Below are 72,089 nucleotides of genomic sequence, written 5' to 3' on the forward strand. Positions count from 1 at the left end.
AGATCCTGCAGAAATAACATACGGGTCTGGGGAGTTCCGCCGTCCGCAGAAGGAACAGATGTGGCACACTATCTGCAGGGCTTGTTCAGGGACATTCTGGGTGCAGTGCCCCGCCCACCGTGGCGGGGCACTTCCCCTCCCCCAGACATTCTCGCTTTTTTACCGGATTTCCCCCTAAAGGAACGGATCCTCAGGGAAGCTAGGTCGAAGCAACCCCTACATTATCAAGGACATGCGGTGGCCCTGTTGCAAGACCTCTTCATCATCACACTCCAGAAGCGGAAAGGCGATTAGGGAGATCACCTCCTTCCTCAGAGACTAAGGGGTAGCATACTCATGGGGCCACCCATTCAGACTAATATTAAATGGAACGGAGTGCTAAATCAGATGAGGTCCCTTCAGGAGGCCTGCGACCTCTTGGGCCTCGCTCACATTGACCAGGGCAGCTCGCAACCCCGGTCCCAACAATCAAAAGAAGGCGGATGGCAAAGGGTGCGCAGACGACGAACCTCAACAGCGATGAGCTTGAAGTCGGACCCGACTACCCGTTCACAGGAAAAAGAAGCTGCTGTGACTGCGGTGCTTAGAGACACTTCTCCCACAGCCTGATTGTATCTTTAGCGGGGAACACACCAATTGCGCTTCATAGCTGGCCGGGGGGGGAAGGGTAGCGGGGGGGCGCTCGTCGTTGAGGTTGAACGCTCTGGCAGATACTTTTTCCACATGTCTGTGAGGAGGGATGTCAGACATGGGACTTTGATTGTGAGTTGGGGGCATCCAGTTGGGGTTAGGGTGGGGGGCAGGGGTGTTTGGGGGGGCTGGGGCTGGGGTTGGGGGCCAGGGAAGGCGGGAGGGGGTAGTTGGGGTTGGGAAGGGAGGGTGGGGGCTGGGGTGGGGTGGGGTGGTAGGAACCAGTGTGCCACCTGGGGCACCTTGCAGTGGCGGGGGATCTTGGGACAGTGCTGCCTCACCACTCTCTGATTCCGTGATGGACTCTACCATGAAGATAGTTACCCTCAATGTGAAGGGGCTTAACAATCCCATCAAGCGTTGGGTCATTCTGTCCTATCTAGAAAACCTGGGGGCTTCCAGCTGTCTCATTCAGGAAACACATTTGTCTAAAGACTGGCATAGGATGCGATCTCGTGCCTTTCCTCATCAATACTATTCCTCTAACATGGATAAGAAAGGGGGGGTCGCCATACTGGTAGCCAGACATTTCCGGAGCTCAGTGGGGGAAAAGGTGGCAGAGGTCAGGGGTAGGCTGCTAGCACACACTATCAAGGTGGGGGGCTTGACTTTAGTGATTGGATCTCTCTACGCTCCTAATACAGGCCAGGAATCCTTTCTTAAGGGTGCAGTGTCGGATGTCTTACTGAGTCAGGATAAACATGTTCTTATTGGGGGGGACTGCAATCTTGTTATGGACTCGGATCAGGACAGGTCATGTCAACGCTATGGCATGACAGGGGCACTCTCACTGGAGGGGAGGGCTTGGCTGAACCAGAGGGGGCTTCTGGATGTTTGGCATGAGGCCCATCCCAAAAGTACACAACACACTTTTTACTCCCACGTACACAATACGTATGCTAGGCTGGACCATTTTATTAGTTCCTCTGAACTGTATCCACTGGTGGACGAAGTGGAAATCGTCCCTGCCGGATCACGATGCTGTGTCGCTCTCCCACTCAGTCCCCAGTACACGCACAACTAAAAGCAAATGGAGATTACGAGAATCCCTGCTACACAAGGCAGGGGTGCATCAGCAGCTCAGTAAATGTATCACCGAATATCTCTAGTACAAAGATCAACCTGGCACACCTCTCCCCATGCTTTGGGGGGGTGCTTAAAGCAGCAGTGCGGAGGGAACTGATAGCGCTTTCCTCAGCGGAAAACAAGGAACGAGCGGAACAGAGGGAACTGCTCATGCCCAAGGTCACAGAACTTTAATGGGTTCATAGCCGCACGGGGCCCCCAGGATCTCGCGCCAATTGAAAGCGGCAAGGACGCAACTGGCAGGGCTGCACCTAGACCTTGCGGAGTTTGCTGCCTTGAGGCTTAAAATGTAATGTAATGTAATGTAATGTAATGTAATGTAATGCAATACTTCATTTCTATAGCGCGCTATCACTCCAGGGAGCATCTTGGCACTTTGGATCCGAGATTGATGTTAGGGTGATCCGCAACTGTACTGTCCAAAGAGCGTTTAGCATTCATATCAGTTCTTTGCACACTGTATCCGTGAGGGTGTATACCCAGGTCTTAAGAGATTTCCTGAAACACTGTTCTGATGAAATCTGACGAAGATGAAAGGGGAGATTATTCCAAGCCCTGGAGCCAATCACTGCCAGAGATTTCCCTCCCTTTGTAGCAAGCCTAAATTTAGGAATAGTAAGCAGGTTGGCAGTGGAGGACCTGAGGTTACGTGATGGACAGTAACGTGTAAAGCCTTTCTGGAGATATTTCGGGCCCTGCGAATGAAAGGCCCTGAAAGTAATAGTTAGGACTTTAAACAAAATGTGTTTATGGATGGTAAGCCAATGAAGGGCGTCTAGCGCAGCAGAGGTAGAAGACTTCCTCGGCCATCTAAGCACCAGGCGGGCGGCCGCGTGCTGGACCATCTGTAGCCTGTGAAGGACCGCTTTACTCGACCCTGCATACAAGCTGTTACAATAGTCCAGTCTTGATGTTATTAATGCCACCACCACTGTGCGTCTGGCTGCCAGGGGAAGAAGATCGAATAATTTCCTCAGGCCCTTTTTGGCTTTGAAGCAGGTGCCTGCCACTGCCAGCGCCTGTTTTTTGAATTATAAGATCTCATCAAATTTGATCCCTAGATTCCGTACCACCGTAATAGTGTTCGTGGGGGCTTCCGCATCCTCAGGCCACCATTGCTTGGGAGAGAATAGATTATGAAGTCCAAAAGGCAGGATTTCTGTTTTACCTGAATTACATTTCAGGTGATTATTTCTCATTCACGTGAAGGTGGCTGATAGACGGTTTTTGAGGTTTTGTTCTGCGTTTTCCATGTCCTTATCAAGGACTAGGATCAGCTGCGTATCATCAGCATACACAATAGTGCTGATCTTAAAGGACGAGATTAGTTTTATCAGGGGGACCATATATAGATTAAAGAGCGTTGGGCTCAGACTGGAGCCCTGTGGTACCCCAGTCATCAAAGCTTTTTCCTCTGAACAGTATTGTCCAAGAGTGGTCACTTGACGTCTGTGGGTCAGGAAATTCCTAAGCCACTCCAATACGGTTCCTGCTATGCCAGATGTTGCCAGGCGATCTAAAAGAATAGCATGAGAAACCGTATCGAAGGCTGCAGATAAATCTAAAAGGATTAGGACAGCCTTCTTGCCCTGATCCATAGCAGCCCTTGTAGTTTCAGTCGTAAACAAAAGGGCGGATTCAGTAGAATGCTGGGCTCTAAAACCCGCTTGATTGGTGTGTAATATATTATTGTGTTCCAAAAATGCAGTGAGTTGCCTATTCACAAATGTTTCTGCTAATTTACAAAGTGCTGGGAGGAGTGATATGGGCCATAGATTGAACAGGGTCGTAGGATCTGACAGTTGTTTCTTCTGAAGAGGTTTTACCGCTGCAGGTTTCCATTCTGATGGAATCTCCGCAGAAAGGAGAGAAGAGTTGATGATACTGTTTATGATGGGATTTGCCGTGTCTACCATGGCTGCAACAGTACCGGAGGGCAAGGACCAAAAGGAGACCCTGATTTGATTGAGGATATAGCTAGATGGGATTCCTCCAGACTTATCGGAAGAAAAGTCGTCATAATGGCCATGTTTGTGTCAGCCATGGTAGCTTCATCAGGGGAAAATGGCTCAAAGGGAGGAAAATCTTCAGTAATATCCTGTACCTTATGCTCAAAGTAATTAGCTATGGAGTTACACAGCGTCTGAGATGGCGGAAGTTCCTGTGTCAGTGTTTTGGGATTCCTAAAGATGTTAACAATTCTAAAAATCTCCTTCTGCTTGTTTTTAGTAGCTTCAATGGCAGCTGTGTAGAAGTCAACCTTCGCGCATTTGATAAGTGCATGATAGTGTCTCCTCTCCGTATTATACAGACTGAGTTCCCTGCTATCATAGTTACGACGCCATCTCCGTTCGAGTATTCTTACTTCAACTTGTTTTTCTTTTAAGGTCCTAGTGAACCAGGGTGCAGATTGTTTCTTACAGTGAGGTCTTGTGTCTGAGCCTGATGGTTCTATCCGTTTACCAATTTCCCCAATCCATTCCCCAAATCGCTGATTGTTTATTATTGTATTCCCTGTCAAGGTGGGTTTTTGCTCATTGGTCCATTTTAAAAAATCAGGGTGCTCTATAATTTTTTTCCAGTAGGGTTTATTCACTCGGCTGGTTTTCACAGTGCTTTTTCCTACAATACTGCTTTCTACTAAAAAGTTGAAAGCAATGAATTTATGGTCTGACCAGGTTTGCGTCAGAGGGGGCTCTACTTTAGAACAAATACAGTCCAATATGTGTCCCGCTTTGTGGGTAGAATCTAGGGTGAGAAGGGTTAGCCCTAGGACATTCAAAATGTCTCTAAAACAGATTACCCCTGGATCAGTCATCCTGGTGGAGATTCAAGTCTCCTAATAGCGTAAAATTTGAGTACTTCCCCAATGCTTTCCAGAAACTGATTTTGCTGACCCAGTGGCTGGTAGACTAGTGCTCCTGCGAAAGTAAGTAAAGGAATTATGGACCTGAAAGCAGAAGCCAATGCTTTCCGCTCCTTTAATGTCTGCTAGCTCGGTGATAGTGCATGGCATAGTATCCCGATAAATAATCGCCAGGCCTCCACCACGTTGTTCCGGTCTATCCATCCTTTGGATTGAATAGCCTGGGGGGAGAGCATGCACAATGTCAGGGTTACACCACTCTTTTAACCATGTCTCAGTGATGAAGAGACAATCAAGTTCCCCTTCTACTATTAGATCATAAATGTGCAGTGCATTTTTACACATAGATCTTGCGTTTATAAGTCCCCCGATTATGCTCTTGGGTGCCCCTTTTCCCTTTGTTCTTTGATAGGGCTCTAGTACCTGTTTGCACTGATAGCAGCAAATTGGGCCTACCCAAGTATCTACATTAAGAGCGTGATGGCAGGGATTGGGCTGTTTATTAAGTGACAGTATGAGCTCTCTAGTCAATTGAAGTTTAGCAATTGGCTGAGCAGCGAGTCTGTAGCGAGAGTAAACACACTTATTACGTGGGGGGTAACAAAACAGGGCATCTCCTGGCGAGCAAACTTCAGGCCTGCACCCAGCAGGCTAAGATTAATACCATAAAGGATTCCCAGGGCAAGTTGGTAACGACCGATGACGCGATAGCGGACTCTTTTATAGAGTACTACGTGTCATTTTACAGTAGGGACCCGACTGTTGACAAAGCGGGCGATACCTTCCTTAGCCAAGCCGCAAACACGGCTCTTTACTCATCGGGGGCAGCGGCTCTGGACGCGCCTATCAGAATTGAGGAGGTCATTGGAGCGATCTCTAGACTTCAACCATTGAAATCCCCAGGGCCCCACGGATTCTCTGCAGGTTTTTATAAATCATTTTGCAGGCTTATAGCACCAATATTAGCTCGCCTTTTTAACTCTGTTCAGGGGCCGGGCACCATACTGCCAGATATGGTAGAAGCAGACATTATCGTGCTGCCCAAACCGGAGAAAGATGCTACCCAATGTTCTGCGTATAGACCAGTCTCCCTACTCAATCTGGATTTAAAGATATTCACGGGGGTTCTAGCTTCCAGATGGGGCCCGAGACTGCCAGGCATCATAGAGCCTGACCAATCTGGCTTTATTTCGAACCGCCAATGTAGTGACAACACCAAACGCCTCATGCATCTCATTGACAAAGCCCACTATAATGAGTCGAACGCCATGCTACTGGTGATCGATGCTGAGAAATCGTTTGACAGGGTGGACTGTTTTTTTTTTAGATAAGGTGCTGGCACACTTTGGCGTCGGGGATCAATTTTGGGCCTGGGTCATGAGTTGTAATGCTAAGCCGAGGTCATCGATTCGGGTAAACGGTGCACAATCACGCCCTTTTGACATTCAGAGAGGGACGAGGTAGGGGTGCCCCCCTCCGCTTCGCGCTCTACATAGAAACTCTAGCCCAGAGAATCCGGGATAACCCCGACATTCGGAGGGTCTCCTTAAGTGGGGAGCCCCATAAACTCAGTCTGTACGCGGACAATATTCTGGCTACAATGGAGTCACCTGAGCAGTCCGTGCCCACGTTTCTGCGAGAGCTGAAGGCCTTTGGTGCGGTGTCGGGCTTTAAAGTTAACACAGGGAAATCCATGCATCTTCCGTCGGGGGCAATGCTTCCAAGCCGAGTCTGCCCAGAGATCCCATATTTGGGAATTACCCTAACACCCTAACACCATCCACGGAGCAGACTGTCTCCTCGAATTATGCATGACTCACATCTTAAGTCCAGGGTGATTTGCGCCAATGGCAGCAATACCCGCTGTCTTTACTGGGCCGCTTTGCGGCAATAAAGATGTCCATATTGCCTAAAATCTTGTATGTCTTTCAAACTATCCCTGGTAGCCCACCTTTAGGAACTCTCCGCAAGCTCCAAGACACCATCCAACACTTCATCCTGGCCGTTAAACGGCCGCGGATGCACAGAGATCTGTCTCCCCAGACGAGGGAGGACTGGGGATCCCCAATCTTCTACAATATTATCAAGCAGCCCAACTCCGGTACTTGGTTTAGTGGAACCGGTCCGAATCGGAAAAGAGGTGGCTCTTTCAGGACCGGGCGATGGCACAGATCACTCTTTGGAGGGTACCCTTCCTGGAGCTCGTGGACAGGCCGAAATATCTCAATAGATTCCCTATTACTCGCACTACTATGAGGGTTTGGGATGCAGTCGCGAGTTGGAGGGAGCTCATTAAGTTCCCCTCACCGACTACACCCTTGCTCGACAACCCGGACTTTGAACCCGGGATGGACAGACGGGCTTTCACGCAATGGCGCACATCCCCGTGCCAATCGTCAGGCCACTTATTTGATTTAAAGGGGTTTATGCAACTCTCTGACCTCCATCAGTTTTATGACTTTCACAATCCGAGCAGATACCAGTACTTCCAGCTTAGACACTGGCTGATGCATCCCACTGGTAAGCAGGAAGCTGTCATCTTATGAGAAATGGCTAGTCACTAAAGAGTCAGATCAGAAATTGATCTCGGAGCTTTACCGCATGCTTCACCCGCCGCTCCCTGTATTGCGCTCAGCTGGTCAGAGACGATGGGAGGGCGAGTTGGGCAGGGTGTTTTCTGATCAGGAGTGGCAGGCCATATTCTACAGAGCGAATCATACCACAAGGAACACTGCGAGCAGCGAGGCGGCAGTCAAAATTTCCACCTATTGGTACCTCACGCCGGTTCGCTTGCACAGAGGTAACCCTGCTCGGAGCCCTACTTGCTGGAGGGGATGCGGCGAGGAAGGCACACTGACTCACCTGCTCTGGGGGTGCCAGGAGGCAGGGGGTTTCTGTACAGAGGTTCTTAACAATCTTGACAAGCACTTTGGCACCGAGATCCCTAGGCTCCCAGCATACACACTCTTGGGCCTGCCCAACAAACTCACTTTCCCTCTGAAATCACCTTGGGGCAAGCAGATGGGTTTAGCCTTAGGTGCAGCAGTGCAACACATTCTATCGTTCTGGGGTACGCAGACCAGACTGACTTACACAGGGTGGCTCCATAGATTGTGGTACATAGCGGGCATGGAGCGTATACAGGCTTCCCTCACCAAATCTCTGTCCACTTTTGCCACTACATGGCAGCCTTTGATTGCAATCCTGTCGACAGAATTTAATGAAGTCACGTGCCCGAAATTCCTCCGCCTTCTGCAACTCACAGACTCTTCACACTCAGAGGACTCAGCGGAAGCATAAGCACATCTACGTCAGAATACACTCTACACAATCTGGTAATACCTCAGACACCCGGTTCCAGGAGGAGAGGGTGGGGGACAGGGTGTTGTTGGTTTTGGTTTTTTATCGCAAAAATAAGTTTCTGCCTGAAGATCTTAACAGGGACACTTGGCCAGTCGGGCATTCCGGGACGCTTACTTGGCTGCACCACTGCTTCACATAGGGACCGGGGAGGCGGCCGGTGGACCTTGGGAGGCCTTTATGTGGTTGCAGCATTACAAGATGCCTGTACAATGTATTTTTCATTGTCTGAAACTCAATAAAATAAAGTTAACAAAAAAAATGAAATGAAAATGTTAAATAAAAAAAAAATGTATCCTGTTTTTCTTTAAGGAAAACGGGCAGCATAATAAAACTGCTTTATTGAAAAGCAATCCCTGAAATGGAGGTCTGCTGGGAGGCCCAGCTATTCCCAATAGGGTCCAAATTGCGGGTGGCTCTTGAATATTCATGAGTCTCACATTTTGTGACACCATTTGTAATCACTAACTGTGTCTCTGACACTGTTGTACATTTGGTTTTGCGAGTCGCAAATTGTGACTCGCAATTTTTCGCAATTTGCGAGTTGCAATAGCAAATGGTCGTACACTCGCCCTTAGAGATTTATTTGAGTTTTCCAGTAAGAATGGTGTACTGTTCACAGTTTGTATTATAGATGCATGCTAGAGAGGAGCCACAAGGAGCAGGTCCTTTTACCATCTCCCCCACTGCTGCTGTGGTTCTTGCTGACTGTACTTTCACTGTATTTTGTTTTGCTTTGTTCTACGATTCAAAAAGGGGGGTGGTGATGGACAGAGTATCTGAATTAAGCAGAACACTCCTACCCAGTCAAAAGATCAGGGCTTGATCCATCACCGTTTTTTAGCTCACTGCACCATCCCAGTTCAGAACCCGGCTACATACAAATTGGTCTGTCCCTGGCCCAGTGCATCATGGGAACAGGGCAGACCAAACTACCAAGCCAATTCTTTACTGGGAAGGAAACAAGCTTCCGGGGACCGGTTTCTGGCATTACAGCCGTCTTCGGCCCGGCTTGCTTGAATCCTGATGGTGCAGTGAGCAAGGGACTCACATCTGAGCATACCCTTCCACGCTTGTGGTGGCCAAAACGATTCGAAAAGGGGGGTGGTGATGGACAGAGTATCTGAATTAAGCAGAACACTCCTACCCAGTCAAAAGATCAGGGCTTGATCCATCACCGTTTTTTAGCTCACTGCACCATCCCAGTTCAGAACCCGGCTACATGTAAATTGGTCTGTCCCTGGCCCAGTGCATCATGGGAACAGGGCAGACCAAACTACCAAGCCAATTCTTTACTGGGAAGGAAACAAGCTTCCGGGGACCGGTTTCTGGCATTACAGCCGTCTACGGCCCGGCTTGCTTGAATCCTGACGGTGCAGTGAGCAAGGGACTCACATCTGAGCATACCCTTCCACGCTTGTGGTGGCCAAAACGATTCAAAAAGGGGGGTGGTGATGGACAGAGTATCTGAATTAAGCAGAACACTCCTACCCCTACCCAGAAACCGGTCCCCGGAAGCTTGTTTCCTTTCCAGTGAAGAATTGGCTTGGTAGTTTGGTCTGCCCTGTTCCCATGATGCACCGGGCCAGGGACAGACTAATTTGCATATAGCCAGGTTCTGAACTGGGATGGTGCAGTGAGCTAAAAAACGGTGATGGATCAAGCCCTGATCTGTTGACTGGGTAGGAGTGTTCTGATTAACTCAGATACTCTGTCCATCACCACCCCCTTTTGAAATTATTTTGGCCACCACAAGTGTGGAAGGGTATGCTCAGACATGAGTCCCTTGCTCACTGCACCATCAGGATTCAAGCAAGCCAGGCCAAAGACGGCTGTAATGCCAGAAACCGGTCCCCGGAAGCTTGTTTCCTTTCCAGTGAAGAATTGGCTTGGTAGTTTGGTCTGCCCTGTTCCCATGATGCACTGGGCCAGGGACAGACTAATTTGCATATAGCCAGGTTCTGAACTGGGATGGTGCAGTGAGCTAAAAAACGGTGATGGATCAAGCCCTGATCTGTTGACTGGGTAGGAGTGTTCTGATTAACTCAGATACTCTGTCCATCACCACCCCCTTTTGAAATTATTTTGGCCACCACAAGTGTGGAAGGGTATGCTCAGACATGAGTCCCTTGCTCACTGCACCATCAGGATTCACGCAAGCCGGGCCGAAGACGGCTGTAATGCCAGAAACCGGTCCCCGGAAGCTTGTTTCCTTTCCAGTGAAGAATTGGCTTGGTAGTTTGGTCTGCCCTGTTCCCATGATGCACTGGGCCAGGGACAGACTAATTTGCATATAGCCAGGTTCTGAACTGGGATGGTGTAGTGAGCTAAAAAAACGGTGATGGATCAAGCCCTGATCTGTTTACTGGGTAGGAGTGTTCTGATTAACTCAGATACTCTGTCCATCACCACCCCCTTTTGAAATTATTTTGGCCACCACAAGTGTGGAAGTGTATGCTCAGACATGAGTCCCTTGCTCACTGCACCATCAGGATTCAAGCAAGCCAGGCCGAAGACGGCTGTAATGCCAGAAACCGGTCCCCGGAAGCTTGTTTCCTTTCCAGTGAAGAATTGGCTTGGTAGTTTGGTCTGCCCTGTTCCCATGATGCACTGGGCCAGGGACAGACTAATTTGCATATAGCCAGGTTCTGAACTGGGATGGTGCAGTGAGCTAAAAAACGGTGATGGTTCAAGCCCTGATCTGTTGACTGGGTAGGAGTGTTCTGATTAACTCAGATACTCTGTCCATCACCACCCCCTTTTGAAATAATTTTGGCCACCACAAGTGTGGAAGGGTATGCTCAGACATGAGTCCCTTGCTCACTGCACCATCAGGATTCAAGCAAGCCGGGCCGAAGATGGCTGTAATGCCAGAAACCGGTCCCCGGAAGCTTGTTTCCTTTCCAGTGAAGAATTGTCTTGGTAGTTTGGTCTGCCCTGTTCCCATGATGCACTGGGCCAGGGACAGACTAATTTGCATATAGCCAGGTTCTGAACTGGGATGGTGCAGTGAGCTAAAAAACGGTGATGGATCAAGCCCTGATCTGTTGACTGGGCAGGAGTGTTCTGATTAACTCAGATACTCTGTCCATCACCACCCCCTTTTGAAATTATTTTGGCCACCACAAGTGTGGAAGGGTGTGCTCAGACATGAGTCCCTTGCTCACTGCACCATCAGGATTCAAGCAAGCCGGGCCAAAGACGGCTGTAATGCCAGAAACCGGTCCCCGGAAGCTTGTTTCCTTTCCAGTGAAGAATTGGCTTGGTAGTTTGGTCTGCCCTGTTCCCATGATGCAATGGGCCAGGGACTAACTAATTTGCATATAGCCAGGTTCTGAACTGGGATGGTGCAGTGAGCTAAAAAACGGTGATGGATCAAGCCCTGATCTGTTGACTGGGTAGGAGTGTTCTGATTAACTCAGATACTCTGTCCATCACCACCCCCTTTTTAAATTATTTTGGCCACCACAAGTGTGGAAGGGTATGCTCAGACATGAGTCCCTTGCTCACTGCACCATCAGGATTCAAGCAAGCCGGGCCGAAGACGGCTGTAATGCCAGAAACCGGTCCCCGGAAGCTAGTTTCCTTTCCAGTGAAGAATTGGCTTGGCTGTTTGGTCTGCCCTGTTCCCATGATGCACTGGGCCAGGGACAGACTAATTTGCATATAGCCTGGTTCTGAAGTGGGATGGTGCAGTGAGCTAAAAAACGGTGATGGATCAAGCCCTGATCTGTTGACTGGGTAGGAGTGTTCTGATTAACTCAGATACTCTGTCCATCACCGCCCCCTTTTGAAATTATTTTGGCCACCACAAGTGTGGAAGGGTATGCTCAGACATGAGTCCCTTGCTCACTGCACCATCAGGATTCAAGCAAGCCGGGCCGAAGACGGCTGTAATGCCAGAAACCGGTCCCCGGAAGCTTGTTTCCTTTCCAGTGAAGAATTGGCTTGGTAGTTTGGTCTGCCCTGTTCCCATGATGCACTGGGTCAGGGACAGACTAATTTGCATAGAGCCAGGTTCTGAACTGGGATGGTGCAGTGAGCTAAAAAACGGTGATGGATCAAGCCCTGATCTGTTGACTGGGTAGGAGTGTTCTGATTAACTCAGATACTCTGTCCATCACCACCCCCTTTTGAAATTATTTTGGCCACCACAAGTGTGGAAGGGTATGCTCAGACATGAGTCCCTTGCTCACTGCACCATCAGGATTCAAGCAAGCCGGGCCAAAGACGGCTGTAATGCCAGAAACCGGTTCCCGGAAGCTTGTTTCCTTTCCAGTGAAGAATTGGCTTGGTAGTTTGGTCTGCCCTGTTCCCATGATGCACTGGGCCAGGGACAGACTAATTTGCATATAGCCAGGTTCTGAACTGGGATGGTGCAGTGAGCTAAAAAACGGTGATGGATCAAGCCCTGATCTGTTGACTGGGTAGGAGTGTTCTGATTAACTCAGATACTCTGTCCATCACCACCCCCTTTTGAAATTATTTTGGCCACCACAAGTGTGGAAGTGTATGCTCAGACATGAGTCCCTTGCTCACTGCACCATCAGGATTCAAGCAAGCCAGGCCGAAGACGGCTGTAATGCCAGAAACCGGTCCCCGGAAGCTTGTTTCCTTTCCCGTGAAGAATTGGCTTGGTAGTTTGGTCTGCCCTGTTCCCATGATGCACTGGGCCAGGGACAGACTAATTTGCATATAGCCAGGTTCTGAACTGGGATGGTGCAGTGAGCTAAAAAACGGTGATGGATCAAGCCCTGATCTGTTGACTGGGTAGGAGTGTTCTGATTAACTCAGATACTCTGTCCATCACCACCCCCTTTTGAAATTATTTTGGCCACCACAAGTGTGGAAGGGTATGCTCAGACATGAGTCCCTTGCTCACTGCACCATCAGGATCCAAGCAAGCCGGGCCGAAGACGGCTGTAATGCCAGAAACCGGTCCCCGGAAGCTTGTTTCCTTTCCAGTGAAGAATTGGCTTGGTTGTTTGGTCTGCCCTGTTCCCATGATGCACTGGGCCAGGGACAGACTAATTTGCATATAGCCAGGTTCTGAACTGGGATGGTGCAGTGAGCTAAAAAACGGTGATGGATCAAGCCCTGATCTGTTGACTGGGTAGGAGTGTTCTGATAAACTCAGATACTCTTTCCATCACCACCCCCTTTTGAAATTATTTTGGCCACCACAAGTGTGGAAGGGTATGCTCAGACATGAGTCCCTTGCTCACTGCACCATCAGGATTCAAGCAAGCCGGGCAGAAGACGGCTGTAATGCCAGAAACCGGTCCCCGGAAGCTAGTTTCCTTTCCAGTGAAGAATTGGCTTGGTAGTTTGGTCTGCCCTGTTCCCATGATGCACTGGGCCAGGGACAGACTAATTTGCATATAGCCTGGTTCTGAAGTGGGATGGTGCAGTGAGCTAAAAAACGGTGATGGATCAAGCCCTGATCTGTTGACTGGGTAGGAGTGTTCTGATTAACTCAGATACTCTGTCCATCACCGCCCCCTTTTGAAATTATTTTGGCCACCACAAGTGTGGAAGGGTATGCTCAGACATGAGTCCCTTGCTCACTGCACCATCAGGATTCAAGCAAGCCGGGCCGAAGACGGCTGTAATGCCAGAAACCGGTCCCCGGAAGCTTGTTTCCTTTCCAGTGAAGAATTGGCTTGGTAGTTTGGTCTGCCCTGTTCCCATGATGCACTGGGTCAGGGACAGACTAATTTGCATAGAGCCAGGTTCTGAACTGGGATGGTGCAGTGAGCTAAAAAACGGTGATGGATCAAGCCCTGATCTGTTGACTGGGTAGGAGTGTTCTGATTAACTCAGATACTCTGTCCATCACCACCCCCTTTTGAAATTATTTTGGCCACCACAAGTGTGGAAGGGTATGCTCAGACATGAGTCCCTTGCTCACTGCACCATCAGGATTCAAGCAAGCCGGGCCAAAGACGGCTGTAATGCCAGAAACCGGTTCCCGGAAGCTTGTTTCCTTTCCAGTGAAGAATTGGCTTGGTAGTTTGGTCTGCCCTGTTCCCATGATGCACTGGGCCAGGGACAGACTAATTTGCATATAGCCAGGTTCTGTACTGGGATGGTGCAGTGAGCAAAAAAACGGTGATGGATCAAGCCCTGATCTGTTGACTGGGTAGGAGTGTTCTGATTAACTCAGATACTCTGTCCATCACCACCCCCTTTTGAAATTATTTTGGCCACCACAAGTGTGGAAGTGTATGCTCAGACATGAGTCCCTTGCTCACTGCACCATCAGGATTCAAGCAAGCCGGGCCGAAGACGGCTGTAATGCCAGAAACCGGTCCCCGGAAGCTTGTTTCCTTTCCCGTGAAGAATTGGCTTGGTAGTTTGGTCTGCCCTGTTCCCATGATGCACTGGGCCAGGGACATACTAATTTGCATATAGCCAGGTTCTGAACTGGGATGGTGCAGTGAGCTAAAAAAACGGTGATGGATCAAGCCCTGATCTGTTGACTGGGTAGGAGTGTTCTGATTAACTCAGATACTCTGTCCATCACCACCCCCTTTTGAAATTATTTTGGCCACCACAAGTGTGGAAGGGTATGCTCAGACATGAGTCCCTTGCTCACTGCACCATCAGGATCCAAGCAAGCCGGGCCGAAGACGGCTGTAATGCCAGAAACCGGTCCCCGGAAGCTTGTTTCCTTTCCAGTGAAGAATTGGCTTGGTTGTTTGGTCTGCCCTGTTCCCATGATGCACTGGGCCAGGGACAGACTAATTTGCATATAGCCAGGTTCTGAACTGGGATGGTGCAGTGAGCTAAAAAACGGTGATTGATCAAGCCCTGATCTGTTGACTGGGTGGGAGTGTTCTGATAAACTCAGATACTCTTTCCATCACCACCCCCTTTTGAAATTATTTTGGCCACCACAAGTGTGGAAGGGTATGCTCAGACATGAGTCCCTTGCTCACTGCACCATCAAGATTCAAGCAAGCCGGGCTGAAGACGGCTGTAATGCCAGAAACCGGTCCCCGGAAGCTAGTTTCCTTTCCAGTGAAGAATTGGCTTGGTAGTTTGGTCTGCCCTGTTCCCATGATGCACTGGACCAGGGACAGACTAATTTGCATATAGCCTGGTTCTGAAGTGGGATGGTGCAGTGAGCTAAAAAACGGTGATGGATCAAGCCCTGATCTGTTGACTGGGTAGAAGTGTTCTGATTAACTCAGATACTCTGTCCATCACCACCCCCTTTTGAAATTATTTTGGCCACCACAAGTGTGGAAGGGTATGCTCAGACATGAGTCCCTTGCTCACTGCACCATCAGGATTCAAGCAAGCCGGGCCGAAGACGGCTGTAATGCCAGAAACCGGTCCCCGGAAGCTTGTTTCCTTTCCAGTGAAGAATTGGCTTGGTTGTTTGGTCTGCCCTGTTCCCATGATGCACTGGGCCAGGGACAGACTAATTTGCATATAGCCAGGTTCTGAACTGGGATGGTACAGTGAGCTAAAAAACGGTGATGGATCAAGCCCTGATCTGTTGACTGGGTAGGAGTGTTCTGATAAACTCAGATACTCTTTCCATCACCACCCCCTTTTGAAATTATTTTGGCCACCACAAGTGTGGAAGGGTATGCTCAGACATGAGTCCCTTGCTCACTGCACCATCAGGATTCAAGCAAGCCGGGCCGAAGAACGGCTGTAATGCCAGAAACCGGTCCCCAGAAGCTTGTTTCCTTTCCAGTGAAGAATTGGCTTGGTAGTTTGGTCTGCCCTGTTCCCATGATGCACTGGGCCAGGGACAGACTAATTTGCATATAGCCAGGTTCTGAACTGGGATGGTGCAGTGAGCTAAATAACGGTGATGGATCAAGCCCTGATCTGTTGACTGGGTAGGAGTGTTCTGATTAACTCAGATACTCTGTCCATCACCACCCCCTTTTGAAATTATTTTGGCCACCACAAGTGTGGAAGGGTATGCTCAGACATGAGTCCCTTGCTCACTGCACCATCAGGATTCAAGCAAGCCGGGCCGAAGACGGCTGTAATGCCAGAAACCGGTCCCCGGAAGCTTGTTTCCTTTCCAGTGAAGAATTGGCTTGGTAGTTTGGTCTGCCCTGTTCCCATGATGCACTGGGCCAGGGACAGACTAATTTGCATATAGCCAGGTTCTGAACTGGGATGGTGCAGTGAGCTAAAAAACGGTGATGGATCAAGCCCTGATCTGTTGACTGGGTAGGAGTGTTCTGATTAACTCAGATACTCTGTCCATCACCACCCCCTTTTGAAATTATTTTGGCCACCACAAGTGTGGAAGGGTATGCTCAGACATGAGTCCCTTGCTCACTGCACCATCAGGATCCAAGCAAGCCGGGCCGAAGATGGCTGTAATGCCAGAAACCGGTCCCCGGAAGCTTGTTTCCTTTCCAGTGAAGAATTGGCTTGGTAGTTTGGTCTGCCCTGTTCCCATGATGCACTGGGCCAGGGACAGACTAATTTGTATATAGCCAGGTTCTGAACTGGGATGGTGCAGTGAGCTAAAAAACGGTGATGGATCAAGCCCTGATCTGTTGACTGGGTAGGAGTGTTCTGATAAACTCAGATACTCTTTCCATCACCACCCCCTTTTGAAATTATTTTGGCCACCACAAGTGTGGAAGGGTATGCTCAGACATGAGTCCCTTGCTCACTGCACCATCAGGATTCAAGCAAGCCGGGCAGAAGACGGCTGTAATGCCAGAAACCGGTCCCCGGAAGCTAGTTTCCTTTCCAGTGAAGAATTGGCTTGGTAGTTTGGTCTGCCCTGTTCCCATGATGCACTGGGCCAGGGACAGACTAATTTGCATATAGCCTGGTTCTGAAGTGGGATGGTGCAGTGAGCTAAAAAACGGTGATGGATCAAGCCCTGATCTGTTGACTGGGTAGGAGTGTTCTGATTAACTCAGATACTCTGTCCATCACCGCCCCCTTTTGAAATTATTTTGGCCACCACAAGTGTGGAAGGGTATGCTCAGACATGAGTCCCTTGCTCACTGCACCATCAGGATTCAAGCAAGCCGGGCCGAAGACGGCTGTAATGCCAGAAACCGGTCCCCGGAAGCTAGTTTCCTTTCCAGTGAAGAATTGGCTTGGTAGTTTGGTCTGCCCTGTTCCCATGATGCACTGGGCCAGGGACAGACTAATTTGCATATAGCCAGGTTCTGAACTGGGATGGTGCAGTGAGCTAAAAAACGGTGATGGATCAAGCCCTGATCTGTTGACTGGGTAGGAGTGTTCTGATAAACTCAGATACTCTTTCCATCACCACCCCCTTTTGAAATTATTTTGGCCACCACAAGTGTGGAAGGGTATGCTCAGACATGAGTCCCTTGCTCACTGCACCATCAGGATTCAAGCAAGCCGGGCCGAAGAACGGCTGTAATGCCAGAAACCGGTCCCCAGAAGCTTGTTTCCTTTCCAGTGAAGAATTGGCTTGGTAGTTTGGTCTGCCCTGTTCCCATGATGCACTGGGCCAGGGACAGACTAATTTGCATATAGCCAGGTTCTGAACTGGGATGGTGCAGTGAGCTAAATAACGGTGATGGATCAAGCCCTGATCTGTTGACTGGGTAGGAGTGTTCTGATTAACTCAGATACTCTGTCCATCACCACCCCCTTTTGAAATTATTTTGGCCACCACAAGTGTGGAAGGGTATGCTCAGACATGAGTCCCTTGCTCACTGCACCATCAGGATTCAAGCAAGCCGGGCCGAAGACGGCTGTAATGCCAGAAACCGGTCCCCGGAAGCTTGTTTCCTTTCCAGTGAAGAATTGGCTTGGTAGTTTGGTCTGCCCTGTTCCCATGATGCACTGGGCCAGGGACAGACTAATTTGCATATAGCCAGGTTCTGAACTGGGATGGTGCAGTGAGCTAAAAAACGGTGATGGATCAAGCCCTGATCTGTTGACTGGGTAGGAGTGTTCTGATTAACTCAGATACTCTGTCCATCACCACCCCCTTTTGAAATTATTTTGGCCACCACAAGTGTGGAAGGGTATGCTCAGACATGAGTCCCTTGCTCACTGCACCATCAGGATCCAAGCAAGCCGGGCCGAAGATGGCTGTAATGCCAGAAACCGGTCCCCGGAAGCTTGTTTCCTTTCCAGTGAAGAATTGGCTTGGTAGTTTGGTCTGCCCTGTTCCCATGATGCACTGGGCCAGGGACAGACTAATTTGTATATAGCCAGGTTCTGAACTGGGATGGTGCAGTGAGCTAAAAAACGGTGATGGATCAAGCCCTGATCTGTTGACTCGGTAGGAGTGTTCTGATTAACTCAGATACTCCGTCCATCACCACCCCCTTTTGAAATTATTTTGGCCACCACAAGTGTGGAAGGGTATGCTCAGACATGAGTCCCTTGCTCACTGCACCATCAGGATTCAAGCAAGCCGGGCCGAAGACAGCTGTAATGCCAGAAACCGGTCCCCGGAAGCTTGTTTCCTTTCCAGTGAAGAATTGGCTTGGTAGTTTGGTCTGCCCTGTTCCCATGATGCACTGGGCCAGGGACAGACTAATTTGCATATAGCCAGGTTCTGAACTGGGATGGTGCAGTGAGCTAAAAAACGGTGATGGATCAAGCCCTGATCTGTTGACTGGGTAGGAGGGTTCTGATTAATTCAGATACTCTGTCCATCACCACCCCCTTTTGAAATTATTTTGGCCACCACAAGTGTGAAAGGGTATGCTCAGACATGAGTCCCTTGCTCACTGCACCATCAGGATCCAAGCAAGCCGGGCCGAAGACGGCTGTAATGCCAGAAACCGGTCCCTGGAAGCTTGTTTCCTTTCCAGTGAAGAATTGGCTTGGTAGTTTGGTCTGCCCTGTTCCCATGATGCACTGGGCCAGGGACAGACTAATTTGCATATAGCCAGGTTCTGAACTGGGATGGTGCAGTGAGCTAAAAAACGGTGATGGATCAAGCCCTGATCTGTTGACTGGGTAGGAGTGTTCTGATTAACTCAGATACTCTGTCCATCACCACCCCCTTTTGAAATTATTTTGCTTTGTTCTACATCACCACGCCACCATGACTGCCTCAGAACAACCCTATTGCCTCCTGCTCAATATATGATCTAAGTGCAAGCATGCCATTAAGATCTGGGACACCATCACCTGGCTCAAACCTGCACCGGAACACCTTATGGAGACAAGAGAGCGCACCAAGATCACATCAACAAACACAGAGGTGGAATTGCCATCATCCATAAGGAAACCATCCACTGCACACAAAAGAAGACGCCATCACCCCGATCATGGAGCACCTCAACTTCCAACTCAAAACCAACAGCAAATCCACCATCAGAGGCCCCCTCACTCACAGACTGTCAAGGCTTTGCCCCAGCTTCTGCCTCACCGTCTAAGAATTCAGCACCCTGCTCGGCATCAACTCCAAACACCTACACCTTCCTCAGAGACCTCAACTTCCACCTTGATTACTCGAACAACACCAACACTGCCAACCTCCTTGAAAAAACATCAGCCTCACCCACTAGTCACCAACCACAAACAAATCACTGGACAGACACACAATCCCATCTTCATGCCCAGTGACAGAGTCAAGTACAGCCATGTCACTGAGCTCACCTGGACTGACCACAGCATCATCCACTTCACCATCACGGGACCCCCCGCCACAGTCACCAAGCTGTCCAGCACCTCCCACCGAACCTGTAAAAAAGTATCAGAGAGCTAGAGGGCCAACGCCATCAACACCTCCTACCCAGACACCACAACCAACCATGAACAGGCTGTCAAGAACATCTTCGCCCGGATCACTGACTATCCTGACAGAGTTGACCCCATAAAAACCACCAAATTCAGGAGATCTTCCAAACAGGCCATTTGGTATACCATATAACTGGGAATCACCAAGCGCAACTGCAAGACACTTAAAAGGAAATGGTGGATGAGCAAAGAGACCACAGACTGAGTCTCATTCATAACATCCCTCAACCAATATCACCATCACTTCAAAGAAACAAAAGAAGTGCCCTTGCCAAACACATTGAAGCCTGCTCTGACTGCAACAAAGAACTATTCAACATCATCAAAAAGTTCTGCAGCCCTCACCCACTGAAATGATCATCAACCCTTCCCAGGAACTCTACAACACCCTGACAAACTTCTTCCATGACAAGATCTCTACCATCAACAAAAACTTTAAACCCCAACCCACCTCTGCTGAGATCTTCAGCCTCGCCGAGCCCACAGATGCAAACCCTGACCACCTGTTAACCACCTGGAACCAGCTCATCGCACAAAATACCACGGCCCTCATAAACTCTGTCCACTCAGGAGCACACACGGACCAATGCCCAAACCACATCTTTAACCTCGGGAGCAAGATGATCAGTAACAAGCTTATCACCATCTCGAACACAGCCACCTTCCCAGAAGAATGGAAAAGTGCAGATGTCAAACCCCTTCTTGTGAAACTGTCCGTTACACCCAGCAAACTTAAGAACTACCATGCCATCTCACTGCTTCCCTGTCCCCCCAAGTCCTTGAAAAGGCCATCAAACTGCCAACTAATGGAACACCTGGAGAACAACAATGTTCGGGACACATCCCACTCAGGGTTTTGAAACAACTAAAGCACCAAAACATCCCTAATCCCTGCCACTGACAACATCAGAACCCTTCTTGACAGGGAAGAATCAGTGTCCCTGATCCTCGGTAACCTCTCAGCAGCATTCAACACTTTAATCCACCACATCCTCATCAAGAGATTGCACCAATTTGACATCCAAGTAGATGCCCTCAAATGTATGACCACCTGTCTCACTGGAAAAACCCAGATAATCCCCGTTCCTCCTTTCACCTTGGAGCCTAAAAATATAATATGTGGTGTCACTCAAGGCTCATCCATCAGACACACACTGTTCAATACCTACATCACCCCCTTTACCAACATCATCAAAACCCATGAACTAAATATCACATCCTATGCTGATGACACCCTACTCTTCCTCTCGCTATCTGACGACCACTCCACCATGATGGAAAACTTCTGCTGGCCCTTAACGAGCGTCACCGACTGGATGAAAGACAACTACCTCAAATTCAACACAGACAAAAATGGAGATATTAATCTTGGGGAACAACACCTCCCCATGGAATACATCTTGGTGGCTTTCAGACCTAGGACCCGCACCCACTCATAAGACCATGCCCGCAACCTCAGTATCATCATGGACAGCAGGCTCACTATGAAAAGCCAGAGGTATGCAGTCTCCTTCGCCTTCATCCTCACTCTTCCCATCCTCTGTAAGATCTTCAAATGGCTCCCCATCAACAAAATACAAACAGTCACCAGAGCCCTAGTCACCAGCTGGAAAGACTACGACAATGCAGAAATCAACTCGCACTTCTTAAAGAGAGTGCAGACCATACAGAATTCAGCAGCCAAAGTCATCCTTGACCTCCCTAAGTAGACCCACATCATCCACCTCCACAGGAAGCTCCACTGGCTCCCCATTCAGAAGAGATGCCAATTCAAGATGCTGGTCCACACCTACAAAGCCCTGCACAAACATGGACCAGCATACATGAACCACCGAATGAATCTTCACCAACCCTATAGACACTTGCTCTCCGTCTCCCTCGCTCACACTCCTCACATCTGCCAAAGCAACATGGGAGGATGATACTTCTACTCTCTCGTGGCAAAGTCCTGGAACAATGTCCTCCTTCATCTGCGGACCTCCCACATTCTGATGGAATTCAGAAAAGTACTAAGAAGACAGAATATCCAGGCATAATATCAAGTGAGAAATAGCGTGCACAAGAATATCGTTGTAAAGAATATCGAGATGCAGGTAAGCAATATTGATTTAAAAAATATAGAAATCATCAATATTGTTTGTAAAAACATAGTTGTTTAAAATATATATTTTTTTATTATTGCTATGTTTTCAGTATATATTTTAAACGCATATGACATTAATTTTTTGTTTAAATATTGTTTATGTTTCCTACTATATGTTACATTTTTAATAGTAACATTTGTGTTTTTTAGTTCTGTAGTGAGTTTATAGGGGATAGGGTGGGAAGTAATTTAATTATAATAAATTAACAACTATTTTGTATTACTACTATTTATTTAGTTAATATTTAATTTTGTTAATTGTGTTATAATAATTTTGTAAATATCTTTTTAGTTGTCATTTTGGGGTTATAGAGGTGAAGGGTGGGAAGTAATTTTTTTAAATTTATTAATTGTGTAATTCATTTTTTTAGGTTTGGATTGTCAGGGTATATGGGTAAAGGGTGAAAAGTAACTTATTTTTAATGTATTAATAAATAGTTGTTAATTAATATTAATTAATTAATTACTAATTCGTTATGTTAAATGTGTATTATATTTTTAGTGGTTGGTAGGGGTTTTAGGGGTAAAGTGTGGAAGTAATTTATTTTGTAATAATTATTTGTTTATTATTATTATATAATTGTCAATAGGGGTTAAGGGAGGGGCGTAAACTATTTTATTTTATTTGTTAATTGCTTGTGAAATACTAATAATTATTTAATTGTACATTATTTTAGTTTATTGTGTTAAAAATTCTTTTTAGTTTAATATTATGTTGGGGGTGTGGAGTTTATATGGGTAAAGGGAGGGAAGTTAATTAATTTTAATGAATTTAAATTTAGATTTTAATAAATAATATTTGTTTAATTGAAAAATAATTCTGTTAATTGTGCAATTAAATATTTTTAATTTTAGATGTGTGTTGTGGTTTTGAGGGGTGTGGTTTGAGAAGTAAATTATTTAAAAATGAAATGATAATATTAACTATTTATACTATATTAACTATTTTTCTATTAGCTTTCATAATATTTTTAGTTTATTTACTTTTTTTAGAATTATTTTAATTTTCTTTAAGATTTTTTTACTATTGCACATACTGGAGTGGGAATAGTACATTTTACCCCTCCACAATCCAACACTTTCCCTACAGTTGCACTGAATGGAGTGTGAATATATTTTGCTTTTGTTAATTTAACAGTTTATTGCTGTGTTGAGTGTAGTGGGAAATAATAAATTGTAGTAGGTTGTAATGTTATATTTTATGTAATTTTAAATTTATTTTATTTAGATTAGTAAATCTTATTTTTGTGTGATGTAATATATTTTGTTACTGTTGTGTTGTGTTAGGTGGGAGCAATTATTTTTATATTTATTTAGTATAAAGATGTGTTTTTTAATGTGGTTAGAAATGTTATGTATTTATTTTAATTTGTATTTTTTATGCTGTAATTTATGTATTTTTTGATGTATTATAATAATAATATTTTAATTTACAATCTTTTTTGTTTGTAACTTATTTTTAATTACAACATGTGTTGTTTCATTTCTGTTTTAAATTAAATTGATTTCCTTTTTTAATATTTTATGTTTTTGGTATATTTAAATATGTTTACATACATTTCCTATAATATTATGCTCTTTATGATTTTTAAATTATATTATTAATTAAAATATTATTTTATATTTTTTATGTATGTGTAATTACATATATATATATATATATACTATTTAAGACACCATTTTGTATGCACGTCATGTGATCAAGACCGGGGCAACCCGGTCGAAACGTGTCATTCAGTGGAGATCGTCTGAACAGTAAAGCACGCATCTCACTGAAAGCTGTTTGTGGTCCATACCTGTTTTTCCGTCCGCGGGGGAAAGGGAATCTGGCTCAGGAGTTGCAAGCTCATTGAATCGGGACGGAGAATGGCTGTCTTCGCCCATTACGTTCCCTCTCTTCCAAAAGCAGGCTGTCTGGCTTCAGTCGACATCGCGAAGTGATTCAACAAATGACCCGGAAGGAGTTTTTTCCGGACAGCCCCCCATCAGCCGCAAAGCTCAAGAGCAGCGGATCGGTGGTTACTGCCGCAGTCCCGGTGGTTCCACGGATCAAAGGACGTCGAGGGAGGCAGGCGGGCTCAAGTGCGATAAGCTGTATGCGGTCATGATTGGGGCTATACTGACTGGTGGAGAGATCAGGCTTTTCATTTCAAAGCTGACTGGCTGTCTTAATCAACAATATTCCATCAGCAAGCAAGCAGAAACTTCTACGCAGTGAGCTCACCAAGTGGTGGGAAAAGAAGTTGCTGGAGAAATATGTGGAGGCAGGCAGAGTGCCTCGAGGTTTAAGAGTGCTTATCGCACCATCCTTTGAAAACCCGAATCCATCGATGCTTACAGAATGGGCTTCAAACAACCAGGAAGCCTCCATGAATATGGTCAAAATACTTGTGAAGTACGCAGCTATTGATAGATTGGAGATCCTAAAACAAATAGAGTCATTAAATTAAAAGTTGGAGGCGCATGATTAACAAGAGGCAATAAAAAAGGCAGAGAAGAGATAGACGCCCGCCTAAAAAAACATGAGGAGACTATAACAACAAGAAAAATATACAAGTGTGCCAGAGACAAACAAGAGTATGAAAGCAGACGGGTTTTCACATTCTCTCGCAAGTTTGATACTGTTAAAAGAAAAGCCATGACTCCACAAGCATTAAGATCAGCTCCAACAGTTAGCACAAATCAGGATGGCTCCAACAGGGGTTTAAGTTCTGTGCCAAGCAGCTCAGACTCTGAAGACAATGGTCCAGTGAATCTGCAACCTCAAGTACCAACCAATTTTATGCCTTCTGAAGAACTGTTTTTTTTAATAGAAGATCGCCGCCAGACATTGCGGCCAAGACCACTCCAGAAGAAAACAGAAGGAGGAGAAACAGGTGCTGCAAACAAAGGCGCAAACTCAGGAGGCAACAAGAAAGGCAGAAAAGGCAAAGCCTACCAAAGGAGATAGGTAATAGTGCTTCACTAACTACACAAGCTTCAGACAATACAGTCATCATTCTATGAGACATCAACGTGGATACTGCTGAACTACAATTACTATCATTGGGTCTGTCGTATTGTCCAAGAAATAGTTTCAAATATGCGCAAACACGCATTGACGTTTTCAAGTTCCTACGCAAACTTAAACTTATCAAGCATTTCAGACTCAACAAAGCCAGTGAATCTGCATCCACTATTGCTTGTGCCAATCAGCCCAGCATTCGATTTCAAGTGTCAGATATTCCCATCCTCAGATCTATACACTCGCTAACCTCAGACACAGAAGATTCTCCTAATAACACGCAAACAGACTTACAGGAAATGGGCATTTCTTGCAGTGGAACCGTGAGCAGTCCGTTCCGTCCACGGTCAACTTTTGTCCCCTTGATGCCCAAAGACTCCATTGATACTTTCAATGATGTTGTGACTAATGAATTAAAAACACTAAATAAGAAAATCTTGAGAAGCAAGAAACACAAAAGATACTCAAAGAAACAGTATTTCAATCTCATGCACAAACTCAAGAAAGCTGACAGCGTCAATATAAACAATGCTGGCAAAGGAGGGAACATAGTTCTAAGGCCCAGACAAATGTGCATGCAAGAAGCAAAACGCTACCTGACAGATACTGCCTGTTACAATAAAGTGACACAACAAGCTATTACCAATACTAAAGAACTGGTCCATGGATATTTGGCCCAATGGAAAAGGGAAGGCCTGCTCAGCAAAAATGAATACAAATTTTCGAAAAATAAACATCCAATCACTCTGGTGCTCTATCTGATTCCAAAGATCCACAAAAAAGAAATCCCGGTATCTGGGGGCCCGATAATTTCTGCACAGAACAGTGTGCTTGAGGCAACATTCAAATGCGTTGACTTCTATCTACAAGACTTTGTGGAACAATTGCCTTCATTTATCAAAGACACCGGCCATTTCCTTACAAAACCTAGAACTGTAACGTGGAAAAAAGATTATCTTTTGACTGTGATGGACATGTGTTCATTGTACACAAGTATCCGACACAGTGCTGGGCTCACAGCTATCAAGCATTATCTTGATTCCAGAGACATAACATATTACCAACACAATGCAATGATATTGCAAATGATTAAACTTTGTTTGCAAAATGTTTTTTCCTATTTAATAGGGAGGTGTATCATTAGCTGCATAGAGTGGCCATGGGGGCATGCTTCTCTCCTAGCTACACATGTTTACATGTTGGCTGGTCGGAGGAGAATGTCCTCAGGCACACTCACAAACAGCTGTTTGATGCACACGTTATGAAGTGGTGGCGTTTTGTTGATGACATCTGTGTAATCTGGCAAGACACTTTGAAATCTGCTGAATTTACAATACACAGCGCATATCAGTGACCGTAGCGTGGAGTTTTTGGATGTTGAAATTTACATCATCAATGACACAAATCAGACAAAATTGCACAGAAAGGTCACTGTAGGTAACTCCACTTTACATGCCCACAGTGCTCACCCCAGACATCTCATTAGGAGTATTCCCTATGGGGAGTTTCTCAGAATGAAAAGAATTTGAAGCACTGAAGCAGATCGCACACTATGCCAAGCAGAAACATTTCAAAGATTCTTACAAAGAGAATACAGCAGTAAGGACTTAGTCACAGATCTATCTAAGGCCAACACTAATGAGACGCCACCAGTTACAACTAGTGAAACTGAGTTGGCAACTACAACTGCCAATCTAGCTAATACAAACACAATAAGACTCATAACCACATTCAGTGATCAAGAATATCAAGTAAGAAAGATCATACTTAACAATTGGCACATTGTCAAAACTCATTTGACTCTTTCGCACATACTTCCAGATTCTCCCTCCATCACATTCAGAAGGGCTCCTTCGATGAGAGACACCTTAGTGAGAACTAGTCCTGAGGTCATGATGACGACTCCCACTACCTGACTACCGCTAAGAACAGGTTTTTACAAATGCAATACTTGCAGAGCCTGTAAATTTGGTATTAACAAACAAGAATATACAAACGCATTTGATCCAGAACCTGTTAAAATCAGGGGCCGGTACACATGCCACACTGATTTTGCGGTTTACATACTTCAGTGTACCTGTCATCTCAAATATGTGGGGAGCACCAAACTGCAGGTATTTAACCGCATCCTGCAACATTTGCATGCCATCGTCAACACGGACCACAAATACCCTGTTGCCCGACATTTTAATCTGGTACACAACAATAACTTAAAAGATCTTACTTATTTTGTTGTTGATGCTGTCTCTAAGCTACTCAGAGGGGGAAACAGAGAAAAGAGGTTGCGCCAATTAGAGTACCACTACATCTTGACACTGGACACCAAGATTTTCCAACGGGTTAAATACGGGTGAAGACTTGCACAATTTTTTGTAAAAGTTTATGAATTTTCTATCTTGAGTATTTACCCTGACATCTTTGTACCAACCTATTGTGAACGGCCATGATCTGAGTCTTCCAACACTGTGTTGGAATTATATAATGAAGTGTGTGTATATGTTTTATCCAAGGGGCCTTTTTTATTAGCCAGCTATTGTGACCTTGTTACCTACCCCTGTTTTACTTAGTTTTAGCTAACTTATCTGGTTTTAACTGGTTTTATGGGTTTTTAGAGGCTTGGTTTTAGTTGGGTTTTAGGGAGGCTATTTTGAATATCATATATATTGGTTATACACATATTTATATTTATATGTATATTTATATTCATATTTATGACCATAGTACTCATGCTTCACCAACTGTTCAATATGCTGCTACCACTTGGCACTTTAATTGCGTATTTGCACACCTTCTCTATGCTGGATTTAACCTTGTACTCCCTCCTACACAATATGCTGCTACCACTTGCACATTAACTGCGTATATGCACACCTTCTCGATGCTGGATTTAACCTTGTACTCCCTATTAGTACTGACTACACCACATATATATATGAACAACAGTGTAACTAGGCCTAGTTGCAGAAGCTATTTGTTCAATATATCATGATTGCCCGTTCTCAGCATCACCCACTTTGGGTTAAGTTATACTCCACAATCTATGACATAGATTTGCAGCCTATACATTCACAGGTGCATAAGTAACCAGTTGGTCCAAACCTGTCTTATTGAAGCTATGATGTTAAAATAGCTATATTTTATGTGTGACGTACAGCACTTTACACTGCACTTGCACTTTTTCTTATGCACCCACAACTCCTTATTGTAGGTCTCACATTGTACGTTGGACCAGCCCACTCCTCTTCTGCTTCAAAGGGTGGGGGAACACAGCTACATGTCCGAAATATTTCCCCAGTGTTTGAGATCATATGGTTGCGTCCACTATGCAGTACACTACACGTATCAAGGGTATATCCACACACGGAAAAGTTTTTGGTTTGTATAGTGAATTGTGTATATCATTTCACCTGTAGTGTTGGCGGTGTTGATGTGCGAGTTCTTTCCCTTATACATACTTGGTTGCCACATCTCTGAACATTGAGCTAGTGTGCTGTTGAGGGGTTATATTATTTTGGGAAGGTCCGTTGTCCCGTTTTGCGCTGCCTCTGAAGTAGTAGAGGGGGAGGGGTCAGGAGGGGTAGTTGTAGTGGTGGCGAGATATCAGCAGTGATGTAATCAGTGATGTCACTGACCACGTCAAGAATGATGTAATATGTGACATGATCACCAGTGGATTGCGGGCGCGAGAGTTACAATTAGTACAACTAACTATAACGGAGGAATTTCAATGTTTTTGTATGAGTCAAATGTCCACATAACTATAACACCCCTGAAACCTATGGTTTTTTCATTGAATACATATATAGTTTAAAGTAGTACATATTAATATATGTATATAAATATATATATATATATTCACTGAAAAAACCATAGGTTATAGACCATATATAGTTAGGAATTAGCATTTAAAAAACCTTATTTTACTCACACAAAACCATTGAAATTCCATATTTAGGGGCCGATTAGGATGGCGGTTTTTCCGCATCCTCCGGGCCGGCGGAAGTGTCCGCCGGCCTGGAGGATGCGGAAAAACCGCGGCGGAGACTCCAAAGACCCACCGCCAAATTAGGATGGCTGGTGGGTCTGGAATTCCGTCCGCCGCTTTTCCGCCGCGGTCGGCTTCCGACCGCGGCGGAAAAGCTATAACATGGCAGGCGGTGTCTATGAGACACCGTCCGCCATATTATGATGTTGGTGTAAATATGCTTTTCCACGGCGGCTTTTCCGCCATGGAAAAGCATACGGACATTCACTTTGGGGGCCCGTTGCGGGCCCCCTGGGTGAATGGGGGTGGGGGGTGCACATGGGGGGTACCTATGGTACCCCCCTGCATTTGCGTACACAAAGCAGCAGGCACCGTGCGGTGCCTGCCGCTTTGTGCATGTAAATGCAACACATGCATTTTTAACATTGCGGCGGGTGCAGCTTGAAGCTGCACCCGCCGCAATGTTAAAAATAGAGGATGTGACCGCCACCCTGGCGGTCACATCCTAATTGCCATGGAGGGACCGCCGCTGCCCATGCGGACGGTCCCTCCTACTCAGGGGTGGCGGACGGACGCAAGTCCGTCCGCCATCCTAATCGGCCCCATAGTTAGTTGCACTAACTATATATCGCGCACCCGCAATCCACTGCTGATCATGTCACATATTACATCATTCATGACATGGTCAGTGACATCACTGATGACATCACTGATGACATCTCAAATGACATCACTGATGACATCACTGATGACAACATCCAGTGACTGTATGTTTCTGTAAAGTTAAAATATGTCTTACATATTGAAGAATGAGTGGATGTATAAGTGTCTGGATGAAGGATTTAGTAGGTGCGTGACTGACTGTATGAGTGAGTGATTAAATGTGTCTCACTGAATGCATGGGTTAGTGACTAAACTGTCTTAATTTGTGCATCATAATGTCTGTTGTGATGTAAACTGCTGCATGTGTTGATCATTAGCTATACGAGAGGCTATATGTGTTATTGATTGGTTGCCCAAATATTTGTATGGGAGATTGAGTTTGTGTAGGGGTGGCTGGGAGGTGTGTGACTCTGTGCATAGATGTGTGAGCAGTTGATTCACTAGGTGTATGAGTTCAAGAGTGCATGTGGAAACAGCTACATGGGCAGTTGACTGTGTGCATGAGTATATTGATGAGTGAATGGATATCTCAATGCTACATGTCATAGTAAGTACATATGTAAAACACAGTACATGTGAGAGTTGGCATATATAAATAACTGTGCATGAGAGCCACTGAATGTGTGAGTGGTTGTATGGATCATTGTGAACTTGTATCAGGGATTGTATAAGAGAGTAAATATGTGTTAGTATATGTTTGAATAAGTAAGGTGTGTATAACTGTATAGTTGAAGAAATGGAGGTGAGATTGTTTATTTGCATGACTGACTAGGTGTGTGAGTAACTCCATGGATGAGTGACAGTGTGTGAGTGTCTGTATACACTGAGTGTATCTAAGGTTATATTAGAGTCTGAAGAGGTTTATCGTATTAGCACAAGAATGATGTCAAATGAGATGTCATCATTGATGTCATCAGTGATGTCATTTGAGATGTCATCAGTGATGTCATCAGTGATGTCACTGACCATGTCATGAATGATGTAATATGTGACATGATCAGCAGTGGATTGCGGGTGCGCGATATATAGTTAGTGCAACTAACTATATATGGAATTTCAATGGTTTTGTGTGAGTAAAATAAGGTTTTTTAAATGCTAATTCCTAACTATATATGGTCTATAACCTATGGTTTTTTCAGTGAATTTTCAAGGTTTTGTAAATGCTAATTCCTAACTATATATGGTCTATAACCTATGGTTTTTTCAGTGAATTTCATTGGTTTTTTAACAGCTAATATCTGTAGCTGTAAAATGTATTCTTCTTTAAATCCAAAAATATATTTTATATGTTTATTAATAACTTTTTTTTTTAATATTTTTTTTTCTTCGTTCCCGCTTCGCGAATCGGGAAGCTTCCCGTTAGCTGACCTTGATGCCGCGAAATAGACCGCGAGCCGGTAAACGTTTCTTTACCGCAACTGCCGCGTTAGAAAACAACATCATCACGCCTCCCGTCCGCATGACGTTTCGCGTTGTCGCGTGATACGTCATATGACGTGCTACGTTAGCGAACTGGTACGCTTACCGAGTCGCAAAGCACAGGTTTCTGGAAGCAAACCGGGAGGCCCTGCAAAGCGCGTAACGTAAACACAGCAGGTCATGTGACTTGGTAATAACACTTTTCATTGGTTCATTTCACTTTTGGTTTCCTAATGATGTAAGACTAGGTCATATAATATAAAATGAACACTTTTCATTGGTTGAGAACTATTGTTTTTCCCAAATGATGAAAATCCCTCCTTCTTTCCTCACTCTGACTTTCATCATTGTGAGAGAAAGACCCTTTGTTACCAGTGAGCAATGGCTTCTTTAGTAGCTTCAGCTGGTGCTTCCCCACCACCTCCACCACATCCAAGGAAGAGTGGACCACCTGCTCAAGTTATAATTCAGCAAGAAGAGGAAGAAGAGGAACAGGACGACGAGCACGAAGAGAGGCACTTTTTGCCTGAGGAGCCCAGGACGTCTCACCGGAAAGAAAACTTCATTTGGCAATTTTTTTAAATTCCCAAACGTCAGAAAAAAGTAAATGCAAGATACGTAACTTGCCTTATATGTCAAGATAGACTGTCCAGAGGGACCAACAAAAAATACAGTTTCGGAAACTACACAATGCATCGCCATATGACTAGGTGGCATCCTAACAACTACAGTGCTGCACAGTTTCGTAACGACCTAGATAATCTCCCTATTATGGCCAGAAGATCTGTTGTACCGGAAGTAACTGGACCAGAGGGCAGGGAGATGGTGCCAAATATACAAACAAGATTTCGTGAAGTAAAACAAGTCTGCGTACATTGCAGTGGATTCATTTGCTACGGAGAAAGAAGCATCACTCTGATCAACAGAGCTATTGACTATCATATGCAAGTTTGTACGAAACGCCCCAAATAATAAATTCTTTTTTTTTGTTTTGTTGCTCCTGTTGAGCCCTTTACAATGAATCATTTTCGTTGCCCCCTCCGAAAAAAAAACCAAAAAAATATAAAACTGTTCAGAAAAATTCAAAAAAAGTAAAAAAAAAATCAGAAAAAAAATAAAAAAAATATAAAACAACAAAAACAATTAAAAAAAAAGTTATTTTCAGAACTACCTCCCCGTTATTAAAAAATTGGTACAATATTTGGAACTGTGCCAACCTCTATTTCTCTTAGTTCGCTTCCCAGTTCGCTCCCCGGTACGCGAACCGGAAGCGAACCCAAAAATTTTTTTTTTTAAAAAGAACAGTAAGTATAAGGGAAGGAATCAGACAGTTATGTTAAAAGAAAGACATCTATAGGGGAGTAAACTAGAGATACTATTACCCGTAATCCACTGCTGATGATGTCACATATTACATCATTCATGACATGCTCAATGACATCATCAGCAGAGGATTGCGGGTAACAGTATCCCTAGTTTATTCCCTATAGCTGTGTTTCTTTTAACATAACTGTCTGTTTCCTTCCCTTATACTTACTGTTCTTTTAAAAAAAAAAAATTTAGATCAGTCAGAAACAGTGAAAGTAATGAAATATAAAAGACTACGTACAATATAAGCACTGTATGCAACAACTTTGACACTTACAGAAGCCTCACCTTCTCAATGCCTCCTACACAGTTCTACATGTACATCATAAATGCAAACAGAACAGAATTAATTATACATGTTAAATGGTTTATTTTTGCTGTTCTCAGAATGTATCAAATTTCACTAAAACAGTGACTTGAAGGTATTCATCATATAACAGCGGGGAAAAAAAAACACAATCAAAATGATTGTGTTTAAAAAACCCATACAACATAACAAATCAGAATTCAGAACTCCTTAAAGTTAACTTATTTTCCATGACGGCCAAGGATGTCCTATGAACAGCTTACACTCTGTTGTGCTGTTATTACTTTCAACCCGCCACTTTCTGAAAGAAAACCTCCATCGTTTTCAAAAACATGTTACATACAATAAATGACTTCTTGCTCTCTACCACACGTTTCCACAAGGCCAAATCGTGTCTGAGCCATTTATAACTCTTAGAATTCTTTTAAACCAATCCCGTCATGTTGTATTTCCGCAACTTTCACAATTAAAATGTTGAAGATCATTTTCACAATCCTGGACTAGTAATATCTTCCCCTTCTTGCTCAATCATGTTCTACATTTCCTATCACACTGATACTGCTTACTATGAAGCAGACTTACACTACCTTTATGACTAGTACAATTATTTAATTCTCTACATCACTTTTAATCACAAAGCAATGTAAAACAGTAGACAGCATTGCAGACTTACATTCCCTCTACTCCATGTTTTGATTGGCTGCTTCAATTAGCTTATAAAAAGAAACAGTTTTTCTGAACTCATTCAAAGTGCACGTATTTCTCCATGACGTCCAGTGTTATGATAAGAAGTTATGTCTCTATACTACACTTATCCTCAAGGCCAAATCGTGTAGGAGCCATTAGAACTTCTTGAAATTCCTCAGAGCACATCCCGAGATTCTTTCCCTAAAATTTTGGTTTTAAAAACACCAGGTAAGAGTTTTTAAGGTCATACGGCAATTTTTTTTTGAAAATTAAAACAGAATCATTGCAGAATGACCAGCCATTTCTACACTTTAAATAAGCTGTATAATGTCCTGATGTTATTGAAGGACCATCATGATATATAATTGCTACAGTTACAAAAGTCCTTCCTGATATTGACAACTGTGAAGCCACAACATTTTTAATTAAAGTTGTCAATTTTGTTCCATCAGGCCTACATCGTTGGAACATTAAAATGACATACTGGACATATGTTCGTATAAATAATGTGGACATCATTTCAAATTTACATTGGCTACACTCCATGTTGTGATCAGCTGCTTTTACTAGCTTATTAAAAGAGACTGATTTACTGTCTGGCAAAGTTAAATATATAAATCTTTCTGAGTCTACACTAGTAGTACTTGATACCCTACAGTTCTCGCAGTCATGCTGCCATTGATAAGAAAGCCCAAACAGGTGATCTACATCTACACCTTCATCATGCAATACATCAAGCATATACATTAAAAACTCCTGACAATCTTGCTGACTATTTTGAGAGAATTGTGTTTGGCCTGAACATCTGTCTAACAGATTTCGAATTTCAGACACACTTTCTATGTTTGTTCTATCAGTGCTACATTTCTCTAACACAGAATTTAACAAACTGCAAAATCTTTGATCAGAATTGACCACAATCTCTTCTTTTACATTTTCTAGAGAAAACAAAACATTAACCACTACATTAGCATAGCAGTTGACACCAGAACTGTTTTCAAATTGAAAACCAACAACATCTTCAACAGAATCCTTTTTGTTTCTGCTTATAATTTCAGGTTCATCAACTTTTCGTCTTTTTGCTACAACCTCCCCAGTATTGGTCACATTTCTTCGTTTCAGGCCTACCACACGTTTCTCAAACAAAGGATACTGAGGCAAATGTGGCGCATACTCTCTTCTTAACCTATTGTATTCCTTAACACAATCTAGATCCGCACAAATGTTTGTGACATCACACTCAATCAAGTACAATCCCGATAAAGTTCTAACTCGTGACAATGCCACATATGCCATACCCTCCTTGAACACAGAACTGCCAATATTCACCAATGCACAGTCTACACTTAAACCTTGCGATTTATGGATTGTCACCGCATATGCCAAGCAAACAGGAAACTGCTTACGATGAACATATAAGTCTTTTACAAGCAAAAATCTAGCAGAACAACGACCAATTAGCTGTACTTCCTCAATGCCATCAAATTTAATTTTTAAAAATTCAATTCCATCTCTATTTCTGTATTTCACAAAATCAACAACATTACCCATTGATCCATTTACCAGACCTCTTTCAACATGTAAATTCCTTCTTAAAATTATACGGCAGTTCAAGCACACATTCAGAGTCTTTTCAAAACCCGCAGTTTTAGATATACTCTTCTCTAATGAATCCAATTTTGTTTTCAGATTCTCAGACAAAATAATTGTTGATCCCATATGCTCTACTCTGTCAATAGCTTCCAGTTTCACAATCTCTTGCTTTTCTAAATGCAACATTTTGTTATTGAATTTGGCACATTCTGCAAGAGTTGGCATCAAACATATTCCAGATTTTTTCTCAGTAACTTTCTGAAAAATATTCTCAGGCACAACATCTTCGTCTGGATATAAATTTGTCAGTAATCGTGCATGTAAAGCTTCTTTCCCATGCTCGGTCACTTTTCCAATTCTAACATCTTGTAGAATAGTCTTGTAAACTTCATCCTTTGCCTGACGCATATTTTCATGCAGTTCAGCATAATTGAAGTTTAACCATATATTGACGTTGCCAATGCTCCCTAAGCACTTCCTGGTATCTTCATGCGAGAGCATTTTGAACACAGGTTGCCCTTTCACTGGTGTCAGCTGCAGAAGATCTCCGAAAACAATGATGTGTTTGCCACCAAATAACACATCATACTCTGTTTTGAGAACTTCTTGCATTCTCAAATGCACAAAGGCAAGCATGACATTGGAAACCATGCTTACTTCGTCAATGATAAGAAGTTTCATTTTCCTCAAGACTCTTGAAACTTCAAAACAAGCATCTCCAGATAGCTTGTGATATTCTAATTTGTTGTCATGCTCCACTGGCAGCATCAGTAAACGATGTAAAGTAATCCCTTTAATGTTATGTGCTGCCAGTCCAGTTGGAGCGGTGACAACACAAGACAGCGATGACTCTGTCCTTTCCTGCAAATAACATGAAATTGCTTTAATAAGGAAACTTTTCCAGTTCCCGCTTCTCCACTCACGTACAGTCGGACAGGCTTCAACGACGTACATGAGCACTCTTTCTTGTCATGACTTAATCCATGATCAATTTGCATGGTAATCTCGTCATATATTTTCCTCTGCTCAACGTTGAGTTGTCTTTCCAACTCTTCTAAGTTAACCGCATCCTCCTGAGCATGTGCCATGGCTCTTTCCACTTCATTCATAGCAGTGGCAGCTTCATTTTCGATAAGAGGTCCTCCTAGTGGATCCTGACTCAATGAAGCAGAACTCTGACTGTCCTGAGAACTGTCTCTGGCAATCTCGGCTGCAATCGTTGCTTCCTGCTCAATTTCCACATTCAACATTTCTACATATTTGGGAAAAGCAGGACATTCTATGGTCTCCTTGGCAGCATTGAATGAGTCTTCATAACAAAGGAAATCTCCAAGCAGTTCCTCTTCTGCACGCCAAGGCTTAAAAAGTTGCAAAAGTGCTAAATAGAAAAACTCCTTTTTTTCAGGAGATTCGCCACTCAATTTTCGATGGTTTATCAAGTGGCATTTTCTTTGCTTGACCAGACATCCCTCACTTCCTATTACAGCATACACTCCTTTCTCAGTATCTTCTTTGATGTTCCTCTTGAATATGTAATTTTGCAGAACCTCATACAGACAAACATTCTCGAGGTGACTGCTTCGATTTGGATAATATGTATCCAACATGTTGCTCTTCAAAATGTCGGTACTGTTTGGCTCCTTTTCCGCCAAATACTCAATTTCCCGCACAGGTTTCAGAACTCGATTACGCGTTGCAGCAAGACCAACACTCGCCCAAACGATACTCCTGGACTTGGCATAGAGACTTGCTGAAGACAACCGGTCAGAACATTCGTAAGCTCCGATTTCTCGATGCGACAACATCTTCAGACTGAAACTGTACAACTTCTTGCTGAGGCTCTTTTCATGGGAAATGTCCTCCCACATATCCTTCAATTCTGTCTTCTCTTTTTAGGTGATGTCAGATGTCACATACCGAGCCACAGCCATACAGTTATCAGCCACAAACTGTATATCCATGTTAGCATTCCACATGGACAAAATCACCGGGTTGTAGTCGTTGATGTACTTAGACTCTTCGTTCCTCTTCAAATTGTATGTGTTTTTAGGTGATTTCTTCATCACATTATGTCGCAGCGAAGACATCAAACTGTTCACTCTTCCTTTAGAAATCACCGGTCGTGGAAAGCCGAAACGACATTTGGTGTAGAACTTGTCTTTGTTCCGGAATTTACAACGACAGTACTTTCCACATCGATGGCTTTGGAAACGTAGAACTTTTTCTCTTAGGCTTTTTTTCTCCTTTGCGTTTGGAACAGCACACGTAGAATACTGTTCTATGAAACTCATCACTGAGTCTTCTGCATCCGTTCCAAATTTAGGTGCATCCTTGATCCACAGCAACATATGTATATGAGGAGCACCTCTTGCTTGGTACTCCTTCCTCCAGAAGAAATCCAACACCTCTCCAAGAGGTGGATTCTTCTTATTCATGATGAAAGACATCATACCTTCAAATCTATGATTGAAGTACCTACATACATTGACTGGATCCAAAGAGCACAGTTCTCCGGGTGTCTTGAATTCGATGTTTTCTACGTTAGCATTTGCCTCTCGTAGAAATTCAAGTAAGTCTTCCCAGCCATACTCAGCACAGCTCAAAGTGAGGAACCATGTGGGAGTTCCTAAGTTCCTCAGCATACATTTTAAATCACCATGACGACGGTACCAGTACTCATTAGTACCACGCTGACACGCCATGAGATTAATCAGGTGAGAATCCAAAATACTGTCTTGGACATTGACTTTATCCATAAAGTCACTTGCCGAGATGTTTTGCATGTGTATACCACTTTTCAAGATGTGGTTCACTGCATATGACAGTCCAGACAGATCGCTTTCAAACAGGAGATGAAACAAATAAGGAATGCATTGTCGAAACCTAGGATCTCCTGCATACAATCGCAAAGTCCGGTATTCAGAAGCAGGAATTTGATGAGGTCGCTCATCATATCTTCCTCCCTGACCTGTTGGAAAAAGCTGTGGGAAACACCGAGCTTCCAAACTTTCCTCCCAAACACTAATGGGACTCCCTTTCGCTTGTTTCATTTGAAACAACTCAATAGCATTCCCCATGACTTCCTTGGAATGCAAAGGATGAACACTATAATGTTCATATATTTCTTCACTAGTACAGGGTTCTACTTTCTCAATTTGACCAGCACATAAATCGCTATCCTCTTCCTCACTTACTTCCTCTTCTGCAACATATACATTTTTATAGTATTTATTATATTTTTTCAAATACAATGTTGCCCTTTTGACTTTCCTAACATCTACTAAATCTTGCCATATTTTCTTATTCTTTGTCGGAACCCCATTAACTAAGATAACAAGAGGTTCCTCTTCCACTTTTTCTACTCCAATTGTGTTAATGTTTTTCTTCAAATCTAGAGGCAAATAAACAACTCTTCCCTTTAATGCTCTCTGTAAATCTGATGGAGGCAATTTCCCTGTCTTTGGCTCCATTCTTACAATAGCCTGAAAGGGATGGATACTTTGAATCAAAATAGATTCATAAGTATTTAAATCCTTCAATTCAGAAGGAATCTCAACCAATTCCAGATTATTATGAACTGCTCTAGCAGGCATCTGGTTTTGATTTAATTTGTTACAACAATAAGTACACACACGTTGATCCAATCCCAAATCAAAACAATTTTCTACCATCAAGTATGTTGTAAAATCCTTCCATTCACTATTATTTTCCCTTTCACTTTTTGCATATAAATCCACTAACTTAGTCTGATTCTTATAATAAGTGCGTCGACAACACACACAAGTGAAATTTGGCCTCTCACTTGATTTCACCTCAAACGTCGCAATTTCCCTCTGGAAATGATCTGTACTGGAAACCTGTACACTATCTTCCACATTACTCTCTTCTTCTTGGTCAATTTCAACATTCTCCTCTTTACTTCCAAAGTAACAAAACTCAATTTCTTCACATATATTCTTCACATCTATTTCAGAACCATGCAAAAGAGCAGCGCATAATTGTTTAAGCATAATTGCTGGACTCTTAGCATAATACAACATTCTAACTAATTTCCTCACTTTATTATGATGCACTGCTAGCATCCTGAAATGATGAAAAACACTCTGGCATACTCTCCTGGAAAGACAAGCCAGTGAATGACCATGCAAACCTATCACTTCTCTCACTCTGCAAGGATCTAATTCTTGCAACAACTTCATTTTCTGCTTCAAACTTTTCTTATTAAATGACCGTATAAAATCACAAAGCAAATTGATGGAATCTTGTCGTACACTGCAAATACTACTACACTTCCAGGTGTACACAGGACCCTTAGGACGTCTCCCTAAAACCTCATTACCTAACACCTCTTCTATCTCTGTTGTCACAAGTTTTTCTTTTTCAACTGGACAACCATCTTTCACTTCATAACCTCGACCACTGGTGTCAACTGCATGCACCAAATCATTATCCTGGAAATAACTAAAAAATGCCTCAGAGCTTGAACTATGCATCCATTCTCCAGAAAAAACTTCACAAAAATGACTACGATTAACTATTCTCTTCCATCTACTATTTCTTTTGAAATCATAAATTGCCTTGTTTAGCTTCCTAATTCTATTGATTGTCAAAATAAATAACTTACGTTTAATTTCAAATGCCTGATCAACAACTTTCTCAACTATTTTTTTTCTCTTATAAAAAACCACTTTCTGTTGACCTTTCTTAATATTTTTTAACAAATTGCCAATTATCCTGTTGCGGAACATTCGTTTACGAATGTCCCTAAACTGTTGTTTCCTTCTACTTTCATGCATAGAGTTATCTCTTACTCTAGCAGTAACATTTCTCATTGGCCTTTCCTTACTGTTTGAATTGCTTCTCCTTTTCTGGACTGAAACATTTTCTGTAGTAATATTTTTTTACTAGATATATTTCTTATGAATGTTTTTGTACTCTTACCCGGTGCTTTCTTGGTGACTTGACAAATCTTTTTGTTAGAGGACTGCTGCTTTTTTCATTCACCTGCTGTCTTTGACGTTTTGCAGCCTTTCTCACTCTTTCTTTGCTTGGCATCCTAAAATCTTGAAATAATCTGCAGTTGAATCTGTGGTAAAATATAATAAAAAATGTTATTAACCACTATTACCCAACAGTAAATTAATAACAGTCATCAAAAACTTAACACACTACTTAACATTTTTACATAGAAGAATTTTTTGTACATGGCAAATTTAGAATACAGAAATAGCAGAAAAGAAATGGAATTTATATTCATTTTACCTGTCCTGTTTTATATATGAATCTGATCTAATTTTATGACCATATTTTAATATTTTATTGAAGACACTACACATAACCTGTTTTTGAAGGTGTCTTTATTTTTAAATTAAACGGTTTACATATTTACTTTTTATTTATTATAAATTTATAAAATAAATGTTTATAGTAGCTTTTAAATTGGATGGCTGAACTCTTTTCGGATGAAGACGGTGACTTCCTATTAGAGGCTGTTGCAGCTTATTTTGCATACACAGTTATGTCATAGACCTTTTTCATGTTTGATATGCTGAGTACTAGCATTTCATTGACAATTCATTGACTTATTTGTCAAGTTTTTATTATTTAGCTTGCCTATTGGCTTAAGCCTCGATAAAGTAGTTGGCTGTTTTATTTTTCTTTAGCATTAAATTTTCCTAGTTTTTAATGTTTTACCTTGCGGACCGTCCACATATAAAGTTGCAATCTGCTCTCATGAGATGGCACTTCTATTATCTTATTCAGTTCGTTTCCGGATCATGGGGAGGTGTCATGTAGATCCTATATATCTTTACACCATCTTAAGTTAGCATGGACTCATTACCGGTTTAAACGCCATTTTTCCTTTTTTGCAACTTCTGCACACGACACTTAGTTGTTGCTTTAGCTTTCAACCTAATAGTTCATCGTGATTTACATGAGAATAATATGTTATTGCTCTACTATCTGCTTTACTTGTTAAACTATATCTGTACAGCGAGTGCTGAAGTTTCAAGAACAACACGATACAGAATTGTTATGAGGTCTGATCTCCACGACTTCATACTCATAACATAAGTGCAGCTTCTGCCAATTCTGGGCATGAGGCGGGTTTTATATTGCTTTGCCGAACACACATACACAACACTTGATGCGGTTCACATGAAGAGAGAGCTGGTGTATGCTGATGTGATTCCTTCAAATCTAAGACACTAAAGTATGGGCACGCCCTAAACCAACACAAAGAGACCTTCTTAGCAAATAATATAATATGTGTATTAGGGAGGGTGAGATATAAGCAGCCGCGGGCCGTAGAGGGAGTTACGGTGGGGCAGGGAGGCGGGGAGGGGGAGGGGCAGGGTGGAGCCCTCTCCACCCTGCCCCTCCCCCTCCCCGCCTCCCTGCCCCACCGTAACTCCCTCCACGGCCCGCGGCTGCTTATAAGTGTTGCTAACTCTTATTCATTTACAGCATGTTAACGTCACCATTCGCTTTTTATGTACTAGTAACTATGCTGGTAATTTTGCTACTGATAATATGTGTACTTGTATTATCTAAGATACTACGCCTGAGAAGACGGCATTAGTAAATAAACATTTCAAATACATATGTGTTCTTCTTAACTCCATGTTCTGGTTTCTAAGAAATATATAACGACCGACTGTTCATGAGTTCCACGTATCCTGAGGTACTATAAGTTCATATTCTGGATTGTCTAAACATTGAGAGTTTGTTATATCCAATGTGACACTGTACCTAGCTTGCTAAGGGGTTTTTGATTACTAAGGTGAGTTTTGGGGCACCCTAATTCACCGAGGTTCCAATCCTCTGTCCACAGTTCTGTGTGAGAACAGAAACCCTGCGACAGGGGCACCCCTGAGCCTTGCTGGAGCTTCATCACACTTGCGATACAACTCCAGCAATGCGCCACCTTTACGGCACAGATACGTCACGCATCTGTGCTGTTTTTGCCCCATGATGCGCCGCATTGTAAATGCAGCACACCATAGGTGACGGAACAGCGGCACAGAATGACTAACACATCCCTGGTGATGCGCCAGTCATCATAAATCTATCCCTATGCTTCTTATCTTGTTAGAGATGAACCGCCATATGTATCATCAAAGTTTTTTGCATTTCCTAAATAGCGAACTTTAAGGAATAAATAGCGATTCTTTACCATTCCTAGTTTGCGATGAGCTATTTGCTAATTACAAATTACCCATTCATTTCCATGCAGCAGGAGGCCCATAGGAATAAAGGTGCAATTTGCAATTAGCAATTACCTCATCGCAAATTACGAATTTTTCCGAGGGTGCAGGAGTGTCTCAAGAACACCCTGCTGCACCCCTGAAAAAGAAATTTGGGGGCATATGGCGCACATAAATTTTGAAAACATTCCTTTACCTCAAAAACGATTTTCAACTCATAATTTGAAAACACTGCACATGGGGAAATGACTTAAAATGTCCTTAAGACACATAAAAGCGTTTTTTGATTGCCTTTGCAGCATGTTTCAGTCACCTTTAACATGCCTATGTAACGCAAACATTCAAAATCTAAATTTGCCATGCACAGGTGGGAGCATATTTACAAGCAATTTGCTCCACAGACAAACTTCTTACATTGAAATGGGAAAAATAACATCAGAGACTCTCAATTACCTTATAAAGAAGCAGACACCATTATGTCCTTCTCATCAATATTAAAACCATTGCTTTTTCTCAAAAACGATTTACAAGTCATAATTTGAAAACACTCCACAGCTCCTATGCACATAAAAACCCTGTCAGTACTAATACTTCACATTTTCTCCAATTACAATTTCTCAAAGAAACAAAATCTATTTGTAAAACACTTGAGACAAAGCAACATTTGAAAAACACAACTTTCTTCATAATTTTCTCCTTAAAGCACACTATTTTCTATCTAAATTAAAGAAATCTTTTCTCACCTTAGCAAATACTTTGAGTTTCAAAACAGTCTCAGAAACACACCAATTTGTCTTCAGCAGAGCAAAAGGTATGCACTCCAGAGTCTGCAGCTATCAAAAGCACAGAAATGCTGTAATTCCTCACACATATCTCTCATGTCACCCAATCAAAACTCTTCCCTCACTTTTTTTCAAAGCAAAACCCTTCCCCCCTCTGCCCCCTCTCTGCTTTTTCTGCATAGCAACCACCTCTTGCAAGACCTCTGGTGTTTCCAAGTTCACACAACAAAGTTGCAATTGAACTCTGAACTCTCAGTGCACCTGCATATCCAGTGCAATCTTTCATTTATTGATTTTTTCTTCGCCACTCAAAATACATCTTTCAACGAACTCATCCATGCACCCTAACTTTCTGTTTTCAGCAATCAAAATCCACCAATCACTCTTACTGCTTCATTAACACAGAAACTCCTCAGTTTTTTTCATTTTACACTCTCATTTTTTCAACTGCCATTTCATTGCCACACTTCATCTGACTGCAGGAGAACCTTCTCTCGCCATGTTTTCTGTCTGGATTGTTGGACATATTTACATCTATTGGGCTCAGAGGTGCGCTGAAAACAGGAATTTACCTAACCTCAATTTACAAGATGTGGAAATTAAGTGGTTTGGCCACAGAGGATTAAAATGTCACCAATCGATACCATTGGTGAAAACCTTTATGCATTTGCCAAAACCTGACCTATTAATTGTGCACTGTGGAGGTAATGATTTGGGCACTTTGACTGGGGTAGGTCTGGAAATGCTTTTAAAGGACACCTTTGAGCAATTGATGGCACTTTTTCCTCAGACTGCCTTGGTATATTCAAATATATGCCAAAGACAAAAATGGAGGTGGTCGAATCAATTTTGTCCACAAATTGAGAAATCTAGGAAGCATGTAAACAAATCTGTTTCAGCTTACATGAGAGACCATGGAATGGGCTCCCTGTACAACAATAACTTGCGTTACTACATGCAAGATATCTACAGAGGAGATGGAGTTCACTTCTCAGATGAGGGCAACAGAATTTTCACTCTGAATTTAAGACTGTGCATTGGTACCTACTTATAAGTACCTAAATGTACCATAAACCCAAAAGCTCTTCTCAGAGCTACCCTACATCTGATCACTCACAATTATTATTTTACTCTAACTTTTTTCACTAATTTTCAAGAAAGTACGCTCCCCAGAACGCTTCCCGGTTCGCGAACCGGGCGCACTCCACGCAAAAAAACTAAAAAAACTGTATATTTTTTTTTTCCCTGCGAGACCCTTTTAAAGCCTCCACATCAAACCTAGGGGGTCAGGGACGATCTACTATGCCCCCTTATGGTCATTTGCCCCTTCGCTTTGGCCTCCTCTTGTCTCTCGATCCTACCGAGAGACAAGATGGCGGCCGCTACGGACTGTTTGGAATGTTTACAGAAGCCGAAGAACCAATCAGCTTCGCAAACCTCCGTAACGCGAAAAGTACGCGAAGCGGAGCGCTGTTACAGATATATATCTTTTTTTTAATGTTAATTTCTCAAAATCTACTGGAGCACATATATTGAGACCTAGCAAAGGCACATCGGGCTACCAGTCCCTACAATTTTGCCAAGTTTCGTGCAAATCCATTCAGCCGTTCGGGCTAAAAGTGAGGCCAACCGCCCTATGGAAAACTCAATGTTAAAAACACGTTTTGGGACCCCCCTTTTTTCTCGACCCCCCCTGGACGAACCCCCCCCCAATTTTCAGGGGCTGCTCAGAAACAAAATGTGCCATTTTCCTGAAAATTTCAGCCAATTCCGTCCACAAACGCCAAAGTTATTAGACATAGAATTTTCAAAAATCCCATAGAGAAAAAATCCTAACTATATATACCTACTGGCGACCGCCAGTAGGTAATATATATATATAGTTTAAAGTAGTAAATGTAAAATATTTAAATATGTAAATGTAATGTAATATTAATAATATACATTGCATAATTCCCACCAATATTTAATAGTATATATTAATATATAATTTTATAAACACATATGCACATACAGAAATATATATATATATATATATATATTATATAGAGACTTGTGTGACATATATATGTATATATCCATCACAAAATAGCCGTTTCTCTTGCCTCTCCAGACGGTGAGCCCTTGGAGGGGTGGCTAACCCTTTAACAATTCCCCACAATCTTCTCCAATCAAACGTTGTTCACATAGAAAAAAGAGAACTAGTGAACAAACAAGAAGGCATTGAAACATGGCCGGCGTTAATTTTAGGGGTGGGCATAGTGGGAGTAGTGGGGCTACGTGGAGTGCCACGGAGACGGAACCAATCTTCGCACACTCCGCGTAGCTCCTTGTGAGAAATGCTCATGCACAGGTGCCCGTACATGTGTAGTTTTCAAGAAGAAGTCCCCGGGGGCACCGCCGATCAGGTAAGGTAATTTAAATTGTTATTTTTTAACATTTTAATAGTGCTGTTGTGAGGCAGGTTGGAGGCCAGCTCTGCCCTGCTGCAAGTTTGAGGAGATGTGCCTGCTCCGCCTACTTTGTGGAATGTGGAAGAGGCAAATTCCACGGATTCCATGGGTGGAACGGAGATGTTCGCCCACCCCTAGTTAATTTGCTGCTATGTTGAAGAAGTTGAATATGTACCCTGAATGTCTCTCTTTTATCTATATGAACAGCTTTTAATTGGAAAGGTTTTTGAGAATATATATATTTATATATATATATTTATTACCTACTGGTAGTTATAGTTAGGACCTTGTTTCTATTCAAAAAGCGTTTTTTCTGTTGTCAATATCTTTGGCGCCGTTCGACAAATCTTTAATGACATTTTCAAAACTGATGATTCGCCCAGGTCAGATCCTGTCATGAAAGTTTCAGGGTCATTCATCAAGTGGGCGCAGAGAAAAAAGCGGGTCCCAAAATGTGTTTTCCCCATGTTAATTTCCATAGGAACTGTAGACACGGCTACAGCCCGAACTGCTGAACGGAATTTCACCAAATTTGGCAAAAAGGTAGATTTTGGTTCAGAAAGCGACCCTTTTTTTTAAATGGCATACATCTGTTGAGTGGTTCCTGAGAAATTTAAAAAATTAAAAATATCGATATCTGAAGGCTGAGGAGGGTTCGCAAATCGTCCTGAGCATGAGCTTGCTTCTGATTGGCTGTCTACACTCCAAACCAGGAAGTGTTGGCAGACATCTTGTGACTCGGTAAAGCAAAGTCACAAGAAATCAGAAAAAAGGGGAAAAAACAAGAAAAGGAGGCATGGTAGAAACACCCTGTCCACTTAGGCCTGCTCAGCGGGTCCCACAAGGACCACCTCGGCCAAAAAAAGCATTTTTTTTAATCGGCTGAAATCACGCTGGGTGCATGAATCTGGCCCAAAAAAGGTTTTTAAATGAAGTGCGGGCTCCTGTGCTTTGTTTTTCTAAGCCCCTTTGGTGGGCCAGGTCCTGGGGGCAATGAGAAAATTATATGCGGTGGCCTGCGGGGGCATCTGCAGTCCTCGGGGACCCCCACCTCCCCAGGGTTCATTAACAAAAAAATGCATCAGGGGCTCCATCCCCCCTACGCAGCCCTGTGGGCCACCACCTCCCTGGAGCTTTACTTGAAGAGGGGCAGGGGCATCGCGGGTCCACCAAACCCTGGGGACCGCCACCTCAATAAGTGCTCCAATTAAATTATTGAAGTGTGGGGGGCTCCTGCCCCTCCATACACCACCCCAAGGACCACCACCAGAGATAGGGTCCCCGGGCCTAAAAGGCACAAGTAGAGGAAGCGCCCTCTTAAAATAAAAATTATTTTTAAAAATGACAACTAGCTGGAGGCCCCGCACCCTCCCTGCATGACTGTGCAAATGCTCCTCCTGGCGCGCTCTGCATTGGGGGATTAAGTCCATGTTGCTAGTGAGGGTAACTAGGCCACAACGTACCTCCAATAAGCCCCACAGAGTGGGATTGCTGAGAGGTGGTAGGAGGCCATGTCCCTTTTTACTCCACTCTGCAAACGCACCTCTTGGCGTACTGTTGGTGGGGTGACAAGGTCTTCTTATGTCCTAAGGACCTCACGACTGTAGTGGACTTCATCCCTGTGCAGCAGTGCACCGGGCAGTGTGTTTGCAAAGTGGTGTAAAAAGGGGGCATGGCCTCGGACCACTCTCAGCAATCTAGATGTGTGGGGCTTACTGGAGGTAACAGGAGGGCTAGTTTGCCCCCAGGGACCCTCAGGAGGCAAGGGGACTTCACCCCCAACCAAGAGCATGCTAGGAGGCACGTTTACAGAGTGGTGGACAAAGGGGGCCTGGTCTGTGTCCACCTTTCAGCAATATCACTTTATGGGGCTTAATGGATGTAACAGGTAGGCTAGCTGGCCCCTAAGGACCCCCAGCAGCAAAGTGGACTTTAATCCCTATGCAAGAGCACGCCAGCGAGCGAGTTTGCACAGTGGTGGGGAAAGGGGGCATGGCTTTATGAGAACTTAGCAATGCTGCTGTGTGGGACTTACTGGAGGTAATAGGAGGGGTAGTTGGACCCAAGGGTACCCTTGGGGGCCAACCACCTCTCCTGTTATCTCCACTAAGTCCCACACAGTGGGATTGCTAAGAGGTCTTCGGAGGCTACACCCCTCTTTCTCTACCACTCCGCAAACGCAACTCCTGGCACATTACTGGTTGGGGGATGAAGTCCACTTTACTGCTAAGGGACTTTGGGGGCCAGGAAGCCCTCCTGGCACCTCCTGTAAGTCCTACACAGCGGAATTCCTGAGCGCTGGTTGGAGGCCCAGACCCCTTTTTCCATCACTCTGCAAATGCGACTACCAGTTGAAGAAGCATTTGCAATGTAATAGGTCTTGCATTTGCAAGAGTTAGAGCTATTGGCATTGTAAATCTAAAAGTATTTTACTAATGTGTTTTGGAGTGGAGTGGATGTACTTTGTGCGTAGTGGAATTATGTGGTATGTTTTGCAGTAAAATTATGTAGATAGAAAGTATGTGGCATTTAGTGTATAGGAATTATGTAGAGTGGGATTATGTGTTATGGTTGGAGAATAATTATGCGGTATGTGTGTCTGTGTTGTGGAGTGGTAACCTCAGGTTTAGTCTTCCTCATTCCCAAAAAAGCTATATTATGAACCCAATGAGACAAAAAAAGAAGGAATCACTGAGGAGCACTTCTGGACCTAGTCAGAGGTATGAGCAGGGCCACTGGAATCATGAAACTGTTTGGCTGCACTGACTTTTGCACAAATATACATTTATTTTCAGCATTAGCCGAATAATCCATTATTTGCTGCCTAATGTGCACATTTGAACAAAAAATGCCTGGTTTCTAGCTCAAATTACTCAAACCTTACCAAACATGGAGCAACAAATGTTACATCATGGTGGAAGGACCTTTGCAAACCTAGAATGGTCACCTGTTACTTACTGCTAAATGTGGGCGTTAAGTTAATACTAATGGTGTGCAACTACTCTTGCTTCTTTCTGCGCCTCTCTTGCCTCATTTTGCATTTTTGTTGCTTCTTCCTGCACCTTTCTTTTTTCCTGTACTTCTCTTGCCTCTTTCTACAAATCATATCTATTTTCTGCACCTCTGTTGCCTGTTTCTGCACCCATGTTGTCTCTTTCTGCACTTCACTTGTTTCTTTGTACATGCCTCTTGCCTCTTTCTGCACCTTTCTTGCCTCTTTCTGCATCCCTCTTACATCTTTCTGTACCTATACTCCTTCTTTCTGTACCCCTCTTGCTACTTTTTCCACCCCTATTCCCTTTTTGCATCTCTGTTGCTTCTTTCTGCACTTCTTGCCTCATTCTCCACCTCATCCCTCTTTCTGCACCACTCATTCTTCTTTCTGCACCCCTTTTTCTGCTCCCCTTTTGCCTCTTTCTGCATCTCTCGTGCTTCTTTCTACACCCCTCTTGCCACTTTCTCCACCCTTGTTCCCATTTTGTATCTCTGTTGCTTCTTTCTGCACTTCTTGCCTCATTCTCCACCTCATCCCTCTGTCTGCACCACTCATTCTTCTTTCTGTACCCCTTTTTCCGCTCCCCTCTTGCCTCTTTCTGCACCTCTCTTGCTTCTTTCTGCACCCCTCTTGCCACTTTCTCCACCTCTGTTTCCCTTTTTGCATCTCTGTTGCTTCTTTCTGCACTTCTTGCCTCTTTCTCCACCCTATCCCTCTGTCTACACAACTCATTCTTCTTTCTGCACCCCCCTTTCCTCTTTCTGCACCTCTCTTGCTGTTCGGGATTAGTCCCCAACTGTCCTGAGGTCAGCGTATAAAGTACTGGGAGATAACAAGTTAGTTCTACTTAGAAATACCTTTTCCCCATTTTCCCTCCGTATGCTTGTCCTGCGTGCTTGATAGGGGTGGAGCAGCACAGTTTAAAAAGTGCTGGTTCCATTCAGACAGCGCTTGGTTTCTTCCCCGGTCCTGTGACCTGGAAGGTCTTTCCTTGACGTTTTCAGGATGTCTTGGCTCTTCCTGTATTTGCCTTGCCTGACTTCTGGATGTTTGGCTTCGGCGTGTTCCTCAAGAAAGACATTGTCGTCTGGAGTGAAAGTATGCTGGTCATTTTCTGCTGGATCGTCATTTGTGTTTGTTCCCTGCACTTCTGGACAGTTCAGGAAGTCTTCGTATCCGTCCTGCTGTGTCTTATCTTTTTTGTATTGCAGTCCCGTTTTTTTCAGCAAGGGACCATCGAATCACTGCAGTAGGGGCTACTTCTCTGTGGTGATATTGCCTGGGCTTACTGCGGCTACGAGTCAGGTAAAGAAATCTTGTATTCCTCCATTTCACAGTTTTTACCACGTCCTTTTTTGTGATTAGAAGTAAGCGCACTTATATTTTGATAAGGAGAGAGTCCCTGGACGTTTTTCTAGTAAGTGGGGTTTTTTGCCATGTTAGTTGGCTTTTTTAACCCTCCCTTCCTTTTCTTGAAGTCTTGATTATACAGGAAAAAATATATACTTCCCCTCCCTGACCTTGGATATTTTATGGATACCTCGACAGTGTATATAATGACTTTGATGATGAACATTATATGGGGACTTCTATATAATGTATAATAAAACTTACAAAGTACAAAAAGCTGCTGGACCCTTAAAGAAGGATAAGAATGTCCTGGTATTTGGTTACTGAATTATGCCAAATCAAGCATGTATGGATATGGATGCATGAACTAAATCTTTTCTCTCTTTTTGTCTTGTCTGTTGTATATTTCTGGGGTCCAAAAGTCCACAAGTGACGTCCAGGGATATACAAACATTCATCTTTGATCCCCCACCTTCTTCTGTGATACTTGCCTGCCATCACCGTGTCTTTTGGATAGTGTTGGTGGCGGCTTTGCGGAAGAGGAGTGGTATAATCTTCGCTACTGCAGTATTGGGTGGTTGAGAGCCAATTACCGGACACTTGCTTCTTTCTACATCCCTCTTGCCACTTCTCCACCCCTGATGCCCCTTTTTGCATCTCTGTTGCTTCTTTCTGCACTTCTCTTGCTTCTTTTTCCTTCCCTCATCCCTCTTTCTGCACTTCTGTTGCTTGTTTCTGCACTTCTCTTGTTTCTTTTTACACCTCTGTCCCTTCTTTCTGCAACCTGTGTGCTTCTTTCTGCACCCCTCTTCCCTCTTTCTGCACACCTCTTGCCTTTTTCTGCACCTCTGCTCCTTCTCTCTGTACTTCTTTTATTTCTTTCTGCAACACTCCTGTTTGTTTCTGTTTCCCTCTTGCCTCTTTATCTACCCCAGTTCCTCATTTCTGCATGTCTGTTGCTTCTTTACACATTTCTCTTGCTTCTTTCTGTATCTCTCTTGATTCTTTCTGAACCCATTGTGCCTCTTTCTGAACCCAATGTGCCTCTTTCTGTACTTTGCTTGCCTCTTTCCATACTCCTCTTCCCTCTTTCTACACCCCTCCTGCCTCTTTCTGCACCTCTGTTCCTTCTTTCTGTACTTCTTTTGTTTCTTCACCTCTCTTGCTTCTTTCTGTATCCCTCTTGCCTCTTTTTCTACCCCCTTCCCCCTTTCTGTATCTCTGTTGCTCCTTTCTGCACTTCTCTTGTCTCTTTCTCCAGCCCTCTTCCCTCTTTCTGCAACTCTGTTGATTTCTGCACTTATCTTGCTTCTTTCTGCGCCCCTTGTGCCAATTTCACAACCCTCTTCCCACACCCCTCTTGCCTCTTTCTGCACCTCTGTTCCTTCTTTCTACACTTCTTTGTTTCTTTTTGCACCAGGCACTTCTTTCAGCACCCTGTTTGCCTCTTTCTGCATCCCTCTTACCTCTTTCTGCACCCCTCTTGCCTCTTTCTGCACCTCTGTTCCTTCTTTCTGCACTTCTTCTGTTTCTTTCTGCAGCTCTCTTGCTTCTTTCTGTACCCATCCATCCTCTTTCTGCACGTTTTGCCTCTTTCTGAACCTCTGTTCTTTCTTTCAGTACTTCTGTTGTTTCTTTTTGCACATCTCTTGCTTCTTCCTGTATCCCCTTGCCTCTTTCTCCATCCCTCTTCCCTCTTTCTTCACCCTTGTTGCCTCTTTCTGTACCTCTATTCCTTCTTTCTGCACTGCTCTTGCTCCTTTGTGAGCCTCTCTTGCTTCTTTCTGTACCACGTGTGCTACTTTCTGCACCACTCTTCCCTCTTTCTGCACCCCTCTTGCCTCTTTCTGCACCTCTCTTGCTTCTTTCTGCACCCCTTTGCCACTTTCTCCATCCCTGCTCCCCCTTTTTGCATCTCTGTTGCTTCTTTTTGCACTTCTCTTGCCTCTTTTGCCACCCCTCATCAATCCTTCAGCACATCGGTTGCTTGTTTCTGCAACCCTTGTGTCTCTTTCTGCACCCCTCTTGCCACTTTCTGCACCCCTCCTGCCTCTTTCTTCACCTCTATTGGTTCTTTCTTCAGCCTTCTTGCTTCTTTCTGCACCCCCTTACCTCTTTCTTCACCCATCTACCCTCTTTCTGCACCCCTGTTGCCTCTTTCTGAACCTTTGTCCTTTCTTTCTGTCCTTCTTTTGTTTTTTTCTGTACATCTCTTGCTTCTTTCTGCACCCCTTGCCTCTTTCTCCACCCCTCTTCCCCTTTCTTCACCCCTGTTGCCTTTCTTCACCTCTGTTCCTTCTTTCTGCACTTCTTGTGTTTCTTTCTGCACCTCCCATGCCTCTTTCTGCACCCCTCTTCTCTCTTTTTGCACCCCTCCTGCCTCTTTCTACACCCTTGTCCCCCCTTTCTGCTTCTCTGTTGCTTCTTACTGTACTTCTCTTGACTTTGTTTCCACCCCTCATCCCTCTTTCTGCTCCTCTGTTGCTTCTTTCTGCACTTCTCCTGCTTCTTTCTGCACCTCTGTCCTTTGTTTCTGCAACTCTTGTGCCTCCTTCTGCACCCCTCTTCCCTCTTTCTGCATCCCTCTTGCTTCTCTCGGCACCTCTGTTGGTTCTTTCTGCACCTCTGTTTTTTTCTACACCTCTCTTGCTTCTTTCTGCCCCCATATACCGCTTTGTGCACCCTTCTTCTCTCTTTGTGTACCTCTGTTGCCTCTTTTTGCACCTCTCTTGTGTCTTTTTGCACCATTCTAGCATCTTCGGCACCCCTCTTGTCTCTTTCTGAAACCCTGTTCTCTCTTTCTGCACCTCTTCTACCTATTTCTGCACATCTTATGCTATTTTCTGGAATTCTCTTGCCTCTGTTGCTTCTTTCTACACCACTGGTGCTTCTTTCTGTAACCCTCTTCCCTCTTTCTATATCCCTCTTGCCTCTTTGTGTACCTCTCTTGCTTCTTCCTGCACCCCTCTTGCCACTTTTTCCACCTGTTCCACAGCTAATCCCTCTTTCTGCACCTTTGTTGCTTGTTTCTGCACTTCTGTCCATTATTTCTGCAACCATTATGCCTCTTTCTGTACCCCTCTTCCCTCTTTCTGCATCCCTCTTGCCTCTTTCTGCACCTCTGTTGGTTCTTTCTGCACTTCCCTTGCTTCTTTCTATACCTCTATTGCTTCTTCTGTACCCAACATGCCTCTTTCAGTACCCTTCTTCCCTCTTTGTGCACCTCATTCCCTCCTTCTGTACCCCTCTTGCCTCTTTATTAGGGCTCCCGGTTTTATGGTATTTATTGTTGGGCCATTTCCTTCTGTATTTATCCATATTTATTTTTTGGCCATTTTATCTGTATTTATCCATATTTATTTTGTGTTTTTCTTATATATGAAGTTGTAAAACTGTATATTTTTGTATCTATTTAACTGATAGACGCACACTCATACTATGATGTCTGTAGTTTTTTCGCTACTTAAGCTGCCTAAAATTACATAGCAGTACGTCCACTGGTAAATACTAGCATTATACCATTAAAGTATGTTGACATATTCTGTTATTTAAAGACATTTCATCCTGTTTATTGATTTCCCATGCTGTCCATCTGCTCAGCTGCTGGCCTATAATTCATGAAAGACTGCACAGAGAATAACTTGAAAGAAGCACAATTTTCTGTATTTGTCCACTTTAAAAAATAAATGCAGACACAAAACACATTGTTTTCCGTCTGTATTTATCTGTAAAAATCCGTAAAAACGGAAAACAGGGAGCCTAACTCTTTATGCACTCCTCTAGCCTCTCCCTGAATCTCTTTTGCTTATTTCTGCTCTTCTTTTGTCCCTTTCTATACCCCTCTTTCTTCCTTCTGCACCTCTGTTGTTTCTAACTGCACTGCTCTTGCTTCTTTCTGTACCTCTCTTGCAAATTTCTACACCCCTCTTAATTTTTAGGCACCCTTCTTCTCTTTTTCTGCACCCCGTTCCCTCTTTCTGCACCTCTTCTGCCTGTTTCAGCACCTCTGCTGCCTCTTTCCAAACATCTTTTGCCTCTTTCTGCACCCCTCTTCTCTCTTTCTGCACCTCTGTTGCATCTTTCTGTACTTTTCTTGCTTCTTTATGCACCTCTTGCTTCTTTCTGCACCTCTCTTGCCTCTTTCTGCTCCCTTCTTCACTCTTTCTGCACCTCTCTTACCTCTTTCTGCACACACAGGGCTACTTTTAAGATGACCTCAGGCTCAGCAGTGCACACATGCAAGTGCAGAAAAGGGCTGTTTACCTCAAAACTGCCATGCCCTATTATATGTTAGGAAGGCAGAGGTAGTTTTAATCCCCCCTGCCCTATTTGTACTAGGGCCTTACACTGGAGGTCATGCCAATCACAGGGGTACCAAATCCCATAGTGTACCTTAGTGTATGTAGGTATTTTCACTTTATTCTAAGTGTCTTTCAGCATATCCCAGGGCACAGGATGACTTTGCAACAAGGCCACTTTCTGCACCTCTGTTGGTTCTTTCTGCATATCTCTTGCTTCTTTCTGCAACTTTCTTCCAATTGCTGGACTTCTGTTGCCTCTTACTGCATTTCTCTTGCTTCTTTCTCGCCTTTCTTCCTCTTTCTGCACATGTCCTACCTCTGTAGGCATAGTTAGAAAATAACATTAAAAAACCTTAGAAATTCACTGAAAAAACCATAGGCTTCAGGGACGTTATAGTTAGAAATTAGCATTTAAAACACCTTGGCAATTAACTGAAAAAAACACAGGTTTCAGGGACGGTATAGTTAGTTGGAAATTTCACTCAAAACCAGAGAAGTTAGTTATATTTACTTGACCTAACTATAACCCACACCCTTGCAATGCACTGCTGATGACATCACATATTACATCATTCATGACATGGTCAGGGACATCACTGATGACATCACTGATAACATCTCCATCCCCACAAATGGAGGAGCCACCCCTGACTGCTTGAAAAATTAGTATTAATATTGCTATCTTTTGGGATTGTGGTGTCCTGGTATTGTATCCTCAAGGTTTGTGCAGGTTTGTTCAATGGAGGGGTCTGTGATCTAACCTTGTGGTCTATTTGTGTGTTCTTATGCGGGGTGTGTTTAACTGCATTTTGGTATCTGAATTTATTTTGCAGGCCCTGGGTATGTGTAGTACCACTTCACTAGGGACTTATAACTAAATTAAATTTGCCAAGTGAGTCAACGTCAATTTGACCATGTTTTAGTGAAAGAGCACAAGCACTTTAGCACTGGTTAGCAGTGAGAAAGTGCACAGAGTCCTAAGGCTAACAAAAATGAATTCAGCAAAACAGGAGGAGAGAAAGCAAAAAGTCTGTGGAATTACCTTGCAGAGAGGGCCCAGTACAACGATAAGTATCCAAATGCAGTTACAGGCTATTATGGTGGTCATATAATCTTTGTAGTTTTCAACAGTTAAACGTCTTACTTCGGGACTTAGGAGTATATTTATAGTTTGTGCTGTGTTGAGTTACATTTCAAGCAGCAATGCATTCCATTGGTGGTGCATGGGCATTCTCATGCATTCATCCATGGACTTTGGCACATTCCCAGGTTTTCAAAATGTAGTAGACCTGGGATTGCATCACAATTTATGGCTTCCCCTGTGAGGTGTAATGGAGGTATATCTTTTGCATTCTGCAGCACACTTAGAAAGGGGGAAATGCTGCTAAGGATTGTTTTTGTGTAGAAATATCTAACTCTATGAACAAAAATAATTCTCTCTGTAACGCAAGCAACCCTTTCTCTATTGTGCAAGGGTGCCTGAATTGGAGCAAGGCAGAACACAGTGTGACAGCACAGAGAGAGAGCGGATATGCTCCATATCGTAGTAAATATGGAGCATATCTGCTCTCTCCCTTTCCTAAATTGCAATGCAGAAACTTTGCTTGTTGCCCTGTGTTGCTTGAAAAATGTGTAAATATGCCCCTAAATATTTTGATGAAACACATTTAAGCCTGGAGGTTTGAAAGTATAGATATTCATGCGAATTTATGAGTCAGAAGAAAATTACACAAAACAGGTATTAAATCTGTGGCCCTCATTCAGAAGCAAACATATTCATAATGTTAGTACATGCACACACTGAATTTTCACTGACGATTTTGTAGTCTCAGTTTTTAAAGTTCATGAGCTACAACAAACCTTATTCATGGGTGGAAATAAATGACCTTGAAAAGTTACATAAATGAGTTGAGTGAAGAATTGTTCCGTTTTTGGAGTGGCAATATGGTCAAATGGTTTGACAACTAAAGTTAGCTGTTGAAATGTATTTCCAGGACTGTCTCTTCTGCTTTGGTTGCAGAAAAGGCAGCCCAGTGGAGGCTAGGTGGTAGGGAGGGTGGGACTTTTAAAAAATAATAATTGTAAAGCATTTTCCTGCAAGAGCAGCGCAACATCCTCCTCAATGTTCTTCTCTAATCGTCGCAGGCAGGCAGGCTCCAAACTCCCAAACCAATACTAGCGTTAGTCTCACCAGCAGGAGAGCAGCACTAGGAGTGGTGGGAGCAGCCGCACTTGGCGCTCCACAGGGCTCTGGAGGCTTCGGCTTTCTCTAACATAGCTGTCTTAAGACAGCTAAGTTAGAGGTTTAAAGTGCGCATGTGTGGCTACTGTCACAAGACCGGCCAAAAAAGCATGCACACCTTAAAATGAAAGTTCCCTGCTCTCTCTTCTGATACCAGCCAGCAGCAGCCCCTCCCTTGTCCTGATTCTCCCTTTGGGATAATGGAAAGGAAAATAAAATTGTAATGACTTAACTTCATTACCATTTTATTTTTCTCTCTGCACATTTCAATGGGGTGACAGAATTCCACTCAAACGAAGGACCGCCCCTTAGGCAGCTACATGCAATAATATATGCAAGATCAGCTACTCAGAAATATGTTATTTAAAACGAAATCAGCTAAACACATTCAAATCTTCAGACAGGACATGCTTGGTATAGGAAGTAATCAATGGAGAATACTGATGAAGGTGAATAAGAAACCAAACTGAGTGAGACAGAAAAGTAAAAGTCCTTAAAGAGCACGTGGACACCCACAAATTAAATGTGAGATCATTACAATCAGATCAATGATGGCACATATTACAGTCAGGGTTTTGAGGAAAAGCAGTGAGGGGGAGGTTCAGCAGACTATGGCAGTGGATTTGTCATGTCATGCTTAAGGACAAAGAGGGCTTGAACATTCTCATAGATTTTTTTTTATTTGATAAATTTGTTTTTGACAAGAGGGATGTCATAAGATTCAAGATACTTGGGAAAAGAGCCATAGTGCACAAACAAAATGGTCTTCAGTGGGCCTCATGCAATAGTGAGTGGCTGAGACTTTCACACATCACCTTTTATTGTTTAACTGATAATAGCCTAAGCACAACTGGGTCCTTATTACGTATTGGCATTATTTGTGCCCGGCGAAGCCCTGGGGAAGCTCATTCAGGTGAAAACTCGGAGCAGCTGCTCACTTTGCGACTGGATTCAAGCAAGCCTGGCTAAAGACGGCTGAAATGCCAGAAACCAGTCCTAGGAAGATTGTTTCCGGTCCAGGGAAGGCATGGCTTGGCAGTACGGGCTGGACTGTTTATTGGTTCAGGTGCTCCGTCCATCACCACCCCCTTTTGTACTGCTTTGTTCTTGTATGTGAGCACACACAACTTTAGCTGTTGCAGAGGGAGTACAAATATAAATGGCCACTTTATGCATCTAGACACAAATCCATTATTGTTTGCCCACTTCCCCACACCAAATGAGGTGTGGCCATATGCAAAGCAGTCTTGGTCCTGCTCTAATTGAAAAAAGTTCATCCTAAACTGTCTGTCTCTATGGGAAACCTGCAGCCTCAGACCGGTTTCTGCCTTGTTGGGCCTCATCCGTGAAATGCAGCATGAATTTTATTGAGCAGCGATCAATGGATTCACATCTGGGACTGCACATCGCCCTTAAAAAGACAGATTTAAACATCAAAAGGAGATGATTAGAATGCTTGCAAACGTATCATTCGCTGGAGATCATACATGGTGCATTCCAGCCCTTTCTTTTGCTCTCTGCACCCTTCCAGACAAGGAGCAACCATATACAAATCAGTCTTGGTCCTGCGCCGATAAAAACAGTCCAACCCAACCCGCCAACGACTACATCCTTTGGCACAGCTAGCACTGTGGTGTTGTTGCGGCTTTTGTCACGGGACCACCTACTCTGCATCTCATTAGCAATAGTTGCGGGGATCTTCTGTGGTGATGTTTTTTGCGGCGGATAGCGTGGGAAAAGTGGTGATGTGGGCTGTTAGCACCAGCTTGTGAATGGTGGGGTGAATTTATCATGACTTTAGCTGCCATAAAGTGCTGTTAATTCCGTGATAGCTCCTTGTGAATATGCCCCTCTGAAGAGAAATCCAAAGAAAAAGTTGAAACTGGACTTTTTATTATGGGCCTTAACTTGTGAAGAGTACTTTTGCAACTTGAACTTGTGGCATAGTATCTGAGGAACTGGGATGTAGACACTATTCGAGCAAAAAAAAACGCAATTATACTTTTTCTAAATGTTATAATTTAGAATATCATAATCCGTGGAGGACCACAACAAGGTGCTAAGCCTATGCAAAAAATGCATACTTTTGGCTCATCTGAGCTTTTATCTTAAACAGAGCTTTTTGGTGCAAATCTTGAGCCAAAAATTGGGCTCATCAAGATTTTTCATCTCCAGGAAAGTTTTTTAAATCGTAGTTGTAAGATTTCATTGGGAGGAACTGCGGAAGGTAAAACAGCATAGCACCCCTGGGTGCCTAGTTCTCAGGTGACTTTCCCCATATATTGACATTGTGACTTAAATTTCCAATTGTTTTCAATGGAATAACGTTTTTTCTATTATCTTTGATCCCAAAGACAGTTTTCTTCATTTTTGTGGCATTTTGCTGATTAATGAATATATATTTTTATCTAACTTGGAATATAAATACCAGGTTCATTATCTTTATTGTTGCTGAACTTTATTGTTGCACAAGTTATACCTGTGCTTTACTAACGAAAGGTTTGCTGCTCGAGCAAAACTATCAACGAGTAATCTGAATTTCTACATGACCCCTAGCAGAAAATAGTGTCTTGTAATTATTGGATTTCTTTAGAGACTCATCCATGTATGAATATTTTTTTAATTCATTAAGTGAAATCAAACATTGCTTCTGTGTATACTTTTCCCACGTTTCATACAGATGACTTCAACTGGTGAACTCACATGGCAACAGACGACCTCAGACTTTGACCAATTTGACTTTTTCACACTCTGATAACATTGATTCGGAGATTAAAGTAATCACGATTTGTGCATGTTTACTAATAAACAGGATTTAAATACACTGCCCCAAAAAGACAAATACAGCCTTGTAAAAAGTTAAATTCTAGCCAAACAGAAGGCTCTTATCTAAAGACACTTTTAGTAAAAACAGTACGCAATTTCCTGCAAAAAGTCAGCCTTGAAATATCCTTTGGTCGGCAGCATAATCACATACAAATAAAGGAAACTACATATTTGTATCCTTTGATTTTTCACACCAGCCTGATAAAATACTAAGAGCTTATCTTTAATAGTGGTTATACAATGGTCCCACCAGGGGTTCACACAGTTTTGTAATGCTTACCAAGCTTTATTTTGTGAGATAAAATATATCTTATTATTTCTTATTATTCTGAGCTTTACAAAGCACATTTGATTGATTTTCTCTGTTTCTTCTATTGTACTGGTTTGCTGTTTCATTCCAAGTTTTAAACTTTAGAAAGACAGATTACATTAATTTGTAATGCTCTGAAGTTGTGTGCGGACAGATAAGCCTCCATTTGAAAATACCACAGATATGTTCAAACCCTCTGGGTTGCTATGTAACTCTTACTGTTTGGATCAAAATAAAGCTTCGTGTCTAATATAAACTTCATTGGTGCCATGTTTAAAGTAAAAACGGGTGATCTCTACTGGGCACAATTGAGCTTTAGTTGCTCATAGATTCAATAAAGAGCAATATTACCTGATTAAATCTTACTGAAATGACCACTTGCAAACATAGCATGCCATGCCTGCCTCATATATGTGAGTGTATTCCTAGTTCTTCTTGCCACGTTCCTGAACAGTTTAGGCTAGGAATACAATGTTTAATAAACACCTTCCTTATTTCGTTAACATCCCTTCACACTTACTATGCAAACGAGAATCCCTTTCATTAAAGAAAAAAATAAAGAAGAAAAAGGAAATAATTATATAAAAAAACTGATATTAAACTCTCAACGATAGGGATATTTATAGAGGAGTCTAGAGTTTAGTGCTGTGCCACAATGATATCTAGAGTTTCTAAATTGATACTATCATATTTGGCACAGCTAGCTTACACGCTTATTTGCAGAGTGCATAAGATACCATTTAATCTGAATATATTATATAATCATTGGTCTAGGAGCTGTGCTCATTGGCTCATTCGTAATTCCATTTCCAGATTTCAAAAACATTATCTATTATTTTATTGACCATTGCAATTTCTGAACTTCTCACAGCCACTCGTCTACTGCCACCGCCCCTTTAAATATTTACAAATCTTTACTCTTGGATATGGGATCAAGTAGAATGATAACATATGCTATTTTTATGTTTAATCCTCCCTCACTCTATTGTACCCTAAATGTAATCAAAATGGCACTAACCTCAATTTTTTTCCTAACACTTGCATCAAGGCTCTTACTTACGTCCAGTCAAAACGTTTATATATCATCTGCTTCATTAGATTTGCATTTAGGGCATCTGACTGTTTAGTCGGGATTCAGTGTTTCTCTTCAGAGACCATCATTGCCAAGAGATCATAAAATAATCAGGGGTGGCTCCTGCACTAGGGCGGAGGAGTGTTGCCCCACTGCTTTCTCGCAGTGCGAGCAGCAGAAACATAAAATGGTAATAACTTTCAGTTATTATCATTTTATGTTTGATTGTGGGTGGGCGGGGCTGCTCTGCAAGCAGGGCAGGGGAGGAGTGGTGCGCCTGCCACTCCTCAGTGCGCAAAGACTATTTATTGACCAAACTAGTCATGTGCACTCTGTCCTTCTACATGCAGGCTGCAATGCAGCCTGCATGGAGAAGATGACCTCCCCATAAGGTCCTGGATGGCTGGCTGGCATCCCGACCAATCAAACGCTGTTCGCAGCATTGTGATTGGCTGGGCCGGTGTGTGGCTGCCTACTTCTGCTTGCTGTTGCTGCCGGAGGAGTCAAAAGAGCAGGACCCGAGAAGACGCAGGATTCAGCCGGCAGAAAGGTAAGTTTAAATATTTGTGTTTTATTAAATTAAACCTGTGCGACCTTCCTGCGCGACCCCCGTACCTCCACCCACAAACCATGGTGGCTGCGACTGAAAATTATGCTTTTTAACTTAGCCAGATGTAGTAATTTAGGCACACAAATCTATAGGTACTATATGTATTCCTCGCACTGCAGGCAAGCAGTCTATCTGTATGACCATATGTATTTCCAATTTTGTTTCATTTAATGTCGAGTCTTTGTGAACACGTTTTGGGTGACTTGGGATTCAAATGTTGGAAGGTGCATGTAGGTCTTAATTAGTTCAATCTCAGCTAGTCACCTACTCAACTGATAATACTTAAACTTAGATGGCTGGTTATGGGCCTTATCCCTAAGAACCTGCAGCATTTTCATACTGACAATCTTATCTGTAATGTGGAAACCAGCTGAAGCTTATGCTTTAAACTTAACTGACAGTCACTATTGGCATTTGGAGGTAGGTTTTAATTTTTATTTCAATTGCACAGTATTCTTGACCAATCTATTCGCAATTAGTTAAATATTTCTTGCTTAACCCTTCCTAGCCCATAGAGGAGCTCGGAGACTTCCGCCAGACCCAGCATATGCCTATCTTTCCTTGTTGATGGAGACTGCAGATCGTGCATCAATTCTGGTTTGAATACATTCCTTGTTGGTTTTTTAACCTCCCCAGTGCATCTGTCGGCCATTGGCATTAAAAGGATCCTGCTGTGCTTGCACCCGGAGGAATCTTTTTTTTGTAAAAGGGCAAGGGCGATTCTCCTGCCTCCTCTTCACGCCCATCTGTAACATCAGCATGCCGTGAGGCACACTGTTGTCACAGTTTCCCAACTGGACGCAGAAGAGACAGGAGGTGAGTTCTCTCCCCTGCTATGGTGGAGTTTTTTGGGCCCCTGGTGCCTTCCTTAGTTTCAGTGAGGCATTATTGGAAAATGAGCGGCTCCTCTTTCAATGATGCCTTCCTGAAATGGTTTCCTGGTTCTGGATTGTAGTCTTGCAGCGGCCCACAACCAGGTACCCACTAGGACACCAGGAACTTGTGTTTTGTGGGTTGGGTCTTGTGGTGAATAAGCTGACCCACCCTGTGGGGCAAATAAATTGTTTTCTTTTTTTTTACCTAGGGGGTAGCGGGGTCCCGAGGGAAAATAAACATTATTTTAAGACTTAAAAAAGAAACTGTAAGGGGATCAGCTCTCCTGCAATATGGGACAACCCACTTTGGGCCTCCATTTTTTTCAAATGTTTTTGGGTGCTCGGCCCTTGTGGTAGACAAGTCAATCCCCATACGGCCCAATTATTTTTTGGAAAAAGTGTTTTTTCTCTGAGGGGTCACAATCATGCCCCCAGGGGAAATAGAAAAAAGGGAAAGTATTTGTCAGGGGGTCGGCCCTCCAGTCATATGGGCGGACACCCATCAGCCGAAATTTTGTTAAATGTGCGTTTTTTGCCTTTGGGCCAAATGCACCCCCAGGGGAAAACACACATTTGAAAACAAATGGAGTTAGTGGTCGGCCCTCCTAGCATATGGGTCAACACTCATTACGGCCATATATATTTGTTGTAAAATGTGTGTTTTACCCTGGTGGGCCTTTTGCAACCCCAAGGGAAAACACATATTTAAAAAAATATAAATTATTAGATAGTTTGTACAAAGCCCTCTTCATCCAGTGGTCTGTTGTGTTTTTCACATTCATCTTCCTTCCTGTGCAGCATGAAGCAATAGTAATTTTCTGCAGGCAAACATTTACCTTTGCTCTCATGAAGCACACATGCACATAGTAACCCTTACATTTTTGTGCGCAAGCGAGTTCCTTGTGAAAATTCACAGAGCTATGACTCACTGTGAAGTTAGGCAATGGGATAAGTAGCCATTAATTCTGCTTTTTGTTAACTTCACTGTGAGTGATAGCACTGTGGAGTTTCCCAAGGAGCATTTCTGTGTACCAATTAGGAGTCTGCAGTTGCAGGGGTTACTATGTCAATGTGTGCTACTTGAGATTAGTATCTGCCTTGAGGGAATCAGTTTTAAACTGGTAATGGCCTAGCAGCTCCCCCAATGATAACGTTCTGGATAAGCCATGAAAAAAGTATGCTGTGGTTTGGGTATGTGGCAAGGTGAATTATTAGTTGAATTATTCCTTTATCTTTTGGTGTCTTTTCAAACCTGCAAATGCATCGAATTAGCAATTTTTTTATTTACATACTGGTGCACACATCTCACAACCAGAAACACCCAAGAACCATACTTCTGCCTTCTTTGTAACAACAGTGTTTTAGAAGGAAGGTTTTAGACAGTCAGCTGAGACGGTATCTCAGTGGATGATTCCTGCCCAGGACCTTACTTGAGTTATGCATGACAGCTTGGAGGCAGGATAGGATACTGAGATAGTATCTAGGGGAGAGGAAAATGGAGAAGAACCTGGAAGCATTTTTTCAGTAAGTGGAGTTTTATTCAATGATTTTCTTCCAGATATTATGAGATACATGGTCATGGTAGTTGTGATCTTCCTTCACAAGCACATTCTGTGCAGAAGAGTGACCTTCACAGGCACATTCTCTGCAGCAGAGTGACTGTAGCGGGGTCAACCAACACGGAGAGCAGGGACAGGCAGCAGCAAGCACAGACAGAGTCCTCTCTTGGTAGCCCCTCAATTTAATGCAGCTTCATGCTGCACAGGGAGGAAGATGAATGTGAAAAACACAACAGACCACTGGATGAAGAGGGCTTTGTACAAACTATCTAATAATTTATAATTTTTTAAATATGTGTTTTCCCTTGGGGTTGCAAAAGGCCCACCAGGGTAAAACACACATTTTACAACAAATATATATGGCCAAAATGAGTGTTGACCCATATGCTAGGAGGGCTGACCACTAACTCCATTTGTTTTCAAATGTGTGCTTTCCCCTGGGGGTGCATTTGGCCCAAAGGCAAAAAACGTACATTTAACAAAAATTCTGCTGATGGGTGTCCGCCCATATGACTGGAGGGCCGACCCCCTGACAAATACTTTCCCTTTTTTCTATTTCCCCTGGGGGCATGATTGTGACCCCTCAGAGAAAAAACACTTTTTCCAAAAAATAATTGGGCCGTATGGGGATTGACTTGTCTACCACAAGGGCCGAGCACCCAAAAACATTTGAAAAAAATGGAGGCCCAAAGTGGGTTGTCCCATATTGCAGGAGAGCTGATCCCCTTACAGTTTCTTTTTTAAGTCTTAAAATAATGTTTATTTTCCCTCGGGACCCCGCTACCCCCTAGGTAAAAAAAAAGAAAACAATTTATTTGCCCCACAGGGTGGGTCAGCTTATTCACCACAAGACCCAACCCACAAAACACAAGTTCCTGGTGTCCTAGTGGGTACCTGGTTGTGGGCCGCTGCAAGACTACAATCCAGAACCAGGAAACCATTTCAGGAAGGCATCATTGAAAGAGGAGCCGCTCATTTTCCAATAATGCCTCACTGAAACTAAGGAAGGCACCAGGGGCCCAAAAAACTCCACCATAGCAGGGGAGAGAACTCACCTCCTGTCTCTTCTGCGTCCAGTTGGGAAACTGTGACAACAGTGTGCCTCATGGCATGGTGATGTTACAGATGGCCGTGAAGAGGAGGCAGGAGAAACGCCCTTGCCCTTTTACAAAAAAAAGATTCCTCCGGGTGCAAGCACAGCAGGATCCTTTTAATGCCAATGGCCGACAGATGCACAGGGGAGGTTAAAAAACCAACAAGGAATGTATTCAAACCAGAATTGATGCACGATCTGCAGTCTCCATCAACAAAGAAAGATAGGCATATGCTGGGTCTGATGGAAGACTCCGAGCTACTCTATGGGCTAGGAAGGGTTAAGCAAGAAAAATTTAACTAATTGCGAATAGATTGGTCAAGAATACTGTGCAATTGAAATAAAAATTAAAACCTACCTCCAAATGCCAATACTGACTGTCAGTTAAGTTTAAAGCATAAGCTTTAGCTGGTTTCCACATTACAGAAAAGATTGTCAGTATGAAAATGCTGCAGGTTCTTAGGGATAAGGCCCATAACCAGCCATCTAAGTTTAAGTATTATCAGTTGAGTAGGTGACTAGCTGAGATTGAACTAAATAAGACCTACATGCACCTTCCAACATTTGAATCCCAAGTAACCCAAAACGTGTTCACAAAGACTCGACATTAAATGAAACAAAATTGGAAATACATATGGTCATACAGATAGACTGCTTGCCTGCAGTGCGAGGAATACATATAGTACCTATAGATTTGTGTGCCTAAATTACTACATCTGGCTAAGTTAAAAAGCATAATTTTCAGTCGCAGCCACCATGGTTTGTGGGTGGAGGTACGGGGGTCGCGCAGGGAGGTCGCACAGGTTTAATTTAATAAAACAAAAATATTTAAACTTACCTTTCTGCCGGCTGAATCCTGCGTCTTCTCGGGTCCTGCTCTTTTGACTCCTCCGGCAGCAACAGCAAGCAGAAGTAGGCAGCCACGCACCCGCCCAGCCAATCACAATGCTGCAAACAGCGTTTGATTGGTCGGGGATGCCAGCCAGCCAGCCAGGACCTCATGGGGAGGTCATCTTCTCCATGCAGGCTGCATTGCAGCCTGCATGTAGAAGGACAAAGTGCACATGACTGGTTTGGTCAATAAATAGTCTTTGCGCACTGGGGAGTGGCAGGCGCACCACTCCTCCCCTGCCCTGCTTGCAGAGCAGCCCCGCCCACCCACAATCAAACATAAAATGATAATAACTGAACGTTATTACCATTTTATGTTTCTGCTGCTCGCACTGCAAGAAAGCAGTGGGGCAACACTCTTCCGCCCTAGTGCAGGAGCCACCCCTGATTATTTTATGATCTCTTGGCAATGATGGTCTCTGAAGAGAAACACTGAATCCCGACTAAACAGTCAGATGCCCTAAATGCAAATCTAATGAAGCAGATGATATATAAACGTTTTTACTGGACGTAAGTAAGAGCCTTGATGCAAGTGTTAGGAAAAAAATTGAGGTCAGTGCCATTTTGATTACATTTAGGGTACAATAGAGTGAGGGACGAGTAAACATAAAAATAGCATATGTTATCATTCTACTTGATCCCATATCCAAGAGTAAAGATTTGTAAATATTTAAAGGGGCGGTGGCAGTAGATGAGTGGCTGTGAGAAGTTCAGAAATTGCAATGGTCAATAAAATAATAGATAATGTTTTTGAAATCTGGAAATGGAGTTACGAATGAGTCAATGAGCACAGCTCCTAGACCAATGATTATATATTATATTCAGATTAAATGGTATCTTATGCACTCTGCAAATAAGCGAGTAAGCTAGCTGTGCCAAATATGATAGTATCAATTTAGAAACTCTAGATATCATTGTGGCACAGCACTAAACTCTAGACTCCTCTATAAATATCCCTATCGTTGAGAGTTTAATATCAGTTTTTTTATTTAATTATTTCCTTTTTCTTCTTTATTTTTTTCTTTAATGAAAGGGATTCTCGTTTGCATAGTAAGTGTGAAGGAATGTTGACGAAATAAGGAAGGTGTTTATTAAACATTGTATTCCTAGCCTAAACTGTTCAGGAACGTGGCAAGAAGAACTAGGAATACACTCACATATATGCGGCAGGCATGGCATGCTATGTTTGCAAGTGGTCATTTCAGTAAGATTTAATCAGGTATTTTTGCTCTTTATTGAATCTATGAGCAACTAAAGCTCAATTGTGCCCAGTAGAGATCACCCGTCTTTACTTTAAACATGGCACCAATGAAGTTTATATTAGACACGAAGCTTTATTTTGATCCAAACAGTAAGAGTTACATAGCAACCCAGAGGGTTTGAACATATCATGGTATTTTCAAATGGAGGCTTATCTGTCCGCACACAACTTCAGAGCATTACAAATTAATGTAATCTGTCTTTCTAAAGTTTAAAACTTGGAATGAAACTGCAAACCAGTACAATAGAAGAAACAGAGAAAATCAATCAAATGTGCTTTGTGAAGCTCAGAATAATAAGAAATAATAGGATATATTTTATCTCACAAAATAAAGCTTGGTTAGCATTACAAAACTGTGAGAACCCCTGGTGGGACCATTGTATAACCCCTATTAAAGATAAGCTCTTAGTATTTTATCAGGCTGGTGTGAAAAATCAAAGGATACAAATATGTAGTTTGCTTTATTTGTATGTGATTATGCTGCCGACCAAAGGATATTTCAAGGCTGACTTTTTGCAGGAAATTGCGTACTGTTTTGACTAAAAGTGTCTTTAGATAAGAGCCTTCTGTTTGGCTAGAATTTAACTTTTTACAAGGCTGTATTTGTCTTTTTGGGGCACTGTATTTAAATCCTGTTTATTAGTAAACATGCACAAATCGTGATTACTTTAATCTCCGAATCAATGTTATCAGAGTGTGAAAAAGTCAAATTGGTCAAAGTCTGAGGTCGTCTGTTGCCATGTGAGTTCACCAGTTGAAGACATCTGTATGAAACGTGGGAAAAGTATACACAGAAGCAATGTTTGATTTCACTTAATGAATTAAAAAAATATTCATACATGGATGAGTCTCTAAAGAAATCCAATAATTACAAGACACTATTTTCTGCTAGGGCTCATGTAGAAATTCAGATTACTCGTTGATAGTTTTGCTCGAGCAGCAAACCTTTCGTTAGTAAAGCACAGGTATAACTTGTGCAACAATAAAGTTCAGCAACAATAAAGATAATGAACTTGGTATTTATATTCCAAGTTAGATAAAAATATATATTCATTAATCAGCAAAATGCCACAAAAATGAAGAAAACTGTCTTTGGGATCAAAGATAATAGAAAAAAAAGTTATTCCATTGAAAACAATCGGAAATTTAAGTCACAATGTCAATATATGGGGAAAGTCACCTGAGAACTAGGCACCCAGGGGTGCTATGCTGTTTTACCTTCCGCAGCTCCTCCCAATGAAATCTTACAACTACGAATTAAAAAACTTTCCTGGAGGTGAAAAATCTTGATGAGCCCAATTTTTGGCTCAAGATTTGCACCAAAAAGCTCTGTTTAAGATAAAAGCTCAGATGAGCCAAAACTATGCATTTCTTGCATAGGCTTAGCATCTTGTTTTGGTCCTCCACGGATTACGATATTCTAAATTATAACATTTAGAAAAAGTATAATTAAGTTTTTTTTTGCTCGAATAGTGTCTACATCCCAGTTCCTCAGATACTATGCCACAAGTTCAAGTTGCAAAAGTACTCTTCACAAGTTAAGGCCCATAATAAAAAGTCCAGTTTCAACTTTTTCTTTGGATTTCTCTACAGAAACACTTGGGGGCATATTCACAAGGAGTTATCACGGAATTAACAGCACTTTATGGCAGCTAAAGTCATGATAAATTCACCCCACCATTCACAAGCTGGTGCTAACAGGCCACATCACCACTTTTCCCACGCTATCAGCCGCAAAAAACATCACCACAGAAGATCCCCGCAACTATTGCTAATGAGATGCAGAGTAGGTAGTCCCGTGACAAAAGCCGCAACAACACCACACCTCAACATTCCCAACGACCAGACAGATCAGCGATAAGAACTCAAAACACGTGATAAGGTGCAACAGATGCCATGGAGCAACTGAACATGCAGCACGGACACCCAAGAGGGCCACAACACCCACCCGGCACCCCCCCTGAACCATCACAGAGGCAGCGCAGACAATTACAGCAGCCCCCCAGGAAACGCACCTGCCTCACAGGCACAACATCTGACAATGTCACTGTCTACTACATGCTTAATGGGACAACCATCCCACGCATCCTGGCCATTATCGCCTAACAGGCGTACAGCACCCACACTGTGGACAACCAACATCCCACCCCACACCAAGCTGCTGGATGTGCCCCACCTGTTGGCCCCTAGCACACACCCCAAACAATACCCGCCAGAGTCGGCGGAGTCTCACAGCCAGCGACATCCAAGACCCCCCCATGCCTGTCCTGGACATCACCCTCATCCTGGTACTCCAGTCCCCGTATGTCCAACACAATGCGCAGGAACCACTGGAGACCAAGCAAGGACCACACGCCGCATCAATGTGCAGGCAACATCCGAACACTGTGGGACCTTCACCAATTTTGCCTCCAAATACACAGCTAGTGTGGGTGATCCCTTCTTCCTCTGACAGTCCAACAGCAACTAGATGTCCCAGGAAGGCACCAAGAGAAATGCATACCCCCTTTGTTACTTTACCAATTAACACCCCACTCACCTCAACTCCACAACCATGCAATCAACAACTCTGGCAATGTACATGTCACAAGTCCACCACCAAGATGCACAACAACATGCCCACCCACCAAACACGATAGAACAACTCACAATGGTAACCTGGGCAAGCCGTGAACCTGACCAATCTACGGCATGGCACCTCGGCCACACAATAGACGAATGTTGGGAGAGTTGGCAACCAGGCAAATGTGAAGGACTCAGTAGAACCACGATTGGGAAAGTACACAATGCCAAAAGTGGCGGCGAAGTGCAGAACAAACCGCAGTATGCAGAACACACCCATATCCACGCGAACATACACCTCTGGTGAATGGATTGCAGTGGACAATGAACGCAACCATGTAACCCCAGCCAGTGGGGGTCTTTGCATGAAATTTGCCTGTTACACCCTTCCCTTAAGCGTGAGCAGAGTGGGATGGGCCGGGGTACGCCGGGCCAGCCTAGGGGTGTGAATAAAAAGCACGTAGCCCTGGGTTTCGTCCTCTTACCAGAAAGTCCAACGTCTTTGCCAGGGCGGCACCTCCCACCTCGCCACGAGGCCAACGCCATCCTCATTAGTGGAGTTGCCTGAGATCCCGTGCCCCTGACATACCCTGGCCCGCTGGACCGCACCCTACGCAGCCAGGTCACCCTGATCAGCATCCAACACCGGTGTGTGGCATGGAGGGCACAAGACGTGCCAGTTTATGCTCCAAGCCCAAGCTTCGTGACCCGGGCAGCCTTTCAGACCACCGCTGTCCCCCTGACGCTGGCTCACATTACTCCTTTCTCGTTAACATATCCTACCGGCGACCTCTGCGGCCCAACGGGTCCCATTTGTGAGACTGTGTCCTGGCTCCTCAATGGCCGTGACTCCAAATCCGGGACAGCGGCCACAGAACCAAACACCCTTCGATCAGTGAGGCATAGTCTTGGAACACATCCTGCCACAAACCCTGTCCAATGTCATCCGGCGAGCCATGCTACCACAAACCTGTCCAATGCCATCGGGCGAACCATGGCTGAGGGACAGGGCAACCTTGCGGACCAGTAGGTCCAAATCCAGCACCTATTCATGAATCACAAATGGCAGAGTCCACATCAGTGGTCGCACGGAGAGGAGTAAGAGGAAGATGCTGGTCAGATGAGACTGTCCTGGCTCCTGAATGGCCATGAACCCAAATCCGGGACAGCGGCCACAGAACCAAATTCCCTTTGATCAGTGAGGCATAGTCTTGCAACACATCCTGACACAAACCTGTCCAACGCCATCCGGCGACCCATGGCGGAGGGACCAGGGCAACCTTGCGGACCAGTAGGTCCCAAATCCAGCACCTAGTCACAAATCAGAAATGGCAGAGTCCACACCAGTGGTTGCACGGAGAGGCATAAGAGGAATATGCGGCTCAGTCCGGACGCAAGCCGGGTCATAGTCACGGAGGTGACCGAACACGCGGTGCCACTGAACCTGAACTATGCAGGCCGGTGGGGGCACCAACCTATGCGGGTGACACTCGGTGAATGGCCCATGCTGTCCGTCGCCTCCAGCCTACACTGCTCTCTGCCTAGGCTGTGCTTGAGTAGGCCACAGATTTGGAACTGAACATCAATGATGCAAAGTCAGATTAAACATTATGGCGTGCAAGAAGAGGCTTAAAAGGATGTCGCCTTGCTATTTGGTGGAGAGAAAAGTTCATTGTTACGGAGGTGTTCGTACACTACCCTGGTGTCACTAGCGCTGGGCATCGCGATCCGAAGACACGTGGCTGTAGGCCACTGCTGACCGCTGCCTACGGCCTACAGTGTGGTCCAGTAGGTCACAGAGTCATGATTCAGCAATCGCAGCATCCATATCAGTGTACTGGCATAATCGCAGTCAGCCACTCCACTCAGCCCCGGTGCCACTAAGTTTGTTCCCCGACATTCATTGACAGTCTCTGGTCAGACAGTGGAGGCGTCTGAGCCTATGGACTAGGGGGCAGTCTTTACCCCCATGTGGCTGATACGGACTTGGTGGTGGCAACAGGCTGTCGCATTCCACTCCTCCATTTGCTGCTTACTGATAAAATCAAACCTTTTGGAGTCTTGCCCTGGAGGACACCTTCCACTGTCCCACAAAACACTCTGAATCAAACACCTCGGACAATGATGGTTACCTGCTCAGGTCACGTGCCCATCGGACTGCACTACAAGTCACCGTCCCGTGGCTGGGTGCCTTTGCCGGCCACAGTGCATCCGGAGCTACTTACTATGTGGTGGTCAAGTCCGGGACCCCTTCTCCGGGTCCATAGGCTGGTCCCTGAGGCATGGGCCTTGGGCTTGTCAACGCCATGACTCTGTGGCATTGCGCTATATGCAGCCTCCGGGCCCAAATGAATCCCACCAGGGCACACACACCAAAGCAAGTCCAGCAGGAGGCACACGCCACCACTGCAAGGACCACTTCCAAACGTCATCTGCCAGCATTGAAGGGGTGGTCCAAACAGACTTCGTGGTTGGTCAGGCCTGTCGTGGATGCCATCATCGGCCAGTTACCCTTCTTAGCACTTCAGGTGCCAGTGACTCAGTGCACCGCAGGTCATTGTCCATAGCTGAATATGTTTTGTGGTGTGGAGCGTTTGCAGGTATGTCACCTCAGACAGTGTGGAGGCCCTGAGATGTAGATGGTGAAGATGATGCAGGTCTGACATGCCCCACTGCATCTGCATCAGGAATATATCGAAGGGACACAAACCAAGACTTTTTCTGCACATGAGCATGCTCAGCTCTAGTGTCCACAGACCAGTGCACTGCGACTCACAGACACTTCTGTCTGCATG

The sequence above is a fragment of the Lissotriton helveticus genome, chromosome 3_1 (genome assembly GCF_964261635.1).
Source record: "Lissotriton helveticus chromosome 3_1, aLisHel1.1, whole genome shotgun sequence".
Lineage (NCBI taxonomy): Eukaryota > Metazoa > Chordata > Amphibia > Caudata > Salamandridae > Lissotriton > Lissotriton helveticus.